The 72,089-nt window shown below is 41.0% G+C and overlaps 5 non-coding genes across 5 annotated transcripts; all 5 read left to right on the forward strand.

Annotated features, from left to right (window-relative positions):
* Positions 1-12,077: 12,077 nt before the first annotated feature.
* On the forward strand, positions 12,078-12,151 carry TRNAT-AGU (transfer RNA threonine (anticodon AGU)). The gene has a single exon. It is a non-coding gene; the product is annotated as a tRNA-Thr (tRNA).
* Positions 12,152-33,916: 21,765 nt separating this feature from the next.
* Positions 33,917-33,990, forward strand: TRNAT-AGU (transfer RNA threonine (anticodon AGU)). Its single transcript has one exon. It is a non-coding gene; the product is annotated as a tRNA-Thr (tRNA).
* Positions 33,991-41,478: 7,488 nt separating this feature from the next.
* Positions 41,479-41,552, forward strand: TRNAT-AGU (transfer RNA threonine (anticodon AGU)). Its single transcript has one exon. It is a non-coding gene; the product is annotated as a tRNA-Thr (tRNA).
* A 7,487-nt stretch (positions 41,553-49,039) lies between these two features.
* TRNAT-AGU (transfer RNA threonine (anticodon AGU)) lies at positions 49,040-49,113 on the forward strand. Its single transcript has one exon. It is a non-coding gene; the product is annotated as a tRNA-Thr (tRNA).
* A 15,051-nt stretch (positions 49,114-64,164) lies between these two features.
* TRNAT-AGU (transfer RNA threonine (anticodon AGU)) lies at positions 64,165-64,238 on the forward strand. The gene has a single exon. It is a non-coding gene; the product is annotated as a tRNA-Thr (tRNA).
* Positions 64,239-72,089: the final 7,851 nt, after the last annotated feature.

A 72,089-nucleotide genomic window follows, 5' to 3' on the forward strand; every position in this document is an offset into this window, starting at 1 on the left:
TTTTTCAGTCATTCCGTATCCAGATATAGAGATTTGCAGCATCTAGGACTTTAATGTTCACCCACTTACGGATTTGAATGTTTTGCCACATTCATGAGTGCAAACTTGCTCCCCAGTAAATACGAACATGTGCTCCTCAATGCACACACTGGGCAATGCAGTCCACTCTAAATCGACGATTAATGACATGCTCGTTTTGTGCAATGGAGTTTCAGTCAATTGGAAAACATTTTGAAAAGTTATATTGCAACAGAAGCCCAGCCTTAAAAAAGTGGATTTCACTTCTAAATGATTACATGAGGAAGGAAAGGAGACCAGATGCAAAAAAGGTGCTGTGGCTTAGTTGGTTAAAGCGCCTGTCTAGTAAACAGGAGATCCTGAGTTAGAATCTCAGCAGCGCCTGTCTGCTTTTTTTCGACCAATCTGTCTCCCCAATATTAAAACTTTGTACAAAGATTGCTATTTCATGCTATTTAGAAGCACAGTCAGGCTTGATATGTTGGCAAAGCATCCAAGAACTCTGGACTCCACTACCTTAGAGTCATATTGCCCAAGGTTGCGATGCCATCAGAAATAGCACATATTAGAATGAGCAATTCATATTTCCTGCTTAATTTTTTGTAAAAGAAGCAAAGGTACGCCTGAACAGGGACTTGAACCCTGGACCCTCAGATTAAAAGTCTGATGCTCTACCGACTGAGCTATCCATGCACATGGACCACTGCCATTTGAAACTTGATTTTCACTCTACAGCACCTCCATACATGGCTACCTCACTGGTCAATAAAGGAAATGAATTACTAGTGCATTACACACATTTTGACACTGGAGACATAACTTTTTTCAGTCATTCCGTATCCAGATATAGAGATTTGCAGCATCTAGGACTTTAATGTTCACCCACTTACGGATTTGAATGTTTTGCCACATTCATGAGTGCAAACTTGCTCCCCAGTAAATACGAACATGTGCTCCTCAATGCACACACTGGGCAATGCAGTCCACTCTAAATCGACGATTAATGACATGCTCGTTTTGTGCAATGGAGTTTCAGTCAATTGGAAAACATTTTGAAAAGTTATATTGCAACAGAAGCCCAGCCTTAAAAAAGTGGATTTCACTTCTAAATGATTACACGAGGAAGGAAAGGAGACCAGATGCAAAAAAGGTGCTGTGGCTTAGTTGGTTAAAGCGCCTGTCTAGTAAACAGGAGATCCTGAGTTAGAATCTCAGCAGCGCATGTCTGCTTTTTTTCGACCAATCTGTCTCCCCAATATTAAAACTTTGTACAAAGATTGCTATTTCATGCTATTTAGAAGCACAGTCAGGCTTGATATGTTGGCAAAGCATCCAAGAACTCTGGACTCCACTACCTTAGAGTCATATTGCCCAAGGTTGCGATGCCATCAGAAATAGCACATATTAGAATGAGCAATTCATATTTCCTGCTTAATTTTTTGTAAAAGAAGCAAAGGTACGCCTGAACAGGGACTTGAACCCTGGACCCTCAGATTAAAAGTCTGATGCTCTACCGACTGAGCTATCCAGTCACAGGGATCACTGCCCATTTGAAACTTGATTTTCACTCTACAGCACCTCCATACATGGCTACCTCACTGGTCAATAAAGGAAATGAATTACTAGTGCATTACACACATTTTGACACTGGAGACATAACTTTTTTCCGTATCCAGATATAGAGATTTGCAGCATCTAGGACTTTAATGTTCACCCACTTACGGATTTGAATGTTTTGCCACATTCATGAGTGCAAACTTGCTCCCCAGTAAAGACGAACATGTGCTCCTCAATGCACACACTGGGCAATGCAGTCCACTCTAAATCGACGATTAATGACATGCTCGTTTTGTGCAATGGAGTTTCAGTCAATTGGAAAACATTTTGAAAAGTTATATTGCAACAGAAGCCCAGCCTTAAAAAAGTGGATTTCACTTCTGATTGATTACATGAGGAAGGAAAGGAGACCAGATGCAAAAAAGGGGCTGTGGCTTAGTTGGTTAAAGCGCCTGTCTAGTAAACAGGAGATCCTGAGTTCGAATCTCAGCAGCGCCTGTCTGCTTTTTTTTCGACCAATCTGTCTCCCCAATATTAAAACTTTGTACAAAGATTGCTATTTCATGCTATTTAGAAGCACAGTCAGGCTTGAAATGTTGGCAAAGCATCCAAGAACTCTGGACTCCACTACCTTAGAGTCATATTGCCCAAGGTTGCGATGCCATCAGAAACAGCACATATTAGAATGAGCAATTCATATTTCCTGCTTAATTTTTTGTAAAAGAAGCAAAGGTACGCCTGAACAGGGACTTGAACCCTGGACCCTCAGATTAAAAGTCTGATGCTCTACCGACTGAGCTATCCAGGCACAGGGATCACTGCCCATTTGAAACTTGATTTTCACTCTACAGCACCTCCATACATGGCTACCTCACTGGTCAATAAAGGAAATGAATTACTAGTGCATTACACACATTTCGACACTGGAGACATAACTTTTTTCAGTCATTCCGTATCCAGATATAGAGATTTGCAGCATCTAGGACTTTAATGTTCACCCACTTACGGATTTGAATGTTTTGCCACATTCATGAGTGCAAACTTGCTCCCCAGTAAATACGAACATGTGCTCCTCAATGCACACACTGGGCAATGCAGTCCACTCTAAATCGACGATTAATGACATGCTCGTTTTGTGCAATGGAGTTTCAGTCAATTGGAAAACATTTTGAAAAGTTATATTGCAACAGAAGCCCAGCCTTAAAAAAGTGGATTTCACTTCTAAATGATTACATGAGGAAGGAAAGGAGACCAGATGCAAAAAAGGTGCTGTGGCTTAGTTGGTTAAAGCGCCTGTCTAGTAAACAGGAGATCCTGAGTTAGAATCTCAGCAGCGCCTGTCTGCTTTTTTTCGACCAATCTGTCTCCCCAATATTAAAACTTTGTACAAAGATTGCTATTTCATGCTATTTAGAAGCACAGTCAGGCTTGATATGTTGGCAAAGCATCCAAGAACTCTGGACTCCACTACCTTAGAGTCATATTGCCCAAGGTTGCGATGCCATCAGAAATAGCACATATTAGAATGAGCAATTCATATTTCCTGCTTAATTTTTTGTAAAAGAAGCAAAGGTACGCCTGAACAGGGACTTGAACCCTGGACCCTCAGATTAAAAGTCTGATGCTCTACCGACTGAGCTATCCATGCACATGAATCACTGCCATTTGAAACTTGATTTTCACTCTACAGCACCTCCATACATGGCTACCTCACTGGTCAATAAAGGAAATGAATTACTAGTGCATTACACACATTTTGACACTGGAGACATAACTTTTTTCAGTCATTCCGTATCCAGATATAGAGATTTGCAGCATCTAGGACTTTAATGTTCACCCACTTACGGATTTGAATGTTTTGCCACATTCATGAGTGCAAACTTGCTCCCCAGTAAAGACGAACATGTGCTCCTCAATGCACACACTGGGCAATGCAGTCCACTCTAAATCGACGATTAATGACATGCTCGTTTTGTGCAATGGAGTTTCAGTCAATTGGAAAACATTTTGAAAAGCTATATTGCAACAGAAGCCCAGCCTTAAAAAAGTGGATTTCACTTCTAAATGATTACATGAGGAAGGAAAGGAGACCAGATGCAAAAAAGGTGCTGTGGCTTAGTTGGTTAAAGCGCCTGTCTAGTAAACAGGAGATCCTGAGTTAGAATCTCAGCAGCGCCTGTCTGCTTTTTTTCGACCAATCTGTCTCCCCAATATTAAAACTTTGTACAAAGATTGCTATTTCATGCTATTTAGAAGCACAGTCAGGCTTGATATGTTGGCAAAGCATCCAAGAACTCTGGACTCCACTACCTTAGAGTCATATTGCCCAAGGTTGCGATGCCATCAGAAATAGCACATATTAGAATGAGCAATTCATATTTCCTGCTTAATTTTTTGTAAAAGAAGCAAAGGTACGCCTGAACAGGGACTTGAACCCTGGACTCTCAGATTAAAAGTCTGATGCTCTACCGACTGAGCTATCCATGCACATGAATCACTGCCATTTGAAACTTGATTTTCACTCTACAGCACCTCCATACATGGCTACCTCACTGGTCAATAAAGGAAATGAATTACTAGTGCATTACACACATTTTGACACTGGAGACATAACTTTTTTCAGTCATTCCGTATCCAGATATAGAGATTTGCAGCATCTAGGACTTTAATGTTCACCCACTTACGGATTTGAATGTTTTGCCACATTCATGAGTGCAAACTTGCTCCCCAGTAAAGACGAACATGTGCTCCTCAATGCACACACTGGGCAATGCAGTCCACTCTAAATCGACGATTAATGACATGCTCGTTTTGTGCAATGGAGTTTCAGTCAATTGGAAAACATTTTGAAAATTTATATTGCAACAGAAGCCCAGCCTTAAAAAAGTGGATTTCACTTCTGATTGATTACATGAGGAAGGAAAGGAGACCAGATGCAAAAAAGGGGCTGTGGCTTAGTTGGTTAAAGCGCCTGTCTAGTAAACAGGAGATCCTGAGTTCGAATCTCAGCAGCGCCTGTCTGCTTTTTTTTCGACCAATCTGTCTCCCCAATATTAAAACTTTGTACAAAGATTGCTATTTCATGCTATTTAGAAGCACAGTCAGGCTTGAAATGTTGGCAAAGCATCCAAGAACTCTGGACTCCACTACCTTAGAGTCATATTGCCCAAGGTTGCGATGCCATCAGAAACAGCACATATTAGAATGAGCAATTCATATTTCCTGCTTAATTTTTTGTAAAAGAAGCAAAGGTACGCCTGAACAGGGACATGAACCCTGGACCCTCAGATTAAAAGTCTGATGCTCTACCGACTGAGCTATCCAGGCACAGGGATCACTGCCCATTTGAAACTTGATTTTCACTCTACAGCACCTCCATACATGGCTACCTCACTGGTCAATAAAGGAAATGAATTACTAGTGCATTACACACATTTTGACACTGGAGACATAACTTTTTTCAGTCATTCCGTATCCAGATATAGAGATTTGCAGCATCTAGGACTTTAATGTTCACCCACTTACGGATTTGAATGTTTTGCCACATTCATGAGTGCAAACTTGCTCCCCAGTAAATACGAACATGTGCTCCTCAATGCACACACTGGGCAATGCAGTCCACTCTAAATCGACGATTAATGACATGCTCGTTTTGTGCAATGGAGTTTCAGTCAATTGGAAAACATTTTGAAAAGTTATATTGCAACAGAAGCCCAGCCTTAAAAAAGTGGATTTCACTTCTAAATGATTACATGAGGAAGGAAAGGAGACCAGATGCAAAAAAGGTGCTGTGGCTTAGTTGGTTAAAGCGCCTGTCTAGTAAACAGGAGATCCTGAGTTAGAATCTCAGCAGCGCCTGTCTGCTTTTTTTCGACCAATCTGTCTCCCCAATATTAAAACTTTGTACAAAGATTGCTATTTCATGCTATTTAGAAGCACAGTCAGGCTTGATATGTTGGCAAAGCATCCAAGAACTCTGGACTCCACTACCTTAGAGTCATATTGCCCAAGGTTGCGATGCCATCAGAAATAGCACATATTAGAATGAGCAATTCATATTTCCTGCTTAATTTTTTGTAAAAGAAGCAAAGGTACGCCTGAACAGGGACTTGAACCCTGGACCCTCAGATTAAAAGTCTGATGCTCTACCGACTGAGCTATCCATGCACATGGACCACTGCCATTTGAAACTTGATTTTCACTCTACAGCACCTCCATACATGGCTACCTCACTGGTCAATAAAGGAAATGAATTACTAGTGCATTACACACATTTTGACACTGGAGACATAACTTTTTTCAGTCATTCCGTATCCAGATATAGAGATTTGCAGCATCTAGGACTTTAATGTTCACCCACTTACGGATTTGAATGTTTTGCCACATTCATGAGTGCAAACTTGCTCCCCAGTAAATACGAACATGTGCTCCTCAATGCACACACTGGGCAATGCAGTCCACTCTAAATCGACGATTAATGACATGCTCGTTTTGTGCAATGGAGTTTCAGTCAATTGGAAAACATTTTGAAAAGTTATATTGCAACAGAAGCCCAGCCTTAAAAAAGTGGATTTCACTTCTAAATGATTACACGAGGAAGGAAAGGAGACCAGATGCAAAAAAGGTGCTGTGGCTTAGTTGGTTAAAGCGCCTGTCTAGTAAACAGGAGATCCTGAGTTAGAATCTCAGCAGCGCATGTCTGCTTTTTTTCGACCAATCTGTCTCCCCAATATTAAAACTTTGTACAAAGATTGCTATTTCATGCTATTTAGAAGCACAGTCAGGCTTGATATGTTGGCAAAGCATCCAAGAACTCTGGACTCCACTACCTTAGAGTCATATTGCCCAAGGTTGCGATGCCATCAGAAATAGCACATATTAGAATGAGCAATTCATATTTCCTGCTTAATTTTTTGTAAAAGAAGCAAAGGTACGCCTGAACAGGGACTTGAACCCTGGACCCTCAGATTAAAAGTCTGATGCTCTACCGACTGAGCTATCCAGTCACAGGGATCACTGCCCATTTGAAACTTGATTTTCACTCTACAGCACCTCCATACATGGCTACCTCACTGGTCAATAAAGGAAATGAATTACTAGTGCATTACACACATTTTGACACTGGAGACATAACTTTTTTCAGTCATTCCGTATCCAGATATAGAGATTTGCAGCATCTAGGACTTTAATGTTCACCCACTTACGGATTTGAATGTTTTGCCACATTCATGAGTGCAAACTTGCTCCCCAGTAAAGACGAACATGTGCTCCTCAATGCACACACTGGGCAATGCAGTCCACTCTAAATCGACGATTAATGACATGCTCGTTTTGTGCAATGGAGTTTCAGTCAATTGGAAAACATTTTGAAAAGTTATATTGCAACAGAAGCCCAGCCTTAAAAAAGTGGATTTCACTTCTGATTGATTACATGAGGAAGGAAAGGAGACCAGATGCAAAAAAGGGGCTGTGGCTTAGTTGGTTAAAGCGCCTGTCTAGTAAACAGGAGATCCTGAGTTCGAATCTCAGCAGCGCCTGTCTGCTTTTTTTTCGACCAATCTGTCTCCCCAATATTAAAACTTTGTACAAAGATTGCTATTTCATGCTATTTAGAAGCACAGTCAGGCTTGAAATGTTGGCAAAGCATCCAAGAACTCTGGACTCCACTACCTTAGAGTCATATTGCCCAAGGTTGCGATGCCATCAGAAACAGCACATATTAGAATGAGCAATTCATATTTCCTGCTTAATTTTTTGTAAAAGAAGCAAAGGTACGCCTGAACAGGGACTTGAACCCTGGACCCTCAGATTAAAAGTCTGATGCTCTACCGACTGAGCTATCCAGGCACAGGGATCACTGCCCATTTGAAACTTGATTTTCACTCTACAGCACCTCCATACATGGCTACCTCACTGGTCAATAAAGGAAATGAATTACTAGTGCATTACACACATTTCGACACTGGAGACATAACTTTTTTCAGTCATTCCGTATCCAGATATAGAGATTTGCAGCATCTAGGACTTTAATGTTCACCCACTTACGGATTTGAATGTTTTGCCACATTCATGAGTGCAAACTTGCTCCCCAGTAAATACGAACATGTGCTCCTCAATGCACACACTGGGCAATGCAGTCCACTCTAAATCGACGATTAATGACATGCTCGTTTTGTGCAATGGAGTTTCAGTCAATTGGAAAACATTTTGAAAAGTTATATTGCAACAGAAGCCCAGCCTTAAAAAAGTGGATTTCACTTCTAAATGATTACATGAGGAAGGAAAGGAGACCAGATGCAAAAAAGGTGCTGTGGCTTAGTTGGTTAAAGCGCCTGTCTAGTAAACAGGAGATCCTGAGTTAGAATCTCAGCAGCGCCTGTCTGCTTTTTTTCGACCAATCTGTCTCCCCAATATTAAAACTTTGTACAAAGATTGCTATTTCATGCTATTTAGAAGCACAGTCAGGCTTGATATGTTGGCAAAGCATCCAAGAACTCTGGACTCCACTACCTTAGAGTCATATTGCCCAAGGTTGCGATGCCATCAGAAATAGCACATATTAGAATGAGCAATTCATATTTCCTGCTTAATTTTTTGTAAAAGAAGCAAAGGTACGCCTGAACAGGGACTTGAACCCTGGACCCTCAGATTAAAAGTCTGATGCTCTACCGACTGAGCTATCCATGCACATGAATCACTGCCATTTGAAACTTGATTTTCACTCTACAGCACCTCCATACATGGCTACCTCACTGGTCAATAAAGGAAATGAATTACTAGTGCATTACACACATTTTGACACTGGAGACATAACTTTTTTCAGTCATTCCGTATCCAGATATAGAGATTTGCAGCATCTAGGACTTTAATGTTCACCCACTTACGGATTTGAATGTTTTGCCACATTCATGAGTGCAAACTTGCTCCCCAGTAAAGACGAACATGTGCTCCTCAATGCACACACTAGGCAATGCAGTCCACTCTAAATCGACGATTAATGACATGCTCGTTTTGTGCAATGGAGTTTCAGTCAATTGGAAAACATTTTGAAAAGTTATATTGCAACAGAAGCCCAGCCTTAAAAAAGTGGATTTCACTTCTAAATGATTACATGAGGAAGGAAAGGAGACCAGATGCAAAAAAGGTGCTGTGGCTTAGTTGGTTAAAGCGCCTGTCTAGTAAACAGGAGATCCTGAGTTAGAATCTCAGCAGCGCCTGTCTGCTTTTTTTCGACCAATCTGTCTCCCCAATATTAAAACTTTGTACAAAGATTGCTATTTCATGCTATTTAGAAGCACAGTCAGGCTTGATATGTTGGCAAAGCATCCAAGAACTCTGGACTCCACTACCTTAGAGTCATATTGCCCAAGGTTGCGATGCCATCAGAAATAGCACATATTAGAATGAGCAATTCATATTTCCTGCTTAATTTTTTGTAAAAGAAGCAAAGGTACGCCTGAACAGGGACTTGAACCCTGGACCCTCAGATTAAAAGTCTGATGCTCTACCGACTGAGCTATCCATGCACATGAATCACTGCCATTTGAAACTTGATTTTCACTCTACAGCACCTCCATACATGGCTACCTCACTGGTCAATAAAGGAAATGAATTACTAGTGCATTACACACATTTTGACACTGGAGACATAACTTTTTTCAGTCATTCCGTATCCAGATATAGAGATTTGCAGCATCTAGGACTTTAATGTTCACCCACTTACGGATTTGAATGTTTTGCCACATTCATGAGTGCAAACTTGCTCCCCAGTAAAGACGAACATGTGCTCCTCAATGCACACACTGGGCAATGCAGTCCACTCTAAATCGACGATTAATGACATGCTCGTTTTGTGCAATGGAGTTTCAGTCAATTGGAAAACATTTTGAAAATTTATATTGCAACAGAAGCCCAGCCTTAAAAAAGTGGATTTCACTTCTGATTGATTACATGAGGAAGGAAAGGAGACCAGATGCAAAAAAGGGGCTGTGGCTTAGTTGGTTAAAGCGCCTGTCTAGTAAACAGGAGATCCTGAGTTCGAATCTCAGCAGCGCCTGTCTGCTTTTTTTTCGACCAATCTGTCTCCCCAATATTAAAACTTTGTACAAAGATTGCTATTTCATGCTATTTAGAAGCACAGTCAGGCTTGAAATGTTGGCAAAGCATCCAAGAACTCTGGACTCCACTACCTTAGAGTCATATTGCCCAAGGTTGCGATGCCATCAGAAACAGCACATATTAGAATGAGCAATTCATATTTCCTGCTTAATTTTTTGTAAAAGAAGCAAAGGTACGCCTGAACAGGGACATGAACCCTGGACCCTCAGATTAAAAGTCTGATGCTCTACCGACTGAGCTATCCAGGCACAGGGATCACTGCCCATTTGAAACTTGATTTTCACTCTACAGCACCTCCATACATGGCTACCTCACTGGTCAATAAAGGAAATGAATTACTAGTGCATTACACACATTTTGACACTGGAGACATAACTTTTTTCAGTCATTCCGTATCCAGATATAGAGATTTGCAGCATCTAGGACTTTAATGTTCACCCACTTACGGATTTGAATGTTTTGCCACATTCATGAGTGCAAACTTGCTCCCCAGTAAATACGAACATGTGCTCCTCAATGCACACACTGGGCAATGCAGTCCACTCTAAATCGACGATTAATGACATGCTCGTTTTGTGCAATGGAGTTTCAGTCAATTGGAAAACATTTTGAAAAGTTATATTGCAACAGAAGCCCAGCCTTAAAAAAGTGGATTTCACTTCTAAATGATTACATGAGGAAGGAAAGGAGACCAGATGCAAAAAAGGTGCTGTGGCTTAGTTGGTTAAAGCGCCTGTCTAGTAAACAGGAGATCCTGAGTTAGAATCTCAGCAGCGCCTGTCTGCTTTTTTTCGACCAATCTGTCTCCCCAATATTAAAACTTTGTACAAAGATTGCTATTTCATGCTATTTAGAAGCACAGTCAGGCTTGATATGTTGGCAAAGCATCCAAGAACTCTGGACTCCACTACCTTAGAGTCATATTGCCCAAGGTTGCGATGCCATCAGAAATAGCACATATTAGAATGAGCAATTCATATTTCCTGCTTAATTTTTTGTAAAAGAAGCAAAGGTACGCCTGAACAGGGACTTGAACCCTGGACCCTCAGATTAAAAGTCTGATGCTCTACCGACTGAGCTATCCATGCACATGGACCACTGCCATTTGAAACTTGATTTTCACTCTACAGCACCTCCATACATGGCTACCTCACTGGTCAATAAAGGAAATGAATTACTAGTGCATTACACACATTTTGACACTGGAGACATAACTTTTTTCAGTCATTCCGTATCCAGATATAGAGATTTGCAGCATCTAGGACTTTAATGTTCACCCACTTACGGATTTGAATGTTTTGCCACATTCATGAGTGCAAACTTGCTCCCCAGTAAATACGAACATGTGCTCCTCAATGCACACACTGGGCAATGCAGTCCACTCTAAATCGACGATTAATGACATGCTCGTTTTGTGCAATGGAGTTTCAGTCAATTGGAAAACATTTTGAAAAGTTATATTGCAACAGAAGCCCAGCCTTAAAAAAGTGGATTTCACTTCTAAATGATTACACGAGGAAGGAAAGGAGACCAGATGCAAAAAAGGTGCTGTGGCTTAGTTGGTTAAAGCGCCTGTCTAGTAAACAGGAGATCCTGAGTTAGAATCTCAGCAGCGCATGTCTGCTTTTTTTCGACCAATCTGTCTCCCCAATATTAAAACTTTGTACAAAGATTGCTATTTCATGCTATTTAGAAGCACAGTCAGGCTTGATATGTTGGCAAAGCATCCAAGAACTCTGGACTCCACTACCTTAGAGTCATATTGCCCAAGGTTGCGATGCCATCAGAAATAGCACATATTAGAATGAGCAATTCATATTTCCTGCTTAATTTTTTGTAAAAGAAGCAAAGGTACGCCTGAACAGGGACTTGAACCCTGGACCCTCAGATTAAAAGTCTGATGCTCTACCGACTGAGCTATCCAGTCACAGGGATCACTGCCCATTTGAAACTTGATTTTCACTCTACAGCACCTCCATACATGGCTACCTCACTGGTCAATAAAGGAAATGAATTACTAGTGCATTACACACATTTTGACACTGGAGACATAACTTTTTTCAGTCATTCCGTATCCAGATATAGAGATTTGCAGCATCTAGGACTTTAATGTTCACCCACTTACGGATTTGAATGTTTTGCCACATTCATGAGTGCAAACTTGCTCCCCAGTAAAGACGAACATGTGCTCCTCAATGCACACACTGGGCAATGCAGTCCACTCTAAATCGACGATTAATGACATGCTCGTTTTGTGCAATGGAGTTTCAGTCAATTGGAAAACATTTTGAAAAGTTATATTGCAACAGAAGCCCAGCCTTAAAAAAGTGGATTTCACTTCTGATTGATTACATGAGGAAGGAAAGGAGACCAGATGCAAAAAAGGTGCTGTGGCTTAGTTGGTTAAAGCGCCTGTCTAGTAAACAGGAGATCCTGAGTTCGAATCTCAGCAGCGCCTGTCTGCTTTTTTTTCGACCAATCTGTCTCCCCAATATTAAAACTTTGTACAAAGATTGCTATTTCATGCTATTTAGAAGCACAGTCAGGCTTGAAATGTTGGCAAAGCATCCAAGAACTCTGGACTCCACTACCTTAGAGTCATATTGCCCAAGGTTGCGATGCCATCAGAAACAGCACATATTAGAATGAGCAATTCATATTTCCTGCTTAATTTTTTGTAAAAGAAGCAAAGGTACACCTGAACAGGGACTTGAACCCTGGACCCTCAGATTAAAAGTCTGATGCTCTACCGACTGAGCTATCCAGGCACAGGGATCACTGCCCATTTGAAACTTGATTTTCACTCTACAGCACCTCCATACATGGCTACCTCACTGGTCAATAAAGGAAATGAATTACTAGTGCATTACACACATTTCGACACTGGAGACATAACTTTTTTCAGTCATTCCGTATCCAGATATAGAGATTTGCAGCATCTAGGACTTTAATGTTCACCCACTTACGGATTTGAATGTTTTGCCACATTCATGAGTGCAAACTTGCTCCCCAGTAAATACGAACATGTGCTCCTCAATGCACACACTGGGCAATGCAGTCCACTCTAAATCGACGATTAATGACATGCTCGTTTTGTGCAATGGAGTTTCAGTCAATTGGAAAACATTTTGAAAAGTTATATTGCAACAGAAGCCCAGCCTTAAAAAAGTGGATTTCACTTCTAAATGATTACATGAGGAAGGAAAGGAGACCAGATGCAAAAAAGGTGCTGTGGCTTAGTTGGTTAAAGCGCCTGTCTAGTAAACAGGAGATCCTGAGTTAGAATCTCAGCAGCGCCTGTCTGCTTTTTTTCGACCAATCTGTCTCCCCAATATTAAAACTTTGTACAAAGATTGCTATTTCATGCTATTTAGAAGCACAGTCAGGCTTGATATGTTGGCAAAGCATCCAAGAACTCTGGACTCCACTACCTTAGAGTCATATTGCCCAAGGTTGCGATGCCATCAGAAATAGCACATATTAGAATGAGCAATTCATATTTCCTGCTTAATTTTTTGTAAAAGAAGCAAAGGTACGCCTGAACAGGGACTTGAACCCTGGACCCTCAGATTAAAAGTCTGATGCTCTACCGACTGAGCTATCCATGCACATGAATCACTGCCATTTGAAACTTGATTTTCACTCTACAGCACCTCCATACATGGCTACCTCACTGGTCAATAAAGGAAATGAATTACTAGTGCATTACACACATTTTGACACTGGAGACATAACTTTTTTCAGTCATTCCGTATCCAGATATAGAGATTTGCAGCATCTAGGACTTTAATGTTCACCCACTTACGGATTTGAATGTTTTGCCACATTCATGAGTGCAAACTTGCTCCCCAGTAAAGACGAACATGTGCTCCTCAATGCACACACTGGGCAATGCAGTCCACTCTAAATCGACGATTAATGACATGCTCGTTTTGTGCAATGGAGTTTCAGTCAATTGGAAAACATTTTGAAAAGTTATATTGCAACAGAAGCCCAGCCTTAAAAAAGTGGATTTCACTTCTAAATGATTACATGAGGAAGGAAAGGAGACCAGATGCAAAAAAGGTGCTGTGGCTTAGTTGGTTAAAGCGCCTGTCTAGTAAACAGGAGATCCTGAGTTAGAATCTCAGCAGCGCCTGTCTGCTTTTTTTCGACCAATCTGTCTCCCCAATATTAAAACTTTGTACAAAGATTGCTATTTCATGCTATTTAGAAGCACAGTCAGGCTTGATATGTTGGCAAAGCATCCAAGAACTCTGGACTCCACTACCTTAGAGTCATATTGCCCAAGGTTGCGATGCCATCAGAAATAGCACATATTAGAATGAGCAATTCATATTTCCTGCTTAATTTTTTGTAAAAGAAGCAAAGGTACGCCTGAACAGGGACTTGAACCCTGGACCCTCAGATTAAAAGTCTGATGCTCTACCGACTGAGCTATCCATGCACATGAATCACTGCCATTTGAAACTTGATTTTCACTCTACAGCACCTCCATACATGGCTACCTCACTGGTCAATAAAGGAAATGAATTACTAGTGCATTACACACATTTTGACACTGGAGACATAACTTTTTTCAGTCATTCCGTATCCAGATATAGAGATTTGCAGCATCTAGGACTTTAATGTTCACCCACTTACGGATTTGAATGTTTTGCCACATTCATGAGTGCAAACTTGCTCCCCAGTAAAGACGAACATGTGCTCCTCAATGCACACACTGGGCAATGCAGTCCACTCTAAATCGACGATTAATGACATGCTCGTTTTGTGCAATGGAGTTTCAGTCAATTGGAAAACATTTTGAAAATTTATATTGCAACAGAAGCCCAGCCTTAAAAAAGTGGATTTCACTTCTGATTGATTACATGAGGAAGGAAAGGAGACCAGATGCAAAAAAGGGGCTGTGGCTTAGTTGGTTAAAGCGCCTGTCTAGTAAACAGGAGATCCTGAGTTCGAATCTCAGCAGCGCCTGTCTGCTTTTTTTTCGACCAATCTGTCTCCCCAATATTAAAACTTTGTACAAAGATTGCTATTTCATGCTATTTAGAAGCACAGTCAGGCTTGAAATGTTGGCAAAGCATCCAAGAACTCTGGACTCCACTACCTTAGAGTCATATTGCCCAAGGTTGCGATGCCATCAGAAATAGCACATATTAGAATGAGCAATTCATATTTCCTGCTTAATTTTTTGTAAAAGAAGCAAAGGTACGCCTGAACAGGGACTTGAACCCTGGACCCTCAGATTAAAAGTCTGATGCTCTACCGACTGAGCTATCCATGCACATGGACCACTGCCATTTGAAACTTGATTTTCACTCTACAGCACCTCCATACATGGCTACCTCACTGGTCAATAAAGGAAATGAATTACTAGTGCATTACACACATTTTGACACTGGAGACATAACTTTTTTCAGTCATTCCGTATCCAGATATAGAGATTTGCAGCATCTAGGACTTTAATGTTCACCCACTTACGGATTTGAATGTTTTGCCACATTCATGAGTGCAAACTTGCTCCCCAGTAAATACGAACATGTGCTCCTCAATGCACACACTGGGCAATGCAGTCCACTCTAAATCGACGATTAATGACATGCTCGTTTTGTGCAATGGAGTTTCAGTCAATTGGAAAACATTTTGAAAAGTTATATTGCAACAGAAGCCCAGCCTTAAAAAAGTGGATTTCACTTCTAAATGATTACACGAGGAAGGAAAGGAGACCAGATGCAAAAAAGGTGCTGTGGCTTAGTTGGTTAAAGCGCCTGTCTAGTAAACAGGAGATCCTGAGTTAGAATCTCAGCAGCGCATGTCTGCTTTTTTTCGACCAATCTGTCTCCCCAATATTAAAACTTTGTACAAAGATTGCTATTTCATGCTATTTAGAAGCACAGTCAGGCTTGATATGTTGGCAAAGCATCCAAGAACTCTGGACTCCACTACCTTAGAGTCATATTGCCCAAGGTTGCGATGCCATCAGGAATAGCACATATTAGAATGAGCAATTCATATTTCCTGCTTAATTTTTTGTAAAAGAAGCAAAGGTACGCCTGAACAGGGACTTGAACCCTGGACCCTCAGATTAAAAGTCTGATGCTCTACCGACTGAGCTATCCAGTCACAGGGATCACTGCCCATTTGAAACTTGATTTTCACTCTACAGCACCTCCATACATGGCTACCTCACTGGTCAATAAAGGAAATGAATTACTAGTGCATTACACACATTTTGACACTGGAGACATAACTTTTTTCAGTCATTCCGTATCCAGATATAGAGATTTGCAGCATCTAGGACTTTAATGTTCACCCACTTACGGATTTGAATGTTTTGCCACATTCATGAGTGCAAACTTGCTCCCCAGTAAAGACGAACATGTGCTCCTCAATGCACACACTGGGCAATGCAGTCCACTCTAAATCGACGATTAATGACATGCTCGTTTTGTGCAATGGAGTTTCAGTCAATTGGAAAACATTTTGAAAAGTTATATTGCAACAGAAGCCCAGCCTTAAAAAAGTGGATTTCACTTCTGATTGATTACATGAGGAAGGAAAGGAGACCAGATGCAAAAAAGGGGCTGTGGCTTAGTTGGTTAAAGCGCCTGTCTAGTAAACAGGAGATCCTGAGTTCGAATCTCAGCAGCGCCTGTCTGCTTTTTTTTCGACCAATCTGTCTCCCCAATATTAAAACTTTGTACAAAGATTGCTATTTCATGCTATTTAGAAGCACAGTCAGGCTTGAAATGTTGGCAAAGCATCCAAGAACTCTGGACTCCACTACCTTAGAGTCATATTGCCCAAGGTTGCGATGCCATCAGAAACAGCACATATTAGAATGAGCAATTCATATTTCCTGCTTAATTTTTTGTAAAAGAAGCAAAGGTACGCCTGAACAGGGACTTGAACCCTGGACCCTCAGATTAAAAGTCTGATGCTCTACCGACTGAGCTATCCAGGCACAGGGATCACTGCCCATTTGAAACTTGATTTTCACTCTACAGCACCTCCATACATGGCTACCTCACTGGTCAATAAAGGAAATGAATTACTAGTGCATTACACACATTTCGACACTGGAGACATAACTTTTTTCAGTCATTCCGTATCCAGATATAGAGATTTGCAGCATCTAGGACTTTAATGTTCACCCACTTACGGATTTGAATGTTTTGCCACATTCATGAGTGCAAACTTGCTCCCCAGTAAATACGAACATGTGCTCCTCAATGCACACACTGGGCAATGCAGTCCACTCTAAATCGACGATTAATGACATGCTCGTTTTGTGCAATGGAGTTTCAGTCAATTGGAAAACATTTTGAAAAGTTATATTGCAACAGAAGCCCAGCCTTAAAAAAGTGGATTTCACTTCTAAATGATTACATGAGGAAGGAAAGGAGACCAGATGCAAAAAAGGTGCTGTGGCTTAGTTGGTTAAAGCGCCTGTCTAGTAAACAGGAGATCCTGAGTTAGAATCTCAGCAGCGCCTGTCTGCTTTTTTTCGACCAATCTGTCTCCCCAATATTAAAACTTTGTACAAAGATTGCTATTTCATGCTATTTAGAAGCACAGTCAGGCTTGATATGTTGGCAAAGCATCCAAGAACTCTGGACTCCACTACCTTAGAGTCATATTGCCCAAGGTTGCGATGCCATCAGAAATAGCACATATTAGAATGAGCAATTCATATTTCCTGCTTAATTTTTTGTAAAAGAAGCAAAGGTACGCCTGAACAGGGACTTGAACCCTGGACCCTCAGATTAAAAGTCTGATGCTCTACCGACTGAGCTATCCATGCACATGAATCACTGCCATTTGAAACTTGATTTTCACTCTACAGCACCTCCATACATGGCTACCTCACTGGTCAATAAAGGAAATGAATTACTAGTGCATTACACACATTTTGACACTGGAGACATAACTTTTTTCAGTCATTCCGTATCCAGATATAGAGATTTGCAGCATCTAGGACTTTAATGTTCACCCACTTACGGATTTGAATGTTTTGCCACATTCATGAGTGCAAACTTGCTCCCCAGTAAATACGAACATGTGCTCCTCAATGCACACACTGGGCAATGCAGTCCACTCTAAATCGACGATTAATGACATGCTCGTTTTGTGCAATGGAGTTTCAGTCAATTGGAAAACATTTTGAAAAGTTATATTGCAACAGAAGCCCAGCCTTAAAAAAGTGGATTTCACTTCTAAATGATTACATGAGGAAGGAAAGGAGACCAGATGCAAAAAAGGTGCTGTGGCTTAGTTGGTTAAAGCGCCTGTCTAGTAAACAGGAGATCCTGAGTTAGAATCTCAGCAGCGCCTGTCTGCTTTTTTTCGACCAATCTGTCTCCCCAATATTAAAACTTTGTACAAAGATTGCTATTTCATGCTATTTAGAAGCACAGTCAGGCTTGATATGTTGGCAAAGCATCCAAGAACTCTGGACTCCACTACCTTAGAGTCATATTGCCCAAGGTTGCGATGCCATCAGAAATAGCACATATTAGAATGAGCAATTCATATTTCCTGCTTAATTTTTTGTAAAAGAAGCAAAGGTACGCCTGAACAGGGACTTGAACCCTGGACCCTCAGATTAAAAGTCTGATGCTCTACCGACTGAGCTATCCATGCACATGGACCACTGCCATTTGAAACTTGATTTTCACTCTACAGCACCTCCATACATGGCTACCTCACTGGTCAATAAAGGAAATGAATTACTAGTGCATTACACACATTTTGACACTGGAGACATAACTTTTTTCAGTCATTCCGTATCCAGATATAGAGATTTGCAGCATCTAGGACTTTAATGTTCACCCACTTACGGATTTGAATGTTTTGCCACATTCATGAGTGCAAACTTGCTCCCCAGTAAATACGAACATGTGCTCCTCAATGCACACACTGGGCAATGCAGTCCACTCTAAATCGACGATTAATGACATGCTCGTTTTGTGCAATGGAGTTTCAGTCAATTGGAAAACATTTTGAAAAGTTATATTGCAACAGAAGCCCAGCCTTAAAAAAGTGGATTTCACTTCTAAATGATTACACGAGGAAGGAAAGGAGACCAGATGCAAAAAAGGTGCTGTGGCTTAGTTGGTTAAAGCGCCTGTCTAGTAAACAGGAGATCCTGAGTTAGAATCTCAGCAGCGCATGTCTGCTTTTTTTCGACCAATCTGTCTCCCCAATATTAAAACTTTGTACAAAGATTGCTATTTCATGCTATTTAGAAGCACAGTCAGGCTTGATATGTTGGCAAAGCATCCAAGAACTCTGGACTCCACTACCTTAGAGTCATATTGCCCAAGGTTGCGATGCCATCAGAAATAGCACATATTAGAATGAGCAATTCATATTTCCTGCTTAATTTTTTGTAAAAGAAGCAAAGGTACGCCTGAACAGGGACTTGAACCCTGGACCCTCAGATTAAAAGTCTGATGCTCTACCGACTGAGCTATCCAGTCACAGGGATCACTGCCCATTTGAAACTTGATTTTCACTCTACAGCACCTCCATACATGGCTACCTCACTGGTCAATAAAGGAAATGAATTACTAGTGCATTACACACATTTTGACACTGGAGACATAACTTTTTTCAGTCATTCCGTATCCAGATATAGAGATTTGCAGCATCTAGGACTTTAATGTTCACCCACTTACGGATTTGAATGTTTTGCCACATTCATGAGTGCAAACTTGCTCCCCAGTAAAGACGAACATGTGCTCCTCAATGCACACACTGGGCAATGCAGTCCACTCTAAATCGACGATTAATGACATGCTCGTTTTGTGCAATGGAGTTTCAGTCAATTGGAAAACATTTTGAAAAGTTATATTGCAACAGAAGCCCAGCCTTAAAAAAGTGGATTTCACTTCTGATTGATTACATGAGGAAGGAAAGGAGACCAGATGCAAAAAAGGGGCTGTGGCTTAGTTGGTTAAAGCGCCTGTCTAGTAAACAGGAGATCCTGAGTTCGAATCTCAGCAGCGCCTGTCTGCTTTTTTTTCGACCAATCTGTCTCCCCAATATTAAAACTTTGTACAAAGATTGCTATTTCATGCTATTTAGAAGCACAGTCAGGCTTGAAATGTTGGCAAAGCATCCAAGAACTCTGGACTCCACTACCTTAGAGTCATATTGCCCAAGGTTGCGATGCCATCAGAAACAGCACATATTAGAATGAGCAATTCATATTTCCTGCTTAATTTTTTGTAAAAGAAGCAAAGGTACGCCTGAACAGGGACATGAACCCTGGACCCTCAGATTAAAAGTCTGATGCTCTACCGACTGAGCTATCCAGGCACAGGGATCACTGCCCATTTGAAACTTGATTTTCACTCTACAGCACCTCCATACATGGCTACCTCACTGGTCAATAAAGGAAATGAATTACTAGTGCATTACACACATTTTGACACTGGAGACATAACTTTTTTCAGTCATTCCGTATCCAGATATAGAGATTTGCAGCATCTAGGACTTTAATGTTCACCCACTTACGGATTTGAATGTTTTGCCACATTCATGAGTGCAAACTTGCTCCCCAGTAAATACGAACATGTGCTCCTCAATGCACACACTGGGCAATGCAGTCCACTCTAAATCGACGATTAATGACATGCTCGTTTTGTGCAATGGAGTTTCAGTCAATTGGAAAACATTTTGAAAAGTTATATTGCAACAGAAGCCCAGCCTTAAAAAAGTGGATTTCACTTCTAAATGATTACATGAGGAAGGAAAGGAGACCAGATGCAAAAAAGGTGCTGTGGCTTAGTTGGTTAAAGCGCCTGTCTAGTAAACAGGAGATCCTGAGTTAGAATCTCAGCAGCGCCTGTCTGCTTTTTTTCGACCAATCTGTCTCCCCAATATTAAAACTTTGTACAAAGATTGCTATTTCATGCTATTTAGAAGCACAGTCAGGCTTGATATGTTGGCAAAGCATCCAAGAACTCTGGACTCCACTACCTTAGAGTCATATTGCCCAAGGTTGCGATGCCATCAGAAATAGCACATATTAGAATGAGCAATTCATATTTCCTGCTTAATTTTTTGTAAAAGAAGCAAAGGTACGCCTGAACAGGGACTTGAACCCTGGACCCTCAGATTAAAAGTCTGATGCTCTACCGACTGAGCTATCCATGCACATGGACCACTGCCATTTGAAACTTGATTTTCACTCTACAGCACCTCCATACATGGCTACCTCACTGGTCAATAAAGGAAATGAATTACTAGTGCATTACACACATTTTGACACTGGAGACATAACTTTTTTCAGTCATTCCGTATCCAGATATAGAGATTTGCAGCATCTAGGACTTTAATGTTCACCCACTTACGGATTTGAATGTTTTGCCACATTCATGAGTGCAAACTTGCTCCCCAGTAAATACGAACATGTGCTCCTCAATGCACACACTGGGCAATGCAGTCCACTCTAAATCGACGATTAATGACATGCTCGTTTTGTGCAATGGAGTTTCAGTCAATTGGAAAACATTTTGAAAAGTTATATTGCAACAGAAGCCCAGCCTTAAAAAAGTGGATTTCACTTCTAAATGATTACACGAGGAAGGAAAGGAGACCAGATGCAAAAAAGGTGCTGTGGCTTAGTTGGTTAAAGCGCCTGTCTAGTAAACAGGAGATCCTGAGTTAGAATCTCAGCAGCGCATGTCTGCTTTTTTTCGACCAATCTGTCTCCCCAATATTAAAACTTTGTACAAAGATTGCTATTTCATGCTATTTAGAAGCACAGTCAGGCTTGATATGTTGGCAAAGCATCCAAGAACTCTGGACTCCACTACCTTAGAGTCATATTGCCCAAGGTTGCGATGCCATCAGAAATAGCACATATTAGAATGAGCAATTCATATTTCCTGCTTAATTTTTTGTAAAAGAAGCAAAGGTACGCCTGAACAGGGACTTGAACCCTGGACCCTCAGATTAAAAGTCTGATGCTCTACCGACTGAGCTATCCAGTCACAGGGATCACTGCCCATTTGAAACTTGATTTTCACTCTACAGCACCTCCATACATGGCTACCTCACTGGTCAATAAAGGAAATGAATTACTAGTGCATTACACACATTTTGACACTGGAGACATAACTTTTTTCAGTCATTCCGTATCCAGATATAGAGATTTGCAGCATCTAGGACTTTAATGTTCACCCACTTACGGATTTGAATGTTTTGCCACATTCATGAGTGCAAACTTGCTCCCCAGTAAAGACGAACATGTGCTCCTCAATGCACACACTGGGCAATGCAGTCCACTCTAAATCGACGATTAATGACATGCTCGTTTTGTGCAATGGAGTTTCAGTCAATTGGAAAACATTTTGAAAAGTTATATTGCAACAGAAGCCCAGCCTTAAAAAAGTGGATTTCACTTCTGATTGATTACATGAGGAAGGAAAGGAGACCAGATGCAAAAAAGGGGCTGTGGCTTAGTTGGTTAAAGCGCCTGTCTAGTAAACAGGAGATCCTGAGTTCGAATCTCAGCAGCGCCTGTCTGCTTTTTTTTCGACCAATCTGTCTCCCCAATATTAAAACTTTGTACAAAGATTGCTATTTCATGCTATTTAGAAGCACAGTCAGGCTTGAAATGTTGGCAAAGCATCCAAGAACTCTGGACTCCACTACCTTAGAGTCATATTGCCCAAGGTTGCGATGCCATCAGAAACAGCACATATTAGAATGAGCAATTCATATTTCCTGCTTAATTTTTTGTAAAAGAAGCAAAGGTACGCCTGAACAGGGACTTGAACCCTGGACCCTCAGATTAAAAGTCTGATGCTCTACCGACTGAGCTATCCAGGCACAGGGATCACTGCCCATTTGAAACTTGATTTTCACTCTACAGCACCTCCATACATGGCTACCTCACTGGTCAATAAAGGAAATGAATTACTAGTGCATTACACACATTTCGACACTGGAGACATAACTTTTTTCAGTCATTCCGTATCCAGATATAGAGATTTGCAGCATCTAGGACTTTAATGTTCACCCACTTACGGATTTGAATGTTTTGCCACATTCATGAGTGCAAACTTGCTCCCCAGTAAATACGAACATGTGCTCCTCAATGCACACACTGGGCAATGCAGTCCACTCTAAATCGACGATTAATGACATGCTCGTTTTGTGCAATGGAGTTTCAGTCAATTGGAAAACATTTTGAAAAGTTATATTGCAACAGAAGCCCAGCCTTAAAAAAGTGGATTTCACTTCTAAATGATTACATGAGGAAGGAAAGGAGACCAGATGCAAAAAAGGTGCTGTGGCTTAGTTGGTTAAAGCGCCTGTCTAGTAAACAGGAGATCCTGAGTTAGAATCTCAGCAGCGCCTGTCTGCTTTTTTTCGACCAATCTGTCTCCCCAATATTAAAACTTTGTACAAAGATTGCTATTTCATGCTATTTAGAAGCACAGTCAGGCTTGATATGTTGGCAAAGCATCCAAGAACTCTGGACTCCACTACCTTAGAGTCATATTGCCCAAGGTTGCGATGCCATCAGAAATAGCACATATTAGAATGAGCAATTCATATTTCCTGCTTAATTTTTTGTAAAAGAAGCAAAGGTACGCCTGAACAGGGACTTGAACCCTGGACCCTCAGATTAAAAGTCTGATGCTCTACCGACTGAGCTATCCATGCACATGAATCACTGCCATTTGAAACTTGATTTTCACTCTACAGCACCTCCATACATGGCTACCTCACTGGTCAATAAAGGAAATGAATTACTAGTGCATTACACACATTTTGACACTGGAGACATAACTTTTTTCAGTCATTCCGTATCCAGATATAGAGATTTGCAGCATCTAGGACTTTAATGTTCACCCACTTACGGATTTGAATGTTTTGCCACATTCATGAGTGCAAACTTGCTCCCCAGTAAAGACGAACATGTGCTCCTCAATGCACACACTGGGCAATGCAGTCCACTCTAAATCGACGATTAATGACATGCTCGTTTTGTGCAATGGAGTTTCAGTCAATTGGAAAACATTTTGAAAAGTTATATTGCAACAGAAGCCCAGCCTTAAAAAAGTGGATTTCACTTCTAAATGATTACATGAGGAAGGAAAGGAGACCAGATGCAAAAAAGGTGCTGTGGCTTAGTTGGTTAAAGCGCCTGTCTAGTAAACAGGAGATCCTGAGTTAGAATCTCAGCAGCGCCTGTCTGCTTTTTTTCGACCAATCTGTCTCCCCAATATTAAAACTTTGTACAAAGATTGCTATTTCATGCTATTTAGAAGCACAGTCAGGCTTGATATGTTGGCAAAGCATCCAAGAACTCTGGACTCCACTACCTTAGAGTCATATTGCCCAAGGTTGCGATGCCATCAGAAATAGCACATATTAGAATGAGCAATTCATATTTCCTGCTTAATTTTTTGTAAAAGAAGCAAAGGTACGCCTGAACAGGGACTTGAACCCTGGACCCTCAGATTAAAAGTCTGATGCTCTACCGACTGAGCTATCCATGCACATGAATCACTGCCATTTGAAACTTGATTTTCACTCTACAGCACCTCCATACATGGCTACCTCACTGGTCAATAAAGGAAATGAATTACTAGTGCATTACACACATTTTGACACTGGAGACATAACTTTTTTCAGTCATTCCGTATCCAGATATAGAGATTTGCAGCATCTAGGACTTTAATGTTCACCCACTTACGGATTTGAATGTTTTGCCACATTCATGAGTGCAAACTTGCTCCCCAGTAAAGACGAACATGTGCTCCTCAATGCACACACTGGGCAATGCAGTACACTCTAAATCGACGATTAATGACATGCTCGTTTTGTGCAATGGAGTTTCAGTCAATTGGAAAACATTTTGAAAATTTATATTGCAACAGAAGCCCAGCCTTAAAAAAGTGGATTTCACTTCTGATTGATTACATGAGGAAGGAAAGGAGACCAGATGCAAAAAAGGGGCTGTGGCTTAGTTGGTTAAAGCGCCTGTCTAGTAAACAGGAGATCCTGAGTTCGAATCTCAGCAGCGCCTGTCTGCTTTTTTTTCGACCAATCTGTCTCCCCAATATTAAAACTTTGTACAAAGATTGCTATTTCATGCTATTTAGAAGCACAGTCAGGCTTGAAATGTTGGCAAAGCATCCAAGAACTCTGGACTCCACTACCTTAGAGTCATATTGCCCAAGGTTGCGATGCCATCAGAAACAGCACATATTAGAATGAGCAATTCATATTTCCTGCTTAATTTTTTGTAAAAGAAGCAAAGGTACGCCTGAACAGGGACATGAACCCTGGACCCTCAGATTAAAAGTCTGATGCTCTACCGACTGAGCTATCCAGGCACAGGGATCACTGCCCATTTGAAACTTGATTTTCACTCTACAGCACCTCCATACATGGCTACCTCACTGGTCAATAAAGGAAATGAATTACTAGTGCATTACACACATTTTGACACTGGAGACATAACTTTTTTCAGTCATTCCGTATCCAGATATAGAGATTTGCAGCATCTAGGACTTTAATGTTCACCCACTTACGGATTTGAATGTTTTGCCACATTCATGAGTGCAAACTTGCTCCCCAGTAAATACGAACATGTGCTCCTCAATGCACACACTGGGCAATGCAGTCCACTCTAAATCGACGATTAATGACATGCTCGTTTTGTGCAATGGAGTTTCAGTCAATTGGAAAACATTTTGAAAAGTTATATTGCAACAGAAGCCCAGCCTTAAAAAAGTGGATTTCACTTCTAAATGATTACATGAGGAAGGAAAGGAGACCAGATGCAAAAAAGGTGCTGTGGCTTAGTTGGTTAAAGCGCCTGTCTAGTAAACAGGAGATCCTGAGTTAGAATCTCAGCAGCGCCTGTCTGCTTTTTTTCGACCAATCTGTCTCCCCAATATTAAAACTTTGTACAAAGATTGCTATTTCATGCTATTTAGAAGCACAGTCAGGCTTGATATGTTGGCAAAGCATCCAAGAACTCTGGACTCCACTACCTTAGAGTCATATTGCCCAAGGTTGCGATGCCATCAGAAATAGCACATATTAGAATGAGCAATTCATATTTCCTGCTTAATTTTTTGTAAAAGAAGCAAAGGTACGCCTGAACAGGGACTTGAACCCTGGACCCTCAGATTAAAAGTCTGATGCTCTACCGACTGAGCTATCCATGCACATGGACCACTGCCATTTGAAACTTGATTTTCACTCTACAGCACCTCCATACATGGCTACCTCACTGGTCAATAAAGGAAATGAATTACTAGTGCATTACACACATTTTGACACTGGAGACATAACTTTTTTCAGTCATTCCGTATCCAGATATAGAGATTTGCAGCATCTAGGACTTTAATGTTCACCCACTTACGGATTTGAATGTTTTGCCACATTCATGAGTGCAAACTTGCTCCCCAGTAAATACGAACATGTGCTCCTCAATGCACACAGTGGGCAATGCAGTCCACTCTAAATCGACGATTAATGACATGCTCGTTTTGTGCAATGGAGTTTCAGTCAATTGGAAAACATTTTGAAAAGTTATATTGCAACAGAAGCCCAGCCTTAAAAAAGTGGATTTCACTTCTAAATGATTACACGAGGAAGGAAAGGAGACCAGATGCAAAAAAGGTGCTGTGGCTTAGTTGGTTAAAGCGCCTGTCTAGTAAACAGGAGATCCTGAGTTAGAATCTCAGCAGCGCATGTCTGCTTTTTTTCGACCAATCTGTCTCCCCAATATTAAAACTTTGTACAAAGATTGCTATTTCATGCTATTTAGAAGCACAGTCAGGCTTGATATGTTGGCAAAGCATCCAAGAACTCTGGACTCCACTACCTTAGAGTCATATTGCCCAAGGTTGCGATGCCATCAGAAATAGCACATATTAGAATGAGCAATTCATATTTCCTGCTTAATTTTTTGTAAAAGAAGCAAAGGTACGCCTGAACAGGGACTTGAACCCTGGACCCTCAGATTAAAAGTCTGATGCTCTACCGACTGAGCTATCCAGTCACAGGGATCACTGCCCATTTGAAACTTGATTTTCACTCTACAGCACCTCCATACATGGCTACCTCACTGGTCAATAAAGGAAATGAATTACTAGTGCATTACACACATTTTGACACTGGAGACATAACTTTTTTCAGTCATTCCGTATCCAGATATAGAGATTTGCAGCATCTAGGACTTTAATGTTCACCCACTTACGGATTTGAATGTTTTGCCACATTCATGAGTGCAAACTTGCTCCCCAGTAAAGACGAACATGTGCTCCTCAATGCACACACTGGGCAATGCAGTCCACTCTAAATCGACGATTAATGACATGCTCGTTTTGTGCAATGGAGTTTCAGTCAATTGGAAAACATTTTGAAAAGTTATATTGCAACAGAAGCCCAGCCTTAAAAAAGTGGATTTCACTTCTGATTGATTACATGAGGAAGGAAAGGAGACCAGATGCAAAAAAGGGGCTGTGGCTTAGTTGGTTAAAGCGCCTGTCTAGTAAACAGGAGATCCTGAGTTCGAATCTCAGCAGCGCCTGTCTGCTTTTTTTTCGACCAATCTGTCTCCCCAATATTAAAACTTTGTACAAAGATTGCTATTTCATGCTATTTAGAAGCACAGTCAGGCTTGAAATGTTGGCAAAGCATCCAAGAACTCTGGACTCCACTACCTTAGAGTCATATTGCCCAAGGTTGCGATGCCATCAGAAACAGCACATATTAGAATGAGCAATTCATATTTCCTGCTTAATTTTTTGTAAAAGAAGCAAAGGTACGCCTGAACAGGGACTTGAACCCTGGACCCTCAGATTAAAAGTCTGATGCTCTACCGACTGAGCTATCCAGGCACAGGGATCACTGCCCATTTGAAACTTGATTTTCACTCTACAGCACCTCCATACATGGCTACCTCACTGGTCAATAAAGGAAATGAATTACTAGTGCATTACACACATTTCGACACTGGAGACATAACTTTTTTCAGTCATTCCGTATCCAGATATAGAGATTTGCAGCATCTAGGACTTTAATGTTCACCCACTTACGGATTTGAATGTTTTGCCACATTCATGAGTGCAAACTTGCTCCCCAGTAAATACGAACATGTGCTCCTCAATGCACACACTGGGCAATGCAGTCCACTCTAAATCGACGATTAATGACATGCTCGTTTTGTGCAATGGAGTTTCAGTCAATTGGAAAACATTTTGAAAAGTTATATTGCAACAGAAGCCCAGCCTTAAAAAAGTGGATTTCACTTCTAAATGATTACATGAGGAAGGAAAGGAGACCAGATGCAAAAAAGGTGCTGTGGCTTAGTTGGTTAAAGCGCCTGTCTAGTAAACAGGAGATCCTGAGTTAGAATCTCAGCAGCGCCTGTCTGCTTTTTTTCGACCAATCTGTCTCCCCAATATTAAAACTTTGTACAAAGATTGCTATTTCATGCTATTTAGAAGCACAGTCAGGCTTGATATGTTGGCAAAGCATCCAAGAACTCTGGACTCCACTACCTTAGAGTCATATTGCCCAAGGTTGCGATGCCATCAGAAATAGCACATATTAGAATGAGCAATTCATATTTCCTGCTTAATTTTTTGTAAAAGAAGCAAAGGTACGCCTGAACAGGGACTTGAACCCTGGACCCTCAGATTAAAAGTCTGATGCTCTACCGACTGAGCTATCCATGCACATGAATCACTGCCATTTGAAACTTGATTTTCACTCTACAGCACCTCCATACATGGCTACCTCACTGGTCAATAAAGGAAATGAATTACTAGTGCATTACACACATTTTGACACTGGAGACATAACTTTTTTCAGTCATTCCGTATCCAGATATAGAGATTTGCAGCATCTAGGACTTTAATGTTCACCCACTTACGGATTTGAATGTTTTGCCACATTCATGAGTGCAAACTTGCTCCCCAGTAAAGACGAACATGTGCTCCTCAATGCACACACTGGGCAATGCAGTCCACTCTAAATCGACGATTAATGACATGCTCGTTTTGTGCAATGGAGTTTCAGTCAATTGGAAAACATTTTGAAAATTTATATTGCAACAGAAGCCCAGCCTTAAAAAAGTGGATTTCACTTCTGATTGATTACATGAGGAAGGAAAGGAGACCAGATGCAAAAAAGGGGCTGTGGCTTAGTTGGTTAAAGCGCCTGTCTAGTAAACAGGAGATCCTGAGTTCGAATCTCAGCAGCGCCTGTCTGCTTTTTTTTCGACCAATCTGTCTCCCCAATATTAAAACTTTGTACAAAGATTGCTATTTCATGCTATTTAGAAGCACAGTCAGGCTTGAAATGTTGGCAAAGCATCCAAGAACTCTGGACTCCACTACCTTAGAGTCATATTGCCCAAGGTTGCGATGCCATCAGAAACAGCACATATTAGAATGAGCAATTCATATTTCCTGCTTAATTTTTTGTAAAAGAAGCAAAGGTACGCCTGAACAGGGACTTGAACCCTGGACCCTCAGATTAAAAGTCTGATGCTCTACCGACTGAGCTATCCAGGCACAGGGATCACTGCCCATTTGAAACTTGATTTTCACTCTACAGCACCTCCATACATGGCTACCTCACTGGTCAATAAAGGAAATGAATTACTAGTGCATTACACACATTTCGACACTGGAGACATAACTTTTTTCAGTCATTCCGTATCCAGATATAGAGATTTGCAGCATCTAGGACTTTAATGTTCACCCACTTACGGATTTGAATGTTTTGCCACATTCATGAGTGCAAACTTGCTCCCCAGTAAATACGAACATGTGCTCCTCAATGCACACACTGGGCAATGCAGTCCACTCTAAATCGACGATTAATGACATGCTCGTTTTGTGCAATGGAGTTTCAGTCAATTGGAAAACATTTTGAAAAGTTATATTGCAACAGAAGCCCAGCCTTAAAAAAGTGGATTTCACTTCTAAATGATTACATGAGGAAGGAAAGGAGACCAGATGCAAAAAAGGTGCTGTGGCTTAGTTGGTTAAAGCGCCTGTCTAGTAAACAGGAGATCCTGAGTTAGAATCTCAGCAGCGCCTGTCTGCTTTTTTTCGACCAATCTGTCTCCCCAATATTAAAACTTTGTACAAAGATTGCTATTTCATGCTATTTAGAAGCACAGTCAGGCTTGATATGTTGGCAAAGCATCCAAGAACTCTGGACTCCACTACCTTAGAGTCATATTGCCCAAGGTTGCGATGCCATCAGAAATAGCACATATTAGAATGAGCAATTCATATTTCCTGCTTAATTTTTTGTAAAAGAAGCAAAGGTACGCCTGAACAGGGACTTGAACCCTGGACCCTCAGATTAAAAGTCTGATGCTCTACCGACTGAGCTATCCATGCACATGAATCACTGCCATTTGAAACTTGATTTTCACTCTACAGCACCTCCATACATGGCTACCTCACTGGTCAATAAAGGAAATGAATTACTAGTGCATTACACACATTTTGACACTGGAGACATAACTTTTTTCAGTCATTCCGTATCCAGATATAGAGATTTGCAGCATCTAGGACTTTAATGTTCACCCACTTACGGATTTGAATGTTTTGCCACATTCATGAGTGCAAACTTGCTCCCCAGTAAAGACGAACATGTGCTCCTCAATGCACACACTGGGCAATGCAGTCCACTCTAAATCGACGATTAATGACATGCTCGTTTTGTGCAATGGAGTTTCAGTCAATTGGAAAACATTTTGAAAATTTATATTGCAACAGAAGCCCAGCCTTAAAAAAGTGGATTTCACTTCTGATTGATTACATGAGGAAGGAAAGGAGACCAGATGCAAAAAAGGGGCTGTGGCTTAGTTGGTTAAAGCGCCTGTCTAGTAAACAGGAGATCCTGAGTTCGAATCTCAGCAGCGCCTGTCTGCTTTTTTTTCGACCAATCTGTCTCCCCAATATTAAAACTTTGTACAAAGATTGCTATTTCATGCTATTTAGAAGCACAGTCAGGCTTGAAATGTTGGCAAAGCATCCAAGAACTCTGGACTCCACTACCTTAGAGTCATATTGCCCAAGGTTGCGATGCCATCAGAAACAGCACATATTAGAATGAGCAATTCATATTTCCTGCTTAATTTTTTGTAAAAGAAGCAAAGGTACGCCTGAACAGGGACTTGAACCCTGGACCCTCAGATTAAAAGTCTGATGCTCTACCGACTGAGCTATCCAGGCACAGGGATCACTGCCCATTTGAAACTTGATTTTCACTCTACAGCACCTCCATACATGGCTACCTCACTGGTCAATAAAGGAAATGAATTACTAGTGCATTACACACATTTTGACACTGGAGACATAACTTTTTTCAGTCATTCCGTATCCAGATATAGAGATTTGCAGCATCTAGGACTTTAATGTTCACCCACTTACGGATTTGAATGTTTTGCCACATTCATGAGTGCAAACTTGCTCCCCAGTAAATACGAACATGTGCTCCTCAATGCACACACTGGGCAATGCAGTCCACTCTAAATCGACGATTAATGACATGCTCGTTTTGTGCAATGGAGTTTCAGTCAATTGGAAAACATTTTGAAAAGTTATATTGCAACAGAAGCCCAGCCTTAAAAAAGTGGATTTCACTTCTAAATGATTACATGAGGAAGGAAAGGAGACCAGATGCAAAAAAGGTGCTGTGGCTTAGTTGGTTAAAGCGCCTGTCTAGTAAACAGGAGATCCTGAGTTAGAATCTCAGCAGCGCCTGTCTGCTTTTTTTCGACCAATCTGTCTCCCCAATATTAAAACTTTGTACAAAGATTGCTATTTCATGCTATTTAGAAGCACAGTCAGGCTTGATATGTTGGCAAAGCATCCAAGAACTCTGGACTCCACTACCTTAGAGTCATATTGCCCAAGGTTGCGATGCCATCAGAAATAGCACATATTAGAATGAGCAATTCATATTTCCTGCTTAATTTTTTGTAAAAGAAGCAAAGGTACGCCTGAACAGGGACTTGAACCCTGGACCCTCAGATTAAAAGTCTGATGCTCTACCGACTGAGCTATCCATGCACATGGATCACTGCCATTTGAAACTTGATTTTCACTCTACAGCACCTCCATACATGGCTACCTCACTGGTCAATAAAGGAAATGAATTACTAGTGCATTACACACATTTTGACACTGGAGACATAACTTTTTTCAGTCATTCCGTATCCAGATATAGAGATTTGCAGCATCTAGGACTTTAATGTTCACCCACTTACGGATTTGAATGTTTTGCCACATTCATGAGTGCAAACTTGCTCCCCAGTAAATACGAACATGTGCTCCTCAATGCACACACTGGGCAATGCAGTCCACTCTAAATCGACGATTAATGACATGCTCGTTTTGTGCAATGGAGTTTCAGTCAATTGGAAAACATTTTGAAAAGTTATATTGCAACAGAAGCCCAGCCTTAAAAAAGTGGATTTCACTTCTAAATGATTACACGAGGAAGGAAAGGAGACCAGATGCAAAAAAGGTGCTGTGGCTTAGTTGGTTAAAGCGCCTGTCTAGTAAACAGGAGATCCTGAGTTAGAATCTCAGCAGCGCCTGTCTGCTTTTTTTCGACCAATCTGTCTCCCCAATATTAAAACTTTGTACAAAGATTGCTATTTCATGCTATTTAGAAGCACAGTCAGGCTTGGATATGTTGGCAAAGCATCCAAGAACTCTGGACTCCACTACCTTAGAGTCATATTGCCCAAGGTTGCGATGCCATCAGAAATAGCACATATTAGAATGAGCAATTCATATTTCCTGCTTAATTTTTTGTAAAAGAAGCAAAGGTACGCCTGAACAGGGACTTGAACCCTGGACCCTCAGATTAAAAGTCTGATGCTCTACCGACTGAGCTATCCAGGCACAGGGATCACTGCCCATTTGAAACTTGATTTTCACTCTACAGCACCTCCATACATGGCTACCTCACTGGTCAATAAAGGAAATGAATTACTAGTGCATTACACACATTTTGACACTGGAGACATAACTTTTTTCAGTCATTCCGTATCCAGATATAGAGATTTGCAGCATCTAGGACTTTAATGTTCACCCACTTACGGATTTGAATGTTTTGCCACATTCATGAGTGCAAACTTGCTCCCCAGTAAAGACGAACATGTGCTCCTCAATGCACACACTGGGCAATGCAGTCCACTCTAAATCGACGATTAATGACATGCTCGTTTTGTGCAATGGAGTTTCAGTCAATTGGAAAACATTTTGAAAAGTTATATTGCAACAGAAGCCCAGCCTTAAAAAAGTGGATTTCACTTCTGATTGATTACATGAGGAAGGAAAGGAGACCAGATGCAAAAAAGGGGCTGTGGCTTAGTTGGTTAAAGCGCCTGTCTAGTAAACAGGAGATCCTGAGTTCGAATCTCAGCAGTGCCTGTCTGCTTTTTTTTCGACCAATCTGTCTCCCCAATATTAAAACTTTGTACAAAGATTGCTATTTCATGCTATTTAGAAGCACAGTCAGGCTTGAAATGTTGGCAAAGCATCCAAGAACTCTGGACTCCACTACCTTAGAGTCATATTGCCCAAGGTTGCGATGCCATCAGAAACAGCACATATTAGAATGAGCAATTCATATTTCCTGCTTAATTTTTTGTAAAAGAAGCAAAGGTACGCCTGAACAGGGACTTGAACCCTGGACCCTCAGATTAAAAGTCTGATGCTCTACCGACTGAGCTATCCAGGCACAGGGATCACTGCCCATTTGAAACTTGATTTTCACTCTACAGCACCTCCATACATGGCTACCTCACTGGTCAATAAAGGAAATGAATTACTAGTGCATTACACACATTTCGACACTGGAGACATAACTTTTTTCAGTCATTCCGTATCCAGATATAGAGATTTGCAGCATCTAGGACTTTAATGTTCACCCACTTACGGATTTGAATGTTTTGCCACATTCATGAGTGCAAACTTGCTCCCCAGTAAAGACGAACATGTGCTCCTCAATGCACACACTGGGCAATGCAGTCCACTCTAAATCGACGATTAATGACATGCTTGTTTTGTGCAATGGAGTTTCAGTCAATTGGAAAACATTTTGAAAAGTTATATTGCAACAGAAGCCCAGCCTTAAAAAAGTGGATTTCACTTCTAAATGATTACATGAGGAAGGAAAGGAGACCAGATGCAAAAAAGGTGCTGTGGCTTAGTTGGTTAAAGCGCCTGTCTAGTAAACAGGAGATCCTGAGTTCGAATCTCAGCAGCGCCTGTCTGCTTTTTTTCGACCAATCTGTCTCCCCAATATTAAAACTTTGTACAAAGATTGCTATTTCATGCTATTTAGAAGCACAGTCAGGCTTCATATGTTGGCAAAGCATCCAAGAACTCTGGACTCCACTACCTTAGAGTCATATTGCCCAAGGTTGCGATGCCATCAGAAATAGCACATATTAGAATGAGCAATTCATATTTCCTGCTTAATTTTTTGTAAAAGAAGCAAAGGTACGCCTGAACAGGGACTTGAACCCTGGACCCTCAGATTAAAAGTCTGATGCTCTACCGACTGAGCTATCCAGGCACATGGATCACTGCCATTTGAAACTTGATTTTCACTCTACAGCACCTCCATACATGGCTACCTCACTGGTCAATAAAGGAAATGAATTACTAGTGCATTACACACATTTTGACACTGGAGACATAACTTTTTTCAGTCATTCCGTATCCAGATATAGAGATTTGCAGCATCTAGGACTTTAATGTTCACCCACTTACGGATTTGAATGTTTTGCCACATTCATGAGTGCAAACTTGCTCCCCAGTAAATACGAACATGTGCTCCTCAATGCACACACTGGGCAATGCAGTCCACTCTAAATCGACGATTAATGACATGCTCGTTTTGTGCAATGGAGTTTCAGTCAATTGGAAAACATTTTGAAAAGTTATATTGCAACAGAAGCCCAGCCTTAAAAAAGTGGATTTCACTTCTAAATGATTACACGAGGAAGGAAAGGAGACCAGATGCAAAAAAGGTGCTGTGGCTTAGTTGGTTAAAGCGCCTGTCTAGTAAACAGGAGATCCTGAGTTAGAATCTCAGCAGCGCATGTCTGCTTTTTTTCGACCAATCTGTCTCCCCAATATTAAAACTTTGTACAAAGATTGCTATTTCATGCTATTTAGAAGCACAGTCAGGCTTCATATGTTGGCAAAGCATCCAAGAACTCTGGACTCCACTACCTTAGAGTCATATTGCCCAAGGTTGCGATGCCATCAGAAATAGCACATATTAGAATGAGCAATTCATATTTCCTGCTTAATTTTTTGTAAAAGAAGCAAAGGTACGCCTGAACTGGGACTTGAACCCTGGACCCTCAGATTAAAAGTCTGATGCTCTACCGACTGAGCTATCCAGTCACAGGGATCACTGCCCATTTGAAACTTGATTTTCACTCTACAGCACCTCCATACATGGCTACCTCACTGGTCAATAAAGGAAATGAATTACTAGTGCATTACACACATTTTGACACTGGAGACATAACTTTTTTCAGTCATTCCGTATCCAGATATAGAGATTTGCAGCATCTAGGACTTTAATGTTCACCCACTTACGGATTTGAATGTTTTGCCACATTCATGAGTGCAAACTTGCTCCCCAGTAAAGACGAACATGTGCTCCTCAATGCACACACTGGGCAATGCAGTCCACTCTAAATCGACGATTAATGACATGCTCGTTTTGTGCAATGGAGTTTCAGTCAATTGGAAAACATTTTGAAAAGTTATATTGCAACAGAAGCCCAGCCTTAAAAAAGTGGATTTCACTTCTGATTGATTACATGAGGAAGGAAAGGAGACCAGATGCAAAAAAGGGGCTGTGGCTTAGTTGGTTAAAGCGCCTGTCTAGTAAACAGGAGATCCTGAGTTCGAATCTCAGCAGCGCCTGTCTGCTTTTTTTTCGACCAATCTGTCTCCCCAATATTAAAACTTTGTACAAAGATTGCTATTTCATGCTATTTAGAAGCACAGTCAGGCTTGAAATGTTGGCAAAGCATCCAAGAACTCTGGACTCCACTACCTTAGAGTCATATTGCCCAAGGTTGCGATGCCATCAGAAACAGCACATATTAGAATGAGCAATTCATATTTCCTGCTTAATTTTTTGTAAAAGAAGCAAAGGTACGCCTGAACAGGGACTTGAACCCTGGACCCTCAGATTAAAAGTCTGATGCTCTACCGACTGAGCTATCCAGGCACAGGGATCACTGCCCATTTGAAACTTGATTTTCACTCTACAGCACCTCCATACATGGCTACCTCACTGGTCAATAAAGGAAATGAATTACTAGTGCATTACACACATTTCGACACTGGAGACATAACTTTTTTCAGTCATTCCGTATCCAGATATAGAGATTTGCAGCATCTAGGACTTTAATGTTCACCCACTTACGGATTTGAATGTTTTGCCACATTCATGAGTGCAAACTTGCTCCCCAGTAAATACGAACATGTGCTCCTCAATGCACACACTGGGCAATGCAGTCCACTCTAAATCGACGATTAATGACATGCTCGTTTTGTGCAATGGAGTTTCAGTCAATTGGAAAACATTTTGAAAAGTTATATTGCAACAGAAGCCCAGCCTTAAAAAAGTGGATTTCACTTCTAAATGATTACATGAGGAAGGAAAGGAGACCAGATGCAAAAAAGGTGCTGTGGCTTAGTTGGTTAAAGCGCCTGTCTAGTAAACAGGAGATCCTGAGTTAGAATCTCAGCAGCGCCTGTCTGCTTTTTTTCGACCAATCTGTCTCCCCAATATTAAAACTTTGTACAAAGATTGCTATTTCATGCTATTTAGAAGCACAGTCAGGCTTGATATGTTGGCAAAGCATCCAAGAACTCTGGACTCCACTACCTTAGAGTCATATTGCCCAAGGTTGCGATGCCATCAGAAATAGCACATATTAGAATGAGCAATTCATATTTCCTGCTTAATTTTTTGTAAAAGAAGCAAAGGTACGCCTGAACAGGGACTTGAACCCTGGACCCTCAGATTAAAAGTCTGATGCTCTACCGACTGAGCTATCCATGCACATGAATCACTGCCATTTGAAACTTGATTTTCACTCTACAGCACCTCCATACATGGCTACCTCACTGGTCAATAAAGGAAATGAATTACTAGTGCATTACACACATTTTGACACTGGAGACATAACTTTTTTCAGTCATTCCGTATCCAGATATAGAGATTTGCAGCATCTAGGACTTTAATGTTCACCCACTTACGGATTTGAATGTTTTGCCACATTCATGAGTGCAAACTTGCTCCCCAGTAAAGACGAACATGTGCTCCTCAATGCACACACTGGGCAATGCAGTCCACTCTAAATCGACGATTAATGACATGCTCGTTTTGTGCAATGGAGTTTCAGTCAATTGGAAAACATTTTGAAAATTTATATTGCAACAGAAGCCCAGCCTTAAAAAAGTGGATTTCACTTCTGATTGATTACATGAGGAAGGAAAGGAGACCAGATGCAAAAAAGGGGCTGTGGCTTAGTTGGTTAAAGCGCCTGTCTAGTAAACAGGAGATCCTGAGTTCGAATCTCAGCAGCGCCTGTCTGCTTTTTTTTCGACCAATCTGTCTCCCCAATATTAAAACTTTGTAAAAAGATTGCTATTTCATGCTATTTAGAAGCACAGTCAGGCTTGAAATGTTGGCAAAGCATCCAAGAACTCTGGACTCCACTACCTTAGAGTCATATTGCCCAAGGTTGCGATGCCATCAGAAACAGCACATATTAGAATGAGCAATTCATATTTCCTGCTTAATTTTTTGTAAAAGAAGCAAAGGTACGCCTGAACAGGGACTTGAACCCTGGACCCTCAGATTAAAAGTCTGAAGCTCTACCGACTGAGCTATCCAGGCACAGGGATCACTGCCCATTTGAAACTTGATTTTCACTCTACAGCACCTCCATACATGGCTACCTCACTGGTCAATAAAGGAAATGAATTACTAGTGCATTACACACATTTTGACACTGGAGACATAACTTTTTTCAGTCATTCCGTATCCAGATATAGAGATTTGCAGCATCTAGGACTTTAATGTTCACCCACTTACGGATTTGAATGTTTTGCCACATTCATGAGTGCAAACTTGCTCCCCAGTAAATACGAACATGTGCTCCTCAATGCACACACTGGGCAATGCAGTCCACTCTAAATCGACGATTAATGACATGCTCGTTTTGTGCAATGGAGTTTCAGTCAATTGGAAAACATTTTGAAAAGTTATATTGCAACAGAAGCCCAGCCTTAAAAAAGTGGATTTCACTTCTAAATGATTACATGAGGAAGGAAAGGAGACCAGATGCAAAAAAGGTGCTGTGGCTTAGTTGGTTAAAGCGCCTGTCTAGTAAACAGGAGATCCTGAGTTAGAATCTCAGCAGCGCCTGTCTGCTTTTTTTCGACCAATCTGTCTCCCCAATATTAAAACTTTGTACAAAGATTGCTATTTCATGCTATTTAGAAGCACAGTCAGGCTTGATATGTTGGCAAAGCATCCAAGAACTCTGGACTCCACTACCTTAGAGTCATATTGCCCAAGGTTGCGATGCCATCAGAAATAGCACATATTAGAATGAGCAATTCATATTTCCTGCTTAATTTTTTGTAAAAGAAGCAAAGGTACGCCTGAACAGGGACTTGAACCCTGGACCCTCAGATTAAAAGTCTGATGCTCTACCGACTGAGCTATCCATGCACATGGATCACTGCCATTTGAAACTTGATTTTCACTCTACAGCACCTCCATACATGGCTACCTCACTGGTCAATAAAGGAAATGAATTACTAGTGCATTACACACATTTTGACACTGGAGACATAACTTTTTTCAGTCATTCCGTATCCAGATATAGAGATTTGCAGCATCTAGGACTTTAATGTTCACCCACTTACGGATTTGAATGTTTTGCCACATTCATGAGTGCAAACTTGCTCCACAGTAAATACGAACATGTGCTCCTCAATGCACACACTGGGCAATGCAGTCCACTCTAAATCGACGATTAATGACATGCTCGTTTTGTGCAATGGAGTTTCAGTCAATTGGAAAACATTTTGAAAAGTTATATTGCAACAGAAGCCCAGCCTTAAAAAAGTGGATTTCACTTCTAAATGATTACACGAGGAAGGAAAGGAGACCAGATGCAAAAAAGGTGCTGTGGCTTAGTTGGTTAAAGCGCCTGTCTAGTAAACAGGAGATCCTGAGTTAGAATCTCAGCAGCGCCTGTCTGCTTTTTTTCAACCAATCTGTCTCCCCAATATTAAAACTTTGTACAAAGATTGCTATTTCATGCTATTTAGAAGCACAGTCAGGCTTGGATATGTTGGCAAAGCATCCAAGAACTCTGGACTCCACTACCTTAGAGTCATATTGCCCAAGGTTGCGATGCCATCAGAAATAGCACATATTAGAATGAGCAATTCATATTTCCTGCTTAATTTTTTGTAAAAGAAGCAAAGGTACGCCTGAACAGGGACTTGAACCCTGGACCCTCAGATTAAAAGTCTGATGCTCTACCGACTGAGCTATCCAGGCACAGGGATCACTGCCCATTTGAAACTTGATTTTCACTCTACAGCACCTCCATACATGGCTACCTCACTGGTCAATAAAGGAAATGAATTACTAGTGCATTACACACATTTTGACACTGGAGACATAACTTTTTTCAGTCATTCCGTATCCAGATATAGAGATTTGCAGCATCTAGGACTTTAATGTTCACCCACTTACGGATTTGAATGTTTTGCCACATTCATGAGTGCAAACTTGCTCCCCAGTAAATACGAACATGTGCTCCTCAATGCACACACTGGGCAATGCAGTCCACTCTAAATCGACGATTAATGACATGCTCGTTTTGTGCAATGGAGTTTCAGTCAATTGGAAAACATTTTGAAAAGTTATATTGCAACAGAAGCCCAGCCTTAAAAAAGTGGATTTCACTTCTAAATGATTACACGAGGAAGGAAAGGAGACCAGATTCAAAAAAGGTGCTGTGGCTTAGTTGGTTAAAGCGCCTGTCTAGTAAACAGGAGATCCTGAGTTAGAATCTCAGCAGCGCCTGTCTGCTTTTTTTCGACCAATCTGTCTCCCCAATATTAAAACTTTGTACAAAGATTGCTATTTCATGCTATTTAGAAGCACAGTCAGGCTTGGATATGTTGGCAAAGCATCCAAGAACTCTGGACTCCACTACCTTAGAGTCATATTGCCCAAGGTTGCGATGCCATCAGAAATAGCACATATTAGAATGAGCAATTCATATTTCCTGCTTAATTTTTTGTAAAAGAAGCAAAGGTACGCCTGAACAGGGACTTGAACCCTGGACCCTCAGATTAAAAGTCTGATGCTCTACCGACTGAGCTATCCAGGCACAGGGATCACTGCCCATTTGAAACTTGATTTTCACTCTACAGCACCTCCATACATGGCTACCTCACTGGTCAATAAAGGAAATGAATTACTAGTGCATTACACACATTTTGACACTGGAGACATAACTTTTTTCAGTCATTCCGTATCCAGATATAGAGATTTGCAGCATCTAGGACTTTAATGTTCACCCACTTACGGATTTGAATGTTTTGCCACATTCATGAGTGCAAACTTGCTCCCCAGTAAAGACGAACATGTGCTCCTCAATGCACACACTGGGCAATGCAGTCCACTCTAAATCGACGATTAATGACATGCTCGTTTTGTGCAATGGAGTTTCAGTCAATTGGAAAACATTTTGAAAAGTTATATTGCAACAGAAGCCCAGCCTTAAAAAAGTGGATTTCACTTCTGATTGATTACATGAGGAAGGAAAGGAGACCAGATGCAAAAAAGGGGCTGTGGCTTAGTTGGTTAAAGCGCCTGTCTAGTAAACAGGAGATCCTGAGTTCGAATCTCAGCAGTGCCTGTCTGCTTTTTTTTCGACCAATCTGTCTCCCCAATATTAAAACTTTGTACAAAGATTGCTATTTCATGCTATTTAGAAGCACAGTCAGGCTTGAAATGTTGGCAAAGCATCCAAGAACTCTGGACTCCACTACCTTAGAGTCATATTGCCCAAGGTTGCGATGCCATCAGAAACAGCACATATTAGAATGAGCAATTCATATTTCCTGCTTAATTTTTTGTAAAAGAAGCAAAGGTACGCCTGAACAGGGACTTGAACCCTGGACCCTCAGATTAAAAGTCTGATGCTCTACCGACTGAGCTATCCAGGCACAGGGATCACTGCCCATTTGAAACTTGATTTTCACTCTACAGCACCTCCATACATGGCTACCTCACTGGTCAATAAAGGAAATGAATTACTAGTGCATTACACACATTTCGACACTGGAGACATAACTTTTTTCAGTCATTCCGTATCCAGATATAGAGATTTGCAGCATCTAGGACTTTAATGTTCACCCACTTACGGATTTGAATGTTTTGCCACATTCATGAGTGCAAACTTGCTCCCCAGTAAAGACGAACATGTGCTCCTCAATGCACACACTGGGCAATGCAGTCCACTCTAAATCGACGATTAATGACATGCTTGTTTTGTGCAATGGAGTTTCAGTCAATTGGAAAACATTTTGAAAAGTTATATTGCAACAGAAGCCCAGCCTTAAAAAAGTGGATTTCACTTCTAAATGATTACATGAGGAAGGAAAGGAGACCAGATGCAAAAAAGGTGCTGTGGCTTAGTTGGTTAAAGCGCCTGTCTAGTAAACAGGAGATCCTGAGTTCGAATCTCAGCAGCGCCTGTCTGCTTTTTTTCGACCAATCTGTCTCCCCAATATTAAAACTTTGTACAAAGATTGCTATTTCATGCTATTTAGAAGCACAGTCAGGCTTCATATGTTGGCAAAGCATCCAAGAACTCTGGACTCCACTACCTTAGAGTCATATTGCCCAAGGTTGCGATGCCATCAGAAATAGCACATATTAGAATGAGCAATTCATATTTCCTGCTTAATTTTTTGTAAAAGAAGCAAAGGTACGCCTGAACAGGGACTTGAACCCTGGACCCTCAGATTAAAAGTCTGATGCTCTACCGACTGAGCTATCCAGGCACATGGATCACTGCCATTTGAAACTTGATTTTCACTCTACAGCACCTCCATACATGGCTACCTCACTGGTCAATAAAGGAAATGAATTACTAGTGCATTACACACATTTTGACACTGGAGACATAACTTTTTTCAGTCATTCCGTATCCAGATATAGAGATTTGCAGCATCTAGGACTTTAATGTTCACCCACTTACGGATTTGAATGTTTTGCCACATTCATGAGTGCAAACTTGCTCCCCAGTAAAGACGAACATGTGCTCCTCAATGCACACACTGGGCAATGCAGTCCACTCTAAATCGACGATTAATGACATGCTCGTTTTGTGCAATGGAGTTTCAGTCAATTGGAAAACATTTTGAAAATTTATATTGCAACAGAAGCCCAGCCTTAAAAAAGTGGATTTCACTTCTGATTGATTACATGAGGAAGGAAAGGAGACCAGATGCAAAAAAGGGGCTGTGGCTTAGTTGGTTAAAGCGCCTGTCTAGTAAACAGGAGATCCTGAGTTCGAATCTCAGCAGCGCCTGTCTGCTTTTTTTTCGACCAATCTGTCTCCCCAATTTTAAAACTTTGTACAAAGATTGCTATTTCATGCTATTTAGAAGCACAGTCAGGCTTGAAATGTTGGCAAAGCATCCAAGAACTCTGGACTCCACTACCTTAGAGTCATATTGCCCAAGGTTGCGATGCCATCAGAAACAGCACATATTAGAATGAGCAATTCATATTTCCTGCTTAATTTTTTGTAAAAGAAGCAAAGGTACGCCTGAACAGGGACTTGAACCCTGGACCCTCAGATTAAAAGTCTGATGCTCTACCGACTGAGCTATCCAGGCACAGGGATCACTGCCCATTTGAAACTTGATTTTCACTCTACAGCACCTCCATACATGGCTACCTCACTGGTCAATAAAGGAAATGAATTACTAGTGCATTACACACATTTCGACACTGGAGACATAACTTTTTTCAGTCATTCCGTATCCAGATATAGAGATTTGCAGCATCTAGGACTTTAATGTTCACCCACTTACGGATTTGAATGTTTTGCCACATTCATGAGTGCAAACTTGCTCCCCAGTAAATACGAACATGTGCTCCTCAATGCACACACTGGGCAATGCAGTCCACTCTAAATCGACGATTAATGACATGCTCGTTTTGTGCAATGGAGTTTCAGTCAATTGGAAAACATTTTGAAAAGTTATATTGCAACAGAAGCCCAGCCTTAAAAAAGTGGATTTCACTTCTAAATGATTACATGAGGAAGGAAAGGAGACCAGATGCAAAAAAGGTGCTGTGGCTTAGTTGGTTAAAGCGCCTGTCTAGTAAACAGGAGATCCTGAGTTAGAATCTCAGCAGCGCCTGTCTGCTTTTTTTCGACCAATCTGTCTCCCCAATATTAAAACTTTGTACAAAGATTGCTATTTAATGCTATTTAGAAGCACAGTCAGGCTTGATATGTTGGCAAAGCATCCAAGAACTCTGGACTCCACTACCTTAGAGTCATATTGCCCAAGGTTGCGATGCCATCAGAAATAGCACATATTAGAATGAGCAATTCATATTTCCTGCTTAATTTTTTGTAAAAGAAGCAAAGGTACGCCTGAACAGGGACTTGAACCCTGGACCCTCAGATTAAAAGTCTGATGCTCTACCGACTGAGCTATCCATGCACATGAATCACTGCCATTTGAAACTTGATTTTCACTCTACAGCACCTCCATACATGGCTACCTCACTGGTCAATAAAGGAAATGAATTACTAGTGCATTACACACATTTTGACACTGGAGACATAACTTTTTTCAGTCATTCCGTATCCAGATATAGAGATTTGCAGCATCTAGGACTTTAATGTTCACCCACTTACGGATTTGAATGTTTTGCCACATTCATGAGTGCAAACTTGCTCCCCAGTAAAGACGAACATGTGCTCCTCAATGCACACACTGGGCAATGCAGTCCACTCTAAATCGACGATTAATGACATGCTCGTTTTGTGCAATGGAGTTTCAGTCAATTGGAAAACATTTTGAAAATTTATATTGCAACAGAAGCCCAGCCTTAAAAAAGTGGATTTCACTTCTGATTGATTACATGAGGAAGGAAAGGAGACCAGATGCAAAAAAGGGGCTGTGGCTTAGTTGGTTAAAGCGCCTGTCTAGTAAACAGGAGATCCTGAGTTCGAATCTCAGCAGCGCCTGTCTGCTTTTTTTTCGACCAATCTGTCTCCCCAATATTAAAACTTTGTACAAAGATTGCTATTTCATGCTATTTAGAAGCACAGTCAGGCTTGAAATGTTGGCAAAGCATCCAAGAACTCTGGACTCCACTACCTTAGAGTCATATTGCCCAAGGTTGCGATGCCATCAGAAACAGCACATATTAGAATGAGCAATTCATATTTCCTGCTTAATTTTTTGTAAAAGAAGCAAAGGTACGCCTGAACAGGGACTTGAACCCTGGACCCTCAGATTAAAAGTCTGATGCTCTACCGACTGAGCTATCCAGGCACAGGGATCACTGCCCATTTGAAACTTGATTTTCACTCTACAGCACCTCCATACATGGCTACCTCACTGGTCAATAAAGGAAATGAATTACTAGTGCATTACACACATTTCGACACTGGAGACATAACTTTTTTCAGTCATTCCGTATCCAGATATAGAGATTTGCAGCATCTAGGACTTTAATGTTCACCCACTTACGGATTTGAATGTTTTGCCACATTCATGAGTGCAAACTTGCTCCCCAGTAAATACGAACATGTGCTCCTCAATGCACACACTGGGCAATGCAGTCCACTCTAAATCGACGATTAATGACATGCTCGTTTTGTGCAATGGAGTTTCAGTCAATTGGAAAACATTTTGAAAAGTTATATTGCAACAGAAGCCCAGCCTTAAAAAAGTGGATTTCACTTCTAAATGATTACATGAGGAAGGAAAGGAGACCAGATGCAAAAAAGGTGCTGTGGCTTAGTTGGTTAAAGCGCCTGTCTAGTAAACAGGAGATCCTGAGTTAGAATCTCAGCAGCGCCTGTCTGCTTTTTTTCGACCAATCTGTCTCCCCAATATTAAAACTTTGTACAAAGATTGCTATTTCATGCTATTTAGAAGCACAGTCAGGCTTGATATGTTGGCAAAGCATCCAAGAACTCTGGACTCCACTACCTTAGAGTCATATTGCCCAAGGTTGCGATGCCATCAGAAATAGCACATATTAGAATGAGCAATTCATATTTCCTGCTTAATTTTTTGTAAAAGAAGCAAAGGTACGCCTGAACAGGGACTTGAACCCTGGACCCTCAGATTAAAAGTCTGATGCTCTACCGACTGAGCTATCCATGCACATGAATCACTGCCATTTGAAACTTGATTTTCACTCTACAGCACCTCCATACATGGCTACCTCACTGGTCAATAAAGGAAATGAATTACTAGTGCATTACACACATTTTGACACTGGAGACATAACTTTTTTCAGTCATTCCGTATCCAGATATAGAGATTTGCAGCATCTAGGACTTTAATGTTCACCCACTTACGGATTTGAATGTTTTGCCACATTCATGAGTGCAAACTTGCTCCCCAGTAAAGACGAACATGTGCTCCTCAATGCACACACTGGGCAATGCAGTCCACTCTAAATCGACGATTAATGACATGCTCGTTTTGTGCAATGGAGTTTCAGTCAATTGGAAAACATTTTGAAAATTTATATTGCAACAGAAGCCCAGCCTTAAAAAAGTGGATTTCACTTCTGATTGATTACATGAGGAAGGAAAGGAGACCAGATGCAAAAAAGGGGCTGTGGCTTAGTTGGTTAAAGCGCCTGTCTAGTAAACAGGAGATCCTGAGTTCGAATCTCAGCAGCGCCTGTCTGCTTTTTTTTCGACCAATCTGTCTCCCCAATATTAAAACTTTGTACAAAGATTGCTATTTCATGCTATTTAGAAGCACAGTCAGGCTTGAAATGTTGGCAAAGCATCCAAGAACTCTGGACTCCACTACCTTAGAGTCATATTGCCCAAGGTTGCGATGCCATCAGAAACAGCACATATTAGAATGAGCAATTCATATTTCCTGCTTAATTTTTTGTAAAAGAAGCAAAGGTACGCCTGAACAGGGACTTGAACCCTGGACCCTCAGATTAAAAGTCTGATGCTCTACCGACTGAGCTATCCAGGCACAGGGATCACTGCCCATTTGAAACTTGATTTTCACTCTACAGCACCTCCATACATGGCTACCTCACTGGTCAATAAAGGAAATGAATTACTAGTGCATTACACACATTTTGACACTGGAGACATAACTTTTTTCAGTCATTCCGTATCCAGATATAGAGATTTGCAGCATCTAGGACTTTAATGTTCACCCACTTACGGATTTGAATGTTTTGCCACATTCATGAGTGCAAACTTGCTCCCCAGTAAATACGAACATGTGCTCCTCAATGCACACACTGGGCAATGCAGTCCACTCTAAATCGACGATTAATGACATGCTCGTTTTGTGCAATGGAGTTTCAGTCAATTGGAAAACATTTTGAAAAGTTATATTGCAACAGAAGCCCAGCCTTAAAAAAGTGGATTTCACTTCTAAATGATTACATGAGGAAGGAAAGGAGACCAGATGCAAAAAAGGTGCTGTGGCTTAGTTGGTTAAAGCGCCTGTCTAGTAAACAGGAGATCCTGAGTTAGAATCTCAGCAGCGCCTGTCTGCTTTTTTTCGACCAATCTGTCTCCCCAATATTAAAACTTTGTACAAAGATTGCTATTTCATGCTATTTAGAAGCACAGTCAGGCTTGATATGTTGGCAAAGCATCCAAGAACTCTGGACTCCACTACCTTAGAGTCATATTGCCCAAGGTTGCGATGCCATCAGAAATAGCACATATTAGAATGAGCAATTCATATTTCCTGCTTAATTTTTTGTAAAAGAAGCAAAGGTACGCCTGAACAGGGACTTGAACCCTGGACCCTCAGATTAAAAGTCTGATGCTCTACCGACTGAGCTATCCATGCACATGGATCACTGCCATTTGAAACTTGATTTTCACTCTACAGCACCTCCATACATGGCTACCTCACTGGTCAATAAAGGAAATGAATTACTAGTGCATTACACACATTTTGACACTGGAGACATAACTTTTTTCAGTCATTCCGTATCCAGATATAGAGATTTGCAGCATCTAGGACTTTAATGTTCACCCACTTACGGATTTGAATGTTTTGCCACATTCATGAGTGCAAACTTGCTCCCCAGTAAATACGAACATGTGCTCCTCAATGCACACACTGGGCAATGCAGTCCACTCTAAATCGACGATTAATGACATGCTCGTTTTGTGCAATGGAGTTTCAGTCAATTGGAAAACATTTTGAAAAGTTATATTGCAACAGAAGCCCAGCCTTAAAAAAGTGGATTTCACTTCTAAATGATTACACGAGGAAGGAAAGGAGACCAGATTCAAAAAAGGTGCTGTGGCTTAGTTGGTTAAAGCGCCTGTCTAGTAAACAGGAGATCCTGAGTTAGAATCTCAGCAGCGCCTGTCTGCTTTTTTTCGACCAATCTGTCTCCCCAATATTAAAACTTTGTACAAAGATTGCTATTTCATGCTATTTAGAAGCACAGTCAGGCTTGGATATGTTGGCAAAGCATCCAAGAACTCTGGACTCCACTACCTTAGAGTCATATTGCCCAAGGTTGCGATGCCATCAGAAATAGCACATATTAGAATGAGCAATTCATATTTCCTGCTTAATTTTTTGTAAAAGAAGCAAAGGTACGCCTGAACAGGGACTTGAACCCTGGACCCTCAGATTAAAAGTCTGATGCTCTACCGACTGAGCTATCCAGGCACAGGGATCACTGCCCATTTGAAACTTGATTTTCACTCTACAGCACCTCCATACATGGCTACCTCACTGGTCAATAAAGGAAATGAATTACTAGTGCATTACACACATTTTGACACTGGAGACATAACTTTTTTCAGTCATTCCGTATCCAGATATAGAGATTTGCAGCATCTAGGACTTTAATGTTCACCCACTTACGGATTTGAATGTTTTGCCACATTCATGAGTGCAAACTTGCTCCCCAGTAAAGACGAACATGTGCTCCTCAATGCACACACTGGGCAATGCAGTCCACTCTAAATCGACGATTAATGACATGCTCGTTTTGTGCAATGGAGTTTCAGTCAATTGGAAAACATTTTGAAAAGTTATATTGCAACAGAAGCCCAGCCTTAAAAAAGTGGATTTCACTTCTGATTGATTACATGAGGAAGGAAAGGAGACCAGATGCAAAAAAGGGGCTGTGGCTTAGTTGGTTAAAGCGCCTGTCTAGTAAACAGGAGATCCTGAGTTCGAATCTCAGCAGTGCCTGTCTGCTTTTTTTTCGACCAATCTGTCTCCCCAATATTAAAACTTTGTACAAAGATTGCTATTTCATGCTATTTAGAAGCACAGTCAGGCTTGAAATGTTGGCAAAGCATCCAAGAACTCTGGACTCCACTACCTTAGAGTCATATTGCCCAAGGTTGCGATGCCATCAGAAACAGCACATATTAGAATGAGCAATTCATATTTCCTGCTTAATTTTTTGTAAAAGAAGCAAAGGTACGCCTGAACAGGGACTTGAACCCTGGACCCTCAGATTAAAAGTCTGATGCTCTACCGACTGAGCTATCCAGGCACAGGGATCACTGCCCATTTGAAACTTGATTTTCACTCTACAGCACCTCCATACATGGCTACCTCACTGGTCAATAAAGGAAATGAATTACTAGTGCATTACACACATTTCGACACTGGAGACATAACTTTTTTCAGTCATTCCGTATCCAGATATAGAGATTTGCAGCATCTAGGACTTTAATGTTCACCCACTTACGGATTTGAATGTTTTGCCACATTCATGAGTGCAAACTTGCTCCCCAGTAAAGACGAACATGTGCTCCTCAATGCACACACTGGGCAATGCAGTCCACTCTAAATCGACGATTAATGACATGCTTGTTTTGTGCAATGGAGTTTCAGTCAATTGGAAAACATTTTGAAAAGTTATATTGCAACAGAAGCCCAGCCTTAAAAAAGTGGATTTCACTTCTAAATGATTACATGAGGAAGGAAAGGAGACCAGATGCAAAAAAGGTGCTGTGGCTTAGTTGGTTAAAGCGCCTGTCTAGTAAACAGGAGATCCTGAGTTCGAATCTCAGCAGCGCCTGTCTGCTTTTTTTCGACCAATCTGTCTCCCCAATATTAAAACTTTGTACAAAGATTGCTATTTCATGCTATTTAGAAGCACAGTCAGGCTTCATATGTTGGCAAAGCATCCAAGAACTCTGGACTCCACTACCTTAGAGTCATATTGCCCAAGGTTGCGATGCCATCAGAAATAGCACATATTAGAATGAGCAATTCATATTTCCTGCTTAATTTTTTGTAAAAGAAGCAAAGGTACGCCTGAACAGGGACTTGAACCCTGGACCCTCAGATTAAAAGTCTGATGCTCTACCGACTGAGCTATCCAGGCACATGGATCACTGCCATTTGAAACTTGATTTTCACTCTACAGCACCTCCATACATGGCTACCTCACTGGTCAATAAAGGAAATGAATTACTAGTGCATTACACACATTTTGACACTGGAGACATAACTTTTTTCAGTCATTCCGTATCCAGATATAGAGATTTGCAGCATCTAGGACTTTAATGTTCACCCACTTACGGATTTGAATGTTTTGCCACATTCATGAGTGCAAACTTGCTCCCCAGTAAATACGAACATGTGCTCCTCAATGCACACACTGGGCAATGCAGTCCACTCTAAATCGACGATTAATGACATGCTCGTTTTGTGCAATGGAGTTTCAGTCAATTGGAAAACATTTTGAAAAGTTATATTGCAACAGAAGCCCAGCCTTAAAAAAGTGGATTTCACTTCTAAATGATTACACGAGGAAGGAAAGGAGACCAGATGCAAAAAAGGTGCTGTGGCTTAGTTGGTTAAAGCGCCTGTCTAGTAAACAGGAGATCCTGAGTTAGAATCTCAGCAGCGCATGTCTGCTTTTTTTCGACCAATCTGTCTCCCCAATATTAAAACTTTGTACAAAGATTGCTATTTCATGCTATTTAGAAGCACAGTCAGGCTTGATATGTTGGCAAAGCATCCAAGAACTCTGGACTCCACTACCTTAGAGTCATATTGCCCAAGGTTGCGATGCCATCAGAAATAGCACATATTAGAATGAGCAATTCATATTTCCTGCTTAATTTTTTGTAAAAGAAGCAAAGGTACGCCTGAACTGGGACTTGAACCCTGGACCCTCAGATTAAAAGTCTGATGCTCTACCGACTGAGCTATCCAGTCACAGGGATCACTGCCCATTTGAAACTTGATTTTCACTCTACAGCACCTCCATACATGGCTACCTCACTGGTCAATAAAGGAAATGAATTACTAGTGCATTACACACATTTTGACACTGGAGACATAACTTTTTTCAGTCATTCCGTATCCAGATATAGAGATTTGCAGCATCTAGGACTTTAATGTTCACCCACTTACGGATTTGAATGTTTTGCCACATTCATGAGTGCAAACTTGCTCCCCAGTAAAGACGAACATGTGCTCCTCAATGCACACACTGGGCAATGCAGTCCACTCTAAATCGACGATTAATGACATGCTCGTTTTGTGCAATGGAGTTTCAGTCAATTGGAAAACATTTTGAAAAGTTATATTGCAACAGAAGCCCAGCCTTAAAAAAGTGGATTTCACTTCTGATTGATTACATGAGGAAGGAAAGGAGACCAGATGCAAAAAAGGGGCTGTGGCTTAGTTGGTTAAAGCGCCTGTCTAGTAAACAGGAGATCCTGAGTTCGAATCTCAGCAGCGCCTGTCTGCTTTTTTTTCGACCAATCTGTCTCCCCAATATTAAAACTTTGTACAAAGATTGCTATTTCATGCTATTTAGAAGCACAGTCAGGCTTGAAATGTTGGCAAAGCATCCAAGAACTCTGGACTCCACTACCTTAGAGTCATATTGCCCAAGGTTGCGATGCCATCAGAAACAGCACATATTAGAATGAGCAATTCATATTTCCTGCTTAATTTTTTGTAAAAGAAGCAAAGGTACGCCTGAACAGGGACTTGAACCCTGGACCCTCAGATTAAAAGTCTGATGCTCTACCGACTGAGCTATCCAGGCACAGGGATCACTGCCCATTTGAAACTTGATTTTCACTCTACAGCACCTCCATACATGGCTACCTCACTGGTCAATAAAGGAAATGAATTACTAGTGCATTACACACATTTCGACACTGGAGACATAACTTTTTTCAGTCATTCCGTATCCAGATATAGAGATTTGCAGCATCTAGGACTTTAATGTTCACCCACTTACGGATTTGAATGTTTTGCCACATTCATGAGTGCAAACTTGCTCCCCAGTAAATACGAACATGTGCTCCTCAATGCACACACTGGGCAATGCAGTCCACTCTAAATCGACGATTAATGACATGCTCGTTTTGTGCAATGGAGTTTCAGTCAATTGGAAAACATTTTGAAAAGTTATATTGCAACAGAAGCCCAGCCTTAAAAAAGTGGATTTCACTTCTAAATGATTACATGAGGAAGGAAAGGAGACCAGATGCAAAAAAGGTGCTGTGGCTTAGTTGGTTAAAGCGCCTGTCTAGTAAACAGGAGATCCTGAGTTAGAATCTCAGCAGCGCCTGTCTGCTTTTTTTCGACCAATCTGTCTCCCCAATATTAAAACTTTGTACAAAGATTGCTATTTCATGCTATTTAGAAGCACAGTCAGGCTTGATATGTTGGCAAAGCATCCAAGAACTCTGGACTCCACTACCTTAGAGTCATATTGCCCAAGGTTGCGATGCCATCAGAAATAGCACATATTAGAATGAGCAATTCATATTTCCTGCTTAATTTTTTGTAAAAGAAGCAAAGGTACGCCTGAACAGGGACTTGAACCCTGGACCCTCAGATTAAAAGTCTGATGCTCTACCGACTGAGCTATCCATGCACATGAATCACTGCCATTTGAAACTTGATTTTCACTCTACAGCACCTCCATACATGGCTACCTCACTGGTCAATAAAGGAAATGAATTACTAGTGCATTACACACATTTTGACACTGGAGACATAACTTTTTTCAGTCATTCCGTATCCAGATATAGAGATTTGCAGCATCTAGGACTTTAATGTTCACCCACTTACGGATTTGAATGTTTTGCCACATTCATGAGTGCAAACTTGCTCCCCAGTAAAGACGAACATGTGCTCCTCAATGCACACACTGGGCAATGCAGTCCACTCTAAATCGACGATTAATGACATGCTCGTTTTGTGCAATGGAGTTTCAGTCAATTGGAAAACATTTTGAAAATTTATATTGCAACAGAAGCCCAGCCTTAAAAAAGTGGATTTCACTTCTGATTGATTACATGAGGAAGGAAAGGAGACCAGATGCAAAAAAGGGGCTGTGGCTTAGTTGGTTAAAGCGCCTGTCTAGTAAACAGGAGATCCTGAGTTCGAATCTCAGCAGCGCCTGTCTGCTTTTTTTTCGACCAATCTGTCTCCCCAATATTAAAACTTTGTAAAAAGATTGCTATTTCATGCTATTTAGAAGCACAGTCAGGCTTGAAATGTTGGCAAAGCATCCAAGAACTCTGGACTCCACTACCTTAGAGTCATATTGCCCAAGGTTGCGATGCCATCAGAAACAGCACATATTAGAATGAGCAATTCATATTTCCTGCTTAATTTTTTGTAAAAGAAGCAAAGGTACGCCTGAACAGGGACTTGAACCCTGGACCCTCAGATTAAAAGTCTGATGCTCTACCGACTGAGCTATCCAGGCACAGGGATCACTGCCCATTTGAAACTTGATTTTCACTCTACAGCACCTCCATACATGGCTACCTCACTGGTCAATAAAGGAAATGAATTACTAGTGCATTACACACATTTTGACACTGGAGACATAACTTTTTTCAGTCATTCCGTATCCAGATATAGAGATTTGCAGCATCTAGGACTTTAATGTTCACCCACTTACGGATTTGAATGTTTTGCCACATTCATGAGTGCAAACTTGCTCCACAGTAAATACGAACATGTGCTCCTCAATGCACACACTGGGCAATGCAGTCCACTCTAAATCGACGATTAATGACATGCTCGTTTTGTGCAATGGAGTTTCAGTCAATTGGAAAACATTTTGAAAAGTTATATTGCAACAGAAGCCCAGCCTTAAAAAAGTGGATTTCACTTCTAAATGATTACACGAGGAAGGAAAGGAGACCAGATGCAAAAAAGGTGCTGTGGCTTAGTTGGTTAAAGCGCCTGTCTAGTAAACAGGAGATCCTGAGTTAGAATCTCAGCAGCGCCTGTCTGCTTTTTTTCGACCAATCTGTCTCCCCAATATTAAAACTTTGTACAAAGATTGCTATTTCATGCTATTTAGAAGCACAGTCAGGCTTGGATATGTTGGCAAAGCATCCAAGAACTCTGGACTCCACTACCTTAGAGTCATATTGCCCAAGGTTGCGATGCCATCAGAAATAGCACATATTAGAATGAGCAATTCATATTTCCTGCTTAATTTTTTGTAAAAGAAGCAAAGGTACGCCTGAACAGGGACTTGAACCCTGGACCCTCAGATTAAAAGTCTGATGCTCTACCGACTGAGCTATCCAGGCACAGGGATCACTGCCCATTTGAAACTTGATTTTCACTCTACAGCACCTCCATACATGGCTACCTCACTGGTCAATAAAGGAAATGAATTACTAGTGCATTACACACATTTTGACACTGGAGACATAACTTTTTTCAGTCATTCCGTATCCAGATATAGAGATTTGCAGCATCTAGGACTTTAATGTTCACCCACTTACGGATTTGAATGTTTTGCCACATTCATGAGTGCAAACTTGCTCCCCAGTAAAGACGAACATGTGCTCCTCAATGCACACACTGGGCAATGCAGTCCACTCTAAATCGACGATTAATGACATGCTCGTTTTGTGCAATGGAGTTTCAGTCAATTGGAAAACATTTTGAAAAGTTATATTGCAACAGAAGCCCAGCCTTAAAAAAGTGGATTTCACTTCTGATTGATTACATGAGGAAGGAAAGGAGACCAGATGCAAAAAAGGGGCTGTGGCTTAGTTGGTTAAAGCGCCTGTCTAGTAAACAGGAGATCCTGAGTTCGAATCTCAGCAGCGCCTGTCTGCTTTTTTTTCGACCAATCTGTCTCCCCAATATTAAAACTTTGTACAAAGATTGCTATTTCATGCTATTTAGAAGCACAGTCAGGCTTGAAATGTTGGCAAAGCATCCAAGAACTCTGGACTCCACTACCTTAGAGTCATATTGCCCAAGGTTGCGATGCCATCAGAAACAGCACATATTAGAATGAGCAATTCATATTTCCTGCTTAATTTTTTGTAAAAGAAGCAAAGGTACGCCTGAACAGGGACTTGAACCCTGGACCCTCAGATTAAAAGTCTGATGCTCTACCGACTGAGCTATCCAGGCACAGGGATCACTGCCCATTTGAAACTTGATTTTCACTCTACAGCACCTCCATACATGGCTACCTCACTGGTCAATAAAGGAAATGAATTACTAGTGCATTACACACATTTTGACACTGGAGACATAACTTTTTTCAGTCATTCCGTATCCAGATATAGAGATTTGCAGCATCTAGGACTTTAATGTTCACCCACTTACGGATTTGAATGTTTTGCCACATTCATGAGTGCAAACTTGCTCCCCAGTAAATACGAACATGTGCTCCTCAATGCACACACTGGGCAATGCAGTCCACTCTAAATCGACGATTAATGACATGCTCGTTTTGTGCAATGGAGTTTCAGTCAATTGGAAAACATTTTGAAAAGTTATATTGCAACAGAAGCCCAGCCTTAAAAAAGTGGATTTCACTTCTAAATGATTACATGAGGAAGGAAAGGAGACCAGATGCAAAAAAGGTGCTGTGGCTTAGTTGGTTAAAGCGCCTGTCTAGTAAACAGGAGATCCTGAGTTAGAATCTCAGCAGCGCCTGTCTGCTTTTTTTCGACCAATCTGTCTCCCCAATATTAAAACTTTGTACAAAGATTGCTATTTCATGCTATTTAGAAGCACAGTCAGGCTTGATATGTTGGCAAAGCATCCAAGAACTCTGGACTCCACTACCTTAGAGTCATATTGCCCAAGGTTGCGATGCCATCAGAAATAGCACATATTAGAATGAGCAATTCATATTTCCTGCTTAATTTTTTGTAAAAGAAGCAAAGGTACGCCTGAACAGGGACTTGAACCCTGGACCCTCAGATTAAAAGTCTGATGCTCTACCGACTGAGCTATCCATGCACATGGATCACTGCCATTTGAAACTTGATTTTCACTCTACAGCACCTCCATACATGGCTACCTCACTGGTCAATAAAGGAAATGAATTACTAGTGCATTACACACATTTTGACACTGGAGACATAACTTTTTTCAGTCATTCCGTATCCAGATATAGAGATTTGCAGCATCTAGGACTTTAATGTTCACCCACTTACGGATTTGAATGTTTTGCCACATTCATGAGTGCAAACTTGCTCCACAGTAAATACGAACATGTGCTCCTCAATGCACACACTGGGCAATGCAGTCCACTCTAAATCGACGATTAATGACATGCTCGTTTTGTGCAATGGAGTTTCAGTCAATTGGAAAACATTTTGAAAAGTTATATTGCAACAGAAGCCCAGCCTTAAAAAAGTGGATTTCACTTCTAAATGATTACACGAGGAAGGAAAGGAGACCAGATGCAAAAAAGGTGCTGTGGCTTAGTTGGTTAAAGCGCCTGTCTAGTAAACAGGAGATCCTGAGTTAGAATCTCAGCAGCGCCTGTCTGCTTTTTTTCGACCAATCTGTCTCCCCAATATTAAAACTTTGTACAAAGATTGCTATTTCATGCTATTTAGAAGCACAGTCAGGCTTGGATATGTTGGCAAAGCATCCAAGAACTCTGGACTCCACTACCTTAGAGTCATATTGCCCAAGGTTGCGATGCCATCAGAAATAGCACATATTAGAATGAGCAATTCATATTTCCTGCTTAATTTTTTGTAAAAGAAGCAAAGGTACGCCTGAACAGGGACTTGAACCCTGGACCCTCAGATTAAAAGTCTGATGCTCTACCGACTGAGCTATCCAGGCACAGGGATCACTGCCCATTTGAAACTTGATTTTCACTCTACAGCACCTCCATACATGGCTACCTCACTGGTCAATAAAGGAAATGAATTACTAGTGCATTACACACATTTTGACACTGGAGACATAACTTTTTTCAGTCATTCCGTATCCAGATATAGAGATTTGCAGCATCTAGGACTTTAATGTTCACCCACTTACGGATTTGAATGTTTTGCCACATTCATGAGTGCAAACTTGCTCCCCAGTAAAGACGAACATGTGCTCCTCAATGCACACACTGGGCAATGCAGTCCACTCTAAATCGACGATTAATGACATGCTCGTTTTGTGCAATGGAGTTTCAGTCAATTGGAAAACATTTTGAAAAGTTATATTGCAACAGAAGCCCAGCCTTAAAAAAGTGGATTTCACTTCTGATTGATTACATGAGGAAGGAAAGGAGACCAGATGCAAAAAAGGGGCTGTGGCTTAGTTGGTTAAAGCGCCTGTCTAGTAAACAGGAGATCCTGAGTTCGAATCTCAGCAGCGCCTGTCTGCTTTTTTTTCGACCAATCTGTCTCCCCAATATTAAAACTTTGTACAAAGATTGCTATTTCATGCTATTTAGAAGCACAGTCAGGCTTGAAATGTTGGCAAAGCATCCAAGAACTCTGGACTCCACTACCTTAGAGTCATATTGCCCAAGGTTGCGATGCCATCAGAAACAGCACATATTAGAATGAGCAATTCATATTTCCTGCTTAATTTTTTGTAAAAGAAGCAAAGGTACGCCTGAACAGGGACTTGAACCCTGGACCCTCAGATTAAAAGTCTGATGCTCTACCGACTGAGCTATCCAGGCACAGGGATCACTGCCCATTTGAAACTTGATTTTCACTCTACAGCACCTCCATACATGGCTACCTCACTGGTCAATAAAGGAAATGAATTACTAGTGCATTACACACATTTCGACACTGGAGACATAACTTTTTTCAGTCATTCCGTATCCAGATATAGAGATTTGCAGCATCTAGGACTTTAATGTTCACCCACTTACGGATTTGAATGTTTTGCCACATTCATGAGTGCAAACTTGCTCCCCAGTAAATACGAACATGTGCTCCTCAATGCACACACTGGGCAATGCAGTCCACTCTAAATCGACGATTAATGACATGCTCGTTTTGTGCAATGGAGTTTCAGTCAATTGGAAAACATTTTGAAAAGTTATATTGCAACAGAAGCCCAGCCTTAAAAAAGTGGATTTCACTTCTGATTGATTACATGAGGAAGGAAAGGAGACCAGATGCAAAAAAGGGGCTGTGGCTTAGTTGGTTAAAGCGCCTGTCTAGTAAACAGGAGATCCTGAGTTCGAATCTCAGCAGCGCCTGTCTGCTTTTTTTTCGACCAATCTGTCTCCCCAATATTAAAACTTTGTACAAAGATTGCTATTTCATGCTATTTAGAAGCACAGTCAGGCTTGAAATGTTGGCAAAGCATCCAAGAACTCTGGACTCCACTACCTTAGAGTCATATTGCCCAAGGTTGCGATGCCATCAGAAACAGCACATATTAGAATGAGCAATTCATATTTCCTGCTTAATTTTTTGTAAAAGAAGCAAAGGTACGCCTGAACAGGGACTTGAACCCTGGACCCTCAGATTAAAAGTCTGATGCTCTACCGACTGAGCTATCCAGGCACAGGGATCACTGCCCATTTGAAACTTGATTTTCACTCTACAGCACCTCCATACATGGCTACCTCACTGGTCAATAAAGGAAATGAATTACTAGTGCATTACACACATTTCGACACTGGAGACATAACTTTTTTCAGTCATTCCGTATCCAGATATAGAGATTTGCAGCATCTAGGACTTTAATGTTCACCCACTTACGGATTTGAATGTTTTGCCACATTCATGAGTGCAAACTTGCTCCCCAGTAAATACGAACATGTGCTCCTCAATGCACACACTGGGCAATGCAGTCCACTCTAAATCGACGATTAATGACATGCTCGTTTTGTGCAATGGAGTTTCAGTCAATTGGAAAACATTTTGAAAAGTTATATTGCAACAGAAGCCCAGCCTTAAAAAAGTGGATTTCACTTCTAAATGATTACATGAGGAAGGAAAGGAGACCAGATGCAAAAAAGGTGCTGTGGCTTAGTTGGTTAAAGCGCCTGTCTAGTAAACAGGAGATCCTGAGTTAGAATCTCAGCAGCGCCTGTCTGCTTTTTTTCGACCAATCTGTCTCCCCAATATTAAAACTTTGTACAAAGATTGCTATTTCATGCTATTTAGAAGCACAGTCAGGCTTGATATGTTGGCAAAGCATCCAAGAACTCTGGACTCCACTACCTTAGAGTCATATTGCCCAAGGTTGCGATGCCATCAGAAATAGCACATATTAGAATGAGCAATTCATATTTCCTGCTTAATTTTTTGTAAAAGAAGCAAAGGTACGCCTGAACAGGGACTTGAACCCTGGACCCTCAGATTAAAAGTCTGATGCTCTACCGACTGAGCTATCCATGCACATGAATCACTGCCATTTGAAACTTGATTTTCACTCTACAGCACCTCCATACATGGCTACCTCACTGGTCAATAAAGGAAATGAATTACTAGTGCATTACACACATTTTGACACTGGAGACATAACTTTTTTCAGTCATTCCGTATCCAGATATAGAGATTTGCAGCATCTAGGACTTTAATGTTCACCCACTTACGGATTTGAATGTTTTGCCACATTCATGAGTGCAAACTTGCTCCCCAGTAAAGACGAACATGTGCTCCTCAATGCACACACTGGGCAATGCAGTCCACTCTAAATCGACGATTAATGACATGCTCGTTTTGTGCAATGGAGTTTCAGTCAATTGGAAAACATTTTGAAAATTTATATTGCAACAGAAGCCCAGCCTTAAAAAAGTGGATTTCACTTCTGATTGATTACATGAGGAAGGAAAGGAGACCAGATGCAAAAAAGGGGCTGTGGCTTAGTTGGTTAAAGCGCCTGTCTAGTAAACAGGAGATCCTGAGTTCGAATCTCAGCAGCGCCTGTCTGCTTTTTTTTCGACCAATCTGTCTCCCCAATATTAAAACTTTGTACAAAGATTGCTATTTCATGCTATTTAGAAGCACAGTCAGGCTTGAAATGTTGGCAAAGCATCCAAGAACTCTGGACTCCACTACCTTAGAGTCATATTGCCCAAGGTTGCGATGCCATCAGAAACAGCACATATTAGAATGAGCAATTCATATTTCCTGCTTAATTTTTTGTAAAAGAAGCAAAGGTACGCCTGAACAGGGACTTGAACCCTGGACCCTCAGATTAAAAGTCTGATGCTCTACCGACTGAGCTATCCAGGCACAGGGATCACTGCCCATTTGAAACTTGATTTTCACTCTACAGCACCTCCATACATGGCTACCTCACTGGTCAATAAAGGAAATGAATTACTAGTGCATTACACACATTTCGACACTGGAGACATAACTTTTTTCAGTCATTCCGTATCCAGATATAGAGATTTGCAGCATCTAGGACTTTAATGTTCACCCACTTACGGATTTGAATGTTTTGCCACATTCATGAGTGCAAACTTGCTCCCCAGTAAATACGAACATGTGCTCCTCAATGCACACACTGGGCAATGCAGTCCACTCTAAATCGACGATTAATGACATGCTCGTTTTGTGCAATGGAGTTTCAGTCAATTGGAAAACATTTTGAAAAGTTATATTGCAACAGAAGCCCAGCCTTAAAAAAGTGGATTTCACTTCTAAATGATTACATGAGGAAGGAAAGGAGACCAGATGCAAAAAAGGTGCTGTGGCTTAGTTGGTTAAAGCGCCTGTCTAGTAAACAGGAGATCCTGAGTTAGAATCTCAGCAGCGCCTGTCTGCTTTTTTTCGACCAATCTGTCTCCCCAATATTAAAACTTTGTACAAAGATTGCTATTTCATGCTATTTAGAAGCACAGTCAGGCTTGATATGTTGGCAAAGCATCCAAGAACTCTGGACTCCACTACCTTAGAGTCATATTGCCCAAGGTTGCGATGCCATCAGAAATAGCACATATTAGAATGAGCAATTCATATTTCCTGCTTAATTTTTTGTAAAAGAAGCAAAGGTACGCCTGAACAGGGACTTGAACCCTGGACCCTCAGATTAAAAGTCTGATGCTCTACCGACTGAGCTATCCATGCACATGAATCACTGCCATTTGAAACTTGATTTTCACTCTACAGCACCTCCATACATGGCTACCTCACTGGTCAATAAAGGAAATGAATTACTAGTGCATTACACACATTTTGACACTGGAGACATAACTTTTTTCAGTCATTCCGTATCCAGATATAGAGATTTGCAGCATCTAGGACTTTAATGTTCACCCACTTACGGATTTGAATGTTTTGCCACATTCATGAGTGCAAACTTGCTCCCCAGTAAAGACGAACATGTGCTCCTCAATGCACACACTGGGCAATGCAGTCCACTCTAAATCGACGATTAATGACATGCTCGTTTTGTGCAATGGAGTTTCAGTCAATTGGAAAACATTTTGAAAATTTATATTGCAACAGAAGCCCAGCCTTAAAAAAGTGGATTTCACTTCTGATTGATTACATGAGGAAGGAAAGGAGACCAGATGCAAAAAAGGGGCTGTGGCTTAGTTGGTTAAAGCGCCTGTCTAGTAAACAGGAGATCCTGAGTTCGAATCTCAGCAGCGCCTGTCTGCTTTTTTTTCGACCAATCTGTCTCCCCAATATTAAAACTTTGTACAAAGATTGCTATTTCATGCTATTTAGAAGCACAGTCAGGCTTGAAATGTTGGCAAAGCATCCAAGAACTCTGGACTCCACTACCTTAGAGTCATATTGCCCAAGGTTGCGATGCCATCAGAAACAGCACATATTAGAATGAGCAATTCATATTTCCTGCTTAATTTTTTGTAAAAGAAGCAAAGGTACGCCTGAACAGGGACTTGAACCCTGGACCCTCAGATTAAAAGTCTGATGCTCTACCGACTGAGCTATCCAGGCACAGGGATCACTGCCCATTTGAAACTTGATTTTCACTCTACAGCACCTCCATACATGGCTACCTCACTGGTCAATAAAGGAAATGAATTACTAGTGCATTACACACATTTTGACACTGGAGACATAACTTTTTTCAGTCATTCCGTATCCAGATATAGAGATTTGCAGCATCTAGGACTTTAATGTTCACCCACTTACGGATTTGAATGTTTTGCCACATTCATGAGTGCAAACTTGCTCCCCAGTAAATACGAACATGTGCTCCTCAATGCACACACTGGGCAATGCAGTCCACTCTAAATCGACGATTAATGACATGCTCGTTTTGTGCAATGGAGTTTCAGTCAATTGGAAAACATTTTGAAAAGTTATATTGCAACAGAAGCCCAGCCTTAAAAAAGTGGATTTCACTTCTAAATGATTACATGAGGAAGGAAAGGAGACCAGATGCAAAAAAGGTGCTGTGGCTTAGTTGGTTAAAGCGCCTGTCTAGTAAACAGGAGATCCTGAGTTAGAATCTCAGCAGCGCCTGTCTGCTTTTTTTCGACCAATCTGTCTCCCCAATATTAAAACTTTGTACAAAGATTGCTATTTCATGCTATTTAGAAGCACAGTCAGGCTTGATATGTTGGCAAAGCATCCAAGAACTCTGGACTCCACTACCTTAGAGTCATATTGCCCAAGGTTGCGATGCCATCAGAAATAGCACATATTAGAATGAGCAATTCATATTTCCTGCTTAATTTTTTGTAAAAGAAGCAAAGGTACGCCTGAACAGGGACTTGAACCCTGGACCCTCAGATTAAAAGTCTGATGCTCTACCGACTGAGCTATCCATGCACATGGATCACTGCCATTTGAAACTTGATTTTCACTCTACAGCACCTCCATACATGGCTACCTCACTGGTCAATAAAGGAAATGAATTACTAGTGCATTACACACATTTTGACACTGGAGACATAACTTTTTTCAGTCATTCCGTATCCAGATATAGAGATTTGCAGCATCTAGGACTTTAATGTTCACCCACTTACGGATTTGAATGTTTTGCCACATTCATGAGTGCAAACTTGCTCCCCAGTAAATACGAACATGTGCTCCTCAATGCACACACTGGGCAATGCAGTCCACTCTAAATCGACGATTAATGACATGCTCGTTTTGTGCAATGGAGTTTCAGTCAATTGGAAAACATTTTGAAAAGTTATATTGCAACAGAAGCCCAGCCTTAAAAAAGTGGATTTCACTTCTAAATGATTACACGAGGAAGGAAAGGAGACCAGATTCAAAAAAGGTGCTGTGGCTTAGTTGGTTAAAGCGCCTGTCTAGTAAACAGGAGATCCTGAGTTAGAATCTCAGCAGCGCCTGTCTGCTTTTTTTCGACCAATCTGTCTCCCCAATATTAAAACTTTGTACAAAGATTGCTATTTCATGCTATTTAGAAGCACAGTCAGGCTTGGATATGTTGGCAAAGCATCCAAGAACTCTGGACTCCACTACCTTAGAGTCATATTGCCCAAGGTTGCGATGCCATCAGAAATAGCACATATTAGAATGAGCAATTCATATTTCCTGCTTAATTTTTTGTAAAAGAAGCAAAGGTACGCCTGAACAGGGACTTGAACCCTGGACCCTCAGATTAAAAGTCTGATGCTCTACCGACTGAGCTATCCAGGCACAGGGATCACTGCCCATTTGAAACTTGATTTTCACTCTACAGCACCTCCATACATGGCTACCTCACTGGTCAATAAAGGAAATGAATTACTAGTGCATTACACACATTTTGACACTGGAGACATAACTTTTTTCAGTCATTCCGTATCCAGATATAGAGATTTGCAGCATCTAGGACTTTAATGTTCACCCACTTACGGATTTGAATGTTTTGCCACATTCATGAGTGCAAACTTGCTCCCCAGTAAAGACGAACATGTGCTCCTCAATGCACACACTGGGCAATGCAGTCCACTCTAAATCGACGATTAATGACATGCTCGTTTTGTGCAATGGAGTTTCAGTCAATTGGAAAACATTTTGAAAAGTTATATTGCAACAGAAGCCCAGCCTTAAAAAAGTGGATTTCACTTCTGATTGATTACATGAGGAAGGAAAGGAGACCAGATGCAAAAAAGGGGCTGTGGCTTAGTTGGTTAAAGCGCCTGTCTAGTAAACAGGAGATCCTGAGTTCGAATCTCAGCAGTGCCTGTCTGCTTTTTTTTCGACCAATCTGTCTCCCCAATATTAAAACTTTGTACAAAGATTGCTATTTCATGCTATTTAGAAGCACAGTCAGGCTTGAAATGTTGGCAAAGCATCCAAGAACTCTGGACTCCACTACCTTAGAGTCATATTGCCCAAGGTTGCGATGCCATCAGAAACAGCACATATTAGAATGAGCAATTCATATTTCCTGCTTAATTTTTTGTAAAAGAAGCAAAGGTACGCCTGAACAGGGACTTGAACCCTGGACCCTCAGATTAAAAGTCTGATGCTCTACCGACTGAGCTATCCAGGCACAGGGATCACTGCCCATTTGAAACTTGATTTTCACTCTACAGCACCTCCATACATGGCTACCTCACTGGTCAATAAAGGAAATGAATTACTAGTGCATTACACACATTTCGACACTGGAGACATAACTTTTTTCAGTCATTCCGTATCCAGATATAGAGATTTGCAGCATCTAGGACTTTAATGTTCACCCACTTACGGATTTGAATGTTTTGCCACATTCATGAGTGCAAACTTGCTCCCCAGTAAAGACGAACATGTGCTCCTCAATGCACACACTGGGCAATGCAGTCCACTCTAAATCGACGATTAATGACATGCTTGTTTTGTGCAATGGAGTTTCAGTCAATTGGAAAACATTTTGAAAAGTTATATTGCAACAGAAGCCCAGCCTTAAAAAAGTGGATTTCACTTCTAAATGATTACATGAGGAAGGAAAGGAGACCAGATGCAAAAAAGGTGCTGTGGCTTAGTTGGTTAAAGCGCCTGTCTAGTAAACAGGAGATCCTGAGTTCGAATCTCAGCAGCGCCTGTCTGCTTTTTTTCGACCAATCTGTCTCCCCAATATTAAAACTTTGTACAAAGATTGCTATTTCATGCTATTTAGAAGCACAGTCAGGCTTCATATGTTGGCAAAGCATCCAAGAACTCTGGACTCCACTACCTTAGAGTCATATTGCCCAAGGTTGCGATGCCATCAGAAATAGCACATATTAGAATGAGCAATTCATATTTCCTGCTTAATTTTTTGTAAAAGAAGCAAAGGTACGCCTGAACAGGGACTTGAACCCTGGACCCTCAGATTAAAAGTCTGATGCTCTACCGACTGAGCTATCCAGGCACATGGATCACTGCCATTTGAAACTTGATTTTCACTCTACAGCACCTCCATACATGGCTACCTCACTGGTCAATAAAGGAAATGAATTACTAGTGCATTACACACATTTTGACACTGGAGACATAACTTTTTTCAGTCATTCCGTATCCAGATATAGAGATTTGCAGCATCTAGGACTTTAATGTTCACCCACTTACGGATTTGAATGTTTTGCCACATTCATGAGTGCAAACTTGCTCCCCAGTAAATACGAACATGTGCTCCTCAATGCACACACTGGGCAATGCAGTCCACTCTAAATCGACGATTAATGACATGCTCGTTTTGTGCAATGGAGTTTCAGTCAATTGGAAAACATTTTGAAAAGTTATATTGCAACAGAAGCCCAGCCTTAAAAAAGTGGATTTCACTTCTAAATGATTACACGAGGAAGGAAAGGAGACCAGATGCAAAAAAGGTGCTGTGGCTTAGTTGGTTAAAGCGCCTGTCTAGTAAACAGGAGATCCTGAGTTAGAATCTCAGCAGCGCATGTCTGCTTTTTTTCGACCAATCTGTCTCCCCAATATTAAAACTTTGTACAAAGATTGCTATTTCATGCTATTTAGAAGCACAGTCAGGCTTGATATGTTGGCAAAGCATCCAAGAACTCTGGACTCCACTACCTTAGAGTCATATTGCCCAAGGTTGCGATGCCATCAGAAATAGCACATATTAGAATGAGCAATTCATATTTCCTGCTTAATTTTTTGTAAAAGAAGCAAAGGTACGCCTGAACTGGGACTTGAACCCTGGACCCTCAGATTAAAAGTCTGATGCTCTACCGACTGAGCTATCCAGTCACAGGGATCACTGCCCATTTGAAACTTGATTTTCACTCTACAGCACCTCCATACATGGCTACCTCACTGGTCAATAAAGGAAATGAATTACTAGTGCATTACACACATTTTGACACTGGAGACATAACTTTTTTCAGTCATTCCGTATCCAGATATAGAGATTTGCAGCATCTAGGACTTTAATGTTCACCCACTTACGGATTTGAATGTTTTGCCACATTCATGAGTGCAAACTTGCTCCCCAGTAAAGACGAACATGTGCTCCTCAATGCACACACTGGGCAATGCAGTCCACTCTAAATCGACGATTAATGACATGCTCGTTTTGTGCAATGGAGTTTCAGTCAATTGGAAAACATTTTGAAAAGTTATATTGCAACAGAAGCCCAGCCTTAAAAAAGTGGATTTCACTTCTGATTGATTACATGAGGAAGGAAAGGAGACCAGATGCAAAAAAGGGGCTGTGGCTTAGTTGGTTAAAGCGCCTGTCTAGTAAACAGGAGATCCTGAGTTCGAATCTCAGCAGCGCCTGTCTGCTTTTTTTTCGACCAATCTGTCTCCCCAATATTAAAACTTTGTACAAAGATTGCTATTTCATGCTATTTAGAAGCACAGTCAGGCTTGAAATGTTGGCAAAGCATCCAAGAACTCTGGACTCCACTACCTTAGAGTCATATTGCCCAAGGTTGCGATGCCATCAGAAACAGCACATATTAGAATGAGCAATTCATATTTCCTGCTTAATTTTTTGTAAAAGAAGCAAAGGTACGCCTGAACAGGGACTTGAACCCTGGACCCTCAGATTAAAAGTCTGATGCTCTACCGACTGAGCTATCCAGGCACAGGGATCACTGCCCATTTGAAACTTGATTTTCACTCTACAGCACCTCCATACATGGCTACCTCACTGGTCAATAAAGGAAATGAATTACTAGTGCATTACACACATTTCGACACTGGAGACATAACTTTTTTCAGTCATTCCGTATCCAGATATAGAGATTTGCAGCATCTAGGACTTTAATGTTCACCCACTTACGGATTTGAATGTTTTGCCACATTCATGAGTGCAAACTTGCTCCCCAGTAAATACGAACATGTGCTCCTCAATGCACACACTGGGCAATGCAGTCCACTCTAAATCGACGATTAATGACATGCTCGTTTTGTGCAATGGAGTTTCAGTCAATTGGAAAACATTTTGAAAAGTTATATTGCAACAGAAGCCCAGCCTTAAAAAAGTGGATTTCACTTCTAAATGATTACATGAGGAAGGAAAGGAGACCAGATGCAAAAAAGGTGCTGTGGCTTAGTTGGTTAAAGCGCCTGTCTAGTAAACAGGAGATCCTGAGTTAGAATCTCAGCAGCGCCTGTCTGCTTTTTTTCGACCAATCTGTCTCCCCAATATTAAAACTTTGTACAAAGATTGCTATTTCATGCTATTTAGAAGCACAGTCAGGCTTGATATGTTGGCAAAGCATCCAAGAACTCTGGACTCCACTACCTTAGAGTCATATTGCCCAAGGTTGCGATGCCATCAGAAATAGCACATATTAGAATGAGCAATTCATATTTCCTGCTTAATTTTTTGTAAAAGAAGCAAAGGTACGCCTGAACAGGGACTTGAACCCTGGACCCTCAGATTAAAAGTCTGATGCTCTACCGACTGAGCTATCCATGCACATGAATCACTGCCATTTGAAACTTGATTTTCACTCTACAGCACCTCCATACATGGCTACCTCACTGGTCAATAAAGGAAATGAATTACTAGTGCATTACACACATTTTGACACTGGAGACATAACTTTTTTCAGTCATTCCGTATCCAGATATAGAGATTTGCAGCATCTAGGACTTTAATGTTCACCCACTTACGGATTTGAATGTTTTGCCACATTCATGAGTGCAAACTTGCTCCCCAGTAAAGACGAACATGTGCTCCTCAATGCACACACTGGGCAATGCAGTCCACTCTAAATCGACGATTAATGACATGCTCGTTTTGTGCAATGGAGTTTCAGTCAATTGGAAAACATTTTGAAAATTTATATTGCAACAGAAGCCCAGCCTTAAAAAAGTGGATTTCACTTCTGATTGATTACATGAGGAAGGAAAGGAGACCAGATGCAAAAAAGGGGCTGTGGCTTAGTTGGTTAAAGCGCCTGTCTAGTAAACAGGAGATCCTGAGTTCGAATCTCAGCAGCGCCTGTCTGCTTTTTTTTCGACCAATCTGTCTCCCCAATATTAAAACTTTGTAAAAAGATTGCTATTTCATGCTATTTAGAAGCACAGTCAGGCTTGAAATGTTGGCAAAGCATCCAAGAACTCTGGACTCCACTACCTTAGAGTCATATTGCCCAAGGTTGCGATGCCATCAGAAACAGCACATATTAGAATGAGCAATTCATATTTCCTGCTTAATTTTTTGTAAAAGAAGCAAAGGTACGCCTGAACAGGGACTTGAACCCTGGACCCTCAGATTAAAAGTCTGATGCTCTACCGACTGAGCTATCCAGGCACAGGGATCACTGCCCATTTGAAACTTGATTTTCACTCTACAGCACCTCCATACATGGCTACCTCACTGGTCAATAAAGGAAATGAATTACTAGTGCATTACACACATTTTGACACTGGAGACATAACTTTTTTCAGTCATTCCGTATCCAGATATAGAGATTTGCAGCATCTAGGACTTTAATGTTCACCCACTTACGGATTTGAATGTTTTGCCACATTCATGAGTGCAAACTTGCTCCACAGTAAATACGAACATGTGCTCCTCAATGCACACACTGGGCAATGCAGTCCACTCTAAATCGACGATTAATGACATGCTCGTTTTGTGCAATGGAGTTTCAGTCAATTGGAAAACATTTTGAAAAGTTATATTGCAACAGAAGCCCAGCCTTAAAAAAGTGGATTTCACTTCTAAATGATTACACGAGGAAGGAAAGGAGACCAGATGCAAAAAAGGTGCTGTGGCTTAGTTGGTTAAAGCGCCTGTCTAGTAAACAGGAGATCCTGAGTTAGAATCTCAGCAGCGCCTGTCTGCTTTTTTTCGACCAATCTGTCTCCCCAATATTAAAACTTTGTACAAAGATTGCTATTTCATGCTATTTAGAAGCACAGTCAGGCTTGGATATGTTGGCAAAGCATCCAAGAACTCTGGACTCCACTACCTTAGAGTCATATTGCCCAAGGTTGCGATGCCATCAGAAATAGCACATATTAGAATGAGCAATTCATATTTCCTGCTTAATTTTTTGTAAAAGAAGCAAAGGTACGCCTGAACAGGGACTTGAACCCTGGACCCTCAGATTAAAAGTCTGATGCTCTACCGACTGAGCTATCCAGGCACAGGGATCACTGCCCATTTGAAACTTGATTTTCACTCTACAGCACCTCCATACATGGCTACCTCACTGGTCAATAAAGGAAATGAATTACTAGTGCATTACACACATTTTGACACTGGAGACATAACTTTTTTCAGTCATTCCGTATCCAGATATAGAGATTTGCAGCATCTAGGACTTTAATGTTCACCCACTTACGGATTTGAATGTTTTGCCACATTCATGAGTGCAAACTTGCTCCCCAGTAAAGACGAACATGTGCTCCTCAATGCACACACTGGGCAATGCAGTCCACTCTAAATCGACGATTAATGACATGCTCGTTTTGTGCAATGGAGTTTCAGTCAATTGGAAAACATTTTGAAAAGTTATATTGCAACAGAAGCCCAGCCTTAAAAAAGTGGATTTCACTTCTGATTGATTACATGAGGAAGGAAAGGAGACCAGATGCAAAAAAGGGGCTGTGGCTTAGTTGGTTAAAGCGCCTGTCTAGTAAACAGGAGATCCTGAGTTCGAATCTCAGCAGCGCCTGTCTGCTTTTTTTTCGACCAATCTGTCTCCCCAATATTAAAACTTTGTACAAAGATTGCTATTTCATGCTATTTAGAAGCACAGTCAGGCTTGAAATGTTGGCAAAGCATCCAAGAACTCTGGACTCCACTACCTTAGAGTCATATTGCCCAAGGTTGCGATGCCATCAGAAACAGCACATATTAGAATGAGCAATTCATATTTCCTGCTTAATTTTTTGTAAAAGAAGCAAAGGTACGCCTGAACAGGGACTTGAACCCTGGACCCTCAGATTAAAAGTCTGATGCTCTACCGACTGAGCTATCCAGGCACAGGGATCACTGCCCATTTGAAACTTGATTTTCACTCTACAGCACCTCCATACATGGCTACCTCACTGGTCAATAAAGGAAATGAATTACTAGTGCATTACACACATTTTGACACTGGAGACATAACTTTTTTCAGTCATTCCGTATCCAGATATAGAGATTTGCAGCATCTAGGACTTTAATGTTCACCCACTTACGGATTTGAATGTTTTGCCACATTCATGAGTGCAAACTTGCTCCCCAGTAAATACGAACATGTGCTCCTCAATGCACACACTGGGCAATGCAGTCCACTCTAAATCGACGATTAATGACATGCTCGTTTTGTGCAATGGAGTTTCAGTCAATTGGAAAACATTTTGAAAAGTTATATTGCAACAGAAGCCCAGCCTTAAAAAAGTGGATTTCACTTCTAAATGATTACATGAGGAAGGAAAGGAGACCAGATGCAAAAAAGGTGCTGTGGCTTAGTTGGTTAAAGCGCCTGTCTAGTAAACAGGAGATCCTGAGTTAGAATCTCAGCAGCGCCTGTCTGCTTTTTTTCGACCAATCTGTCTCCCCAATATTAAAACTTTGTACAAAGATTGCTATTTCATGCTATTTAGAAGCACAGTCAGGCTTGATATGTTGGCAAAGCATCCAAGAACTCTGGACTCCACTACCTTAGAGTCATATTGCCCAAGGTTGCGATGCCATCAGAAATAGCACATATTAGAATGAGCAATTCATATTTCCTGCTTAATTTTTTGTAAAAGAAGCAAAGGTACGCCTGAACAGGGACTTGAACCCTGGACCCTCAGATTAAAAGTCTGATGCTCTACCGACTGAGCTATCCATGCACATGGATCACTGCCATTTGAAACTTGATTTTCACTCTACAGCACCTCCATACATGGCTACCTCACTGGTCAATAAAGGAAATGAATTACTAGTGCATTACACACATTTTGACACTGGAGACATAACTTTTTTCAGTCATTCCGTATCCAGATATAGAGATTTGCAGCATCTAGGACTTTAATGTTCACCCACTTACGGATTTGAATGTTTTGCCACATTCATGAGTGCAAACTTGCTCCACAGTAAATACGAACATGTGCTCCTCAATGCACACACTGGGCAATGCAGTCCACTCTAAATCGACGATTAATGACATGCTCGTTTTGTGCAATGGAGTTTCAGTCAATTGGAAAACATTTTGAAAAGTTATATTGCAACAGAAGCCCAGCCTTAAAAAAGTGGATTTCACTTCTAAATGATTACACGAGGAAGGAAAGGAGACCAGATGCAAAAAAGGTGCTGTGGCTTAGTTGGTTAAAGCGCCTGTCTAGTAAACAGGAGATCCTGAGTTAGAATCTCAGCAGCGCCTGTCTGCTTTTTTTCGACCAATCTGTCTCCCCAATATTAAAACTTTGTACAAAGATTGCTATTTCATGCTATTTAGAAGCACAGTCAGGCTTGGATATGTTGGCAAAGCATCCAAGAACTCTGGACTCCACTACCTTAGAGTCATATTGCCCAAGGTTGCGATGCCATCAGAAATAGCACATATTAGAATGAGCAATTCATATTTCCTGCTTAATTTTTTGTAAAAGAAGCAAAGGTACGCCTGAACAGGGACTTGAACCCTGGACCCTCAGATTAAAAGTCTGATGCTCTACCGACTGAGCTATCCAGGCACAGGGATCACTGCCCATTTGAAACTTGATTTTCACTCTACAGCACCTCCATACATGGCTACCTCACTGGTCAATAAAGGAAATGAATTACTAGTGCATTACACACATTTTGACACTGGAGACATAACTTTTTTCAGTCATTCCGTATCCAGATATAGAGATTTGCAGCATCTAGGACTTTAATGTTCACCCACTTACGGATTTGAATGTTTTGCCACATTCATGAGTGCAAACTTGCTCCCCAGTAAAGACGAACATGTGCTCCTCAATGCACACACTGGGCAATGCAGTCCACTCTAAATCGACGATTAATGACATGCTCGTTTTGTGCAATGGAGTTTCAGTCAATTGGAAAACATTTTGAAAAGTTATATTGCAACAGAAGCCCAGCCTTAAAAAAGTGGATTTCACTTCTGATTGATTACATGAGGAAGGAAAGGAGACCAGATGCAAAAAAGGGGCTGTGGCTTAGTTGGTTAAAGCGCCTGTCTAGTAAACAGGAGATCCTGAGTTCGAATCTCAGCAGCGCCTGTCTGCTTTTTTTTCGACCAATCTGTCTCCCCAATATTAAAACTTTGTACAAAGATTGCTATTTCATGCTATTTAGAAGCACAGTCAGGCTTGAAATGTTGGCAAAGCATCCAAGAACTCTGGACTCCACTACCTTAGAGTCATATTGCCCAAGGTTGCGATGCCATCAGAAACAGCACATATTAGAATGAGCAATTCATATTTCCTGCTTAATTTTTTGTAAAAGAAGCAAAGGTACGCCTGAACAGGGACTTGAACCCTGGACCCTCAGATTAAAAGTCTGATGCTC

The sequence above is a fragment of the Ambystoma mexicanum genome, unplaced genomic scaffold, assembly GCF_040938575.1.
Source record: "Ambystoma mexicanum isolate Mex_15411 unplaced genomic scaffold, UKY_AmexF1_1 Mex_scaf1, whole genome shotgun sequence".
Lineage (NCBI taxonomy): Eukaryota > Metazoa > Chordata > Amphibia > Caudata > Ambystomatidae > Ambystoma > Ambystoma mexicanum.